This window comes from Dendropsophus ebraccatus, chromosome 6 (assembly GCF_027789765.1).
Source record: "Dendropsophus ebraccatus isolate aDenEbr1 chromosome 6, aDenEbr1.pat, whole genome shotgun sequence".
NCBI lineage: Eukaryota > Metazoa > Chordata > Amphibia > Anura > Hylidae > Dendropsophus > Dendropsophus ebraccatus.
The window spans coordinates 1,287,055-1,359,143 of record NC_091459.1 but is presented as its reverse complement, the minus strand read 5'-3'; the positions used below and the strand labels follow the sequence as shown (position 1 = coordinate 1,359,143).

Genomic DNA, 72,089 nt, shown 5'->3' with positions numbered 1-72,089 from the left:
CCACAGCGGCGTGGGTTGAGGTTGTCTCGGGCTTGTCCTCTCCTAAGAGGGGTTTAACACTGCATAGTGCGCTGTAGCGTTACTGAGAAGAAAACTGTGCGTTGTCTTGTGTCCTACCCATGCGGGGTTCTAGATAAGACTGACTTGAGGGTGCGGGGACCTGGCAGAGGGCCAGGCCCCAGATAGGACCACTGTGGGGAGCTATCTAGTCTGGGTCCTTCCTCCACAACATACAACATGAAGACCCATGCACTTCCTCCACCCATGTGACTTCCTTCTCCAGCGTAACTAATGTGCGCTGTGAGTGGGTGAAGAGTGCAGTAGAAGTAAAGAGAGAGGTGATAGGAGAGAAGAACAGATTCGCATTGGTCTGCAGATTTGTGTAACACTTAGAAAAACAATAACCCTTTACATCCTTCAGCTGTGCAGCTTCCAAATACACATAATCAATAGAGCGACATCTAGTGGCGAAACTTTAGTACTGCTGTCATCACCACACAAGTACAGACTTTTACGAAGGGTGCATAGAACTGTAACACCCGTGGTAGGACACCACACAGGCTGCATAGTGGAGGCCAAGTCCAGACTGCATAGTGGAGGCCAAGTCCAGGCTGCATAGTGGAGGCCAAGTCCAGGCTGCATAGTGGAGGCCAAGTCCAGGCTGCATAGTGGAGGCCAAGTCCAGGCTGCATAGTGGAGGCCAAGTCCAGGCTGCATAGTGGAGGCCAAGTCCAGGCTGCATAGTGGAGGCCAAGTCCAGGCTGCATAGTGGAGGCCAAGTCCAGGCTGCATAGTGGAGGCCAAGTCCAGGCTGCATAGTGGAGGCCAAGTCCAGGCTGCATAGTGGAGGCCAAGTCCAGGCTGCATAGTGGAGGCCAAGTCCAGGCTGCATAGAGGAGGCCAAGTCCAGACTGCATAGTGGAGGCCAAGTCCAGGCTGCATAGTGGAGGCCAAGTCCAGGCTGCATAGTGGAGGCCATACATTTCTAGTAGCTTTTGACTGAAACTTCATTTGTCCATTCTGATCTACTTGTGTACAGGAACACCCGGCACAGCCAAACGTTCCTGTGTTCTCTATGGGGAGGGGTAAGCTGCAGTCATCGGATCTGGCACTGACTTTTTCCTCCTAGAACAAAAAGGTCAGACAGAAAAACAAACAACAACGACTGAACTCTTTTTGGCGCTGGAGATGATGTTGGAGAGTCAGAAGTTGGCCATACACATACATATATACACATACATACATACATACATACATATATACACACACATACATATATACACATACATACATACACAGATACACACATATATACACATACAGTACATACTGTACAGACATACACACACACATATATACATACTGTGGCATGGTGGGGCTGTAAGAGGCAGTTCTGGGCCTCTGGAGTGGGAATTGGAGTTCAGGTGGAGCTCCTGGTCCAGATACTCCACTTCAGCCCTAGAGCTAATGAGGCTCTGAAACCACCTGGTGGATCTATTAGAGACTTCGGAGCTTCCCAGGAGATGGCTCCTCCCAGGTGAGGGCTCCTCCCAGGTGAGGGCTCCTCCCAGGTGAGGGCTCCCAGGTGATGACTCCCAGGTGATGGCTCCCAGGTGATGGCTCCCCCCAGGTGATGGCTCCCAGGTGATGGCTCCCCCCAGGTGATGGCTCCCCCCAGGTGATGGCTCCCAGGTGATGGCTCCCAGGTGATGGCTCCCAGGTGAGGGCTCCTCCCAGGTGATGGCTCCCAGGTGAGGGCTCCTCCCAGGTGAGGGGTCCCAGGTGAGGGCTCCCAGGTGATGGCTCCTAGGTGAGTTCTCCCAGGTGATGGCTCCTAGGTGAGGGCTCCCAGGTGATGGCTCCCCCCAGGTGATGGCTCCCAGGTGATGGCTCCCAGGTGAGGGCTCCTCCCAGGTGAGGGGTCCCAGGTGATGGCTCCCAGGTGAGGGCTCCTCCCAGGTGAGGGGTCCCAGGTGATGGCTCCCAGGTGAGGGCTCCCAGGTGATGACTCCCGGGTGAAGGCTCCCAGGTGATGGCTCCCAGGTGATGGCTCCCAGGTGAGGGCTCCCAGGTGATGACTCCCAGGTGAGGGCTCCCAGGTGATGGCTCCCCCCAGGTGATGGCTCCCAGGTGATGGCTCCCAGGTGAGGGCTCCTCCCAGGTGAGGGGTCCCAGGTGATGGCTCCCAGGTGAGGGCTCCTCCCAGGTGAGGGGTCCCAGGTGAGGGCTCCCAGGAGATGGCTCCCAGGTGAGGGCTCCCAGGTGATGACTCCCAGGTGATGGCTCCCAGGTGATGGCTCCCAGGTGAGGGCTCCCAGGTGATGGCTCCCAGGTGAGGGCTCCCAGGTGATGGCTCCCCCCAGGTGATGGCTCCCAGGTGATGGCTCCCCCCAGGTGATGGCTCCCAGGTGATGGCTCCCAGGTGAGGGCTCCCCCCAGGTGATGGCTCCCAGGTGATGGCTCCCAGGTGAGGGCTCCCAGGTGAGGGCTCCCAGGTGAAGGCTCCCAGGTGAAGGCTCCCAGGTGATGGCTCCCAGGTGATGACTCCCAGGTGAAGGCTCCCAGGTGATGGCTCCCAGGTGATGGCTCCCAGGTGATGGCTCCCCCCAGGTGATGGCTCCCCCCAGGTGATGGCTCCCAGGTGATGGCTCCCAGGTGAAGGCTCCCAGGTGATGGCTCCCAGGTGATGGCTCCCAGGTGATGGCTCCCAGGTGATGACTCCCAGGTGAAGGCTCCCAGGTGATGGCTCCCAGGTGATGGCTCCCAGGTGATGGCTCCCCCCAGGTGATGGCTCCCAGGTGATGGCTCCCCCCAGGTGATGGCTCCCAGGTGATGGCTCCCCCCAGGTGATGGCTCCCAGGTGAGGGCTCCCAGGTGAAGGCTCCCAGGTGATGGCTCCCCCCAGGTGATGGCTCCCAGGTGATGACTCCCAGGTGAAGGCTCCCAGGTGATGGCTCCCCACAGGTGATGGCTCTCAGGTGATGGCTCCCAGGTGATGGCTCCCAGGTGAAGGCTCCCAGGGCGGGAGGACACAGGCAGCGCTCGGCCTGTGGGAGCTGCAGCCAAGAAGTCTGGGTGAGACCAGTTGAACTGGAAGTATTGAGCAGTAGGCTCAGAAAGTCAGCTAGGGAAGCTGCAATGTGTAAGGGCCCTATTCCACCAACAGATCTGACTACAGATTATCTGCCAAAGATTTGAAGCCAAAGCCAGGAGTGGATTTGAAAAGAGGAGAAATCCAGTCTTTCCTTTATGACCTGTTCTCTGATTATAGTCTGTTCCTGGTTTTGGCTTTAAATCTTTGGCAGATAATCTGTGGTCAGATCTGTTGGTGGAATATGGGCCTTTAGTCAGTGACTAGACGGCCCAGGTTTTGTTTTATTTGCAGAGTTGCTTATACCTTTTGTTTTTCCTTGAACGGATAAATAAAGCGACTGAGGTCAGTATAAAGCGTACAGCACTGACTGGACTGCAATTTGTGATGTGCCGACCGTCTCAGAGCCAGGAGATGGCGATCCCAGCGAGTGAGTAACCCCCTGATTGTCACAATACATACAAAGATACACATACATACATATACACCCACATATAGCACATATATACATACAGTACATACATACAGACATACACACACATACATACATACATACATACATACATACATATACACCCACATATAGCACATATATACATACATATACACTCACATACAGTATATACATACATACACAGACATATACACACACATACAGTATATACATACATACACACATACCTACATACATACAAACATACACACACATACATACATACATATATGCCCACATATAGCACATATATACATACAGTACATACATACAGACATACACACACATACATACATACATACATATACACCCACATATAGCACATATATACATACATATACACTCACATACAGTACATACATACAGACATACACAGACATACACACACATACATACATACATATACACCCACATATAGCACATATATACATACAGTACATACATACATACATACATACATATACACCCACATATAGCACATATACACAGACATATACACACATACTGTATATACATACATACACACTTACCTACATACATACATACATACATATACACCACATATACACCCACATATAGCACATATATACATACAGTACATACATACAGACATACACACACATACATACATACATATACACCCACATATAGCACATATATACATACAGTACATACATACAGACATACACACACATACATACATACATATACACCCACATATAGCACATATATACATACAGTACATACATACAGACATACACACACATACATACATACATACATATACACCCACATATAGCACATATATACATACATATACACTCACATACATTACATACATACATAGAGAAGCAGCTGAATCTGTGATATTATAAGTTACTGTACAGTATAGCAGCATGTGGTATATAATGTATAGTAACTGTATAACCCTGATAACACAGCAGCAGCTGGATATGTGATATATAAGTTACTGTACAGTATAGCAGCATGTGGTGTATAATGTATAGTAACTGTATAACCCTGATAACACAGCAGCTGGATATGTGATATGTAAGTTACTGTACAGTATAGCAGCATGTGGTCTATAATGTATAGTAACTGTATAACCCTGATAACACAGCAGCTGGATATGTGATATATAAGTTACTGTACAGTATAGCAGCATGTATATAATGTATAGTAACTGTATAACCCTGATAACACAGCAGCTGGATATGTGATATATAAGTTACTGTACAGTATAGCAGCATGTATATAATGTATAGTAACTGTATAACCCTGATAACACAGCAGCTGGATATGTAATATATATGAGTTACTGTACAGTATAGCAGCATGTGGTATATAATGTATAGTAACTGTATAACCCTGATAACACAGCAGCTGGATATGTGATATATAAGTTACTGTACAGTATAGCAGCATGTGGTGTATAATGTATAGTAACTGTATAACCCTGATAACACAGCAGCAGCTGGATATGTGATATATAAGTTACTGTACAGTATAGCAGCATGTGGTGTATAATGTATAGTAACTGTATAACCCTGATAACACAGCAGCTGGATATGTGATATATAAGTTACTGTACAGTATAGCAGCATGTGGTATATAATGTATAGTAACTGTATAACCCTGATAACACAGCAGCTGGATATGTGATATATAAGTTACTGTACAGTATAGCAATCAGCATGTGGTGTATAATGTATAGTAACTGTATAACCCTGATAACACAGCAGCAGCTGGATATGTGATACAGTATATAAGTTACTGTACAGTATAGCAGCATGTGGTATATAATGTATAGTAACTGTATAACCTGGATAACACAGCAGCTGGATATGTGATCTATAAGTTACTGTACAGTATAGCAGCATGTGGTATATAATGTATAGTAACTGTATAACCTGGATAACACAGCAGCTGGATATGTGATATATAAGTTACTGTACGGTATAGCAGCATATGGAGTATAATGTATAGTAACTGTATAACCCTGATAACACTGCAGCAGCTGGATATGTGATATAAGATACTGTACAGTATAGCAATCAGCATGTGGTATATAATGTATAGTAACTGTATAACCCTGATAACACAGCAGCTGGATATGTGATATATAAGTTACTGTACAGTATAGCAATCAGCATGTGGTATATAATGTATAGTAACTGTATAACCCTGATAACACAGCAGCTGGATATGTGATATATAAGTTACTGTACAGTATAGCAGCATGTGGTGTATAATGTATAGTAACTGTATAACCCTGATAACACAGCAGCTGGATATGTGATATATAAGTTACTGTACAGTATAGCAGCATGTGGTATATAATGTATAGTAACTGTATAACCCTGATAACACAGCAGCTGGATATGTGATATATAAGTTACTGTACAGTATAGCAATCAGCATGTGGTATATAATGTATAGTAACTGTATAACCCTGATTACACAGCAGCTGGATATGTGATATATAAGTTACTGTACAGGATAGCAGCATGTGGTATATAATGTATAGTAACTGTATAACCCTGATAACACAGCAGCTGGATATGTGATATATAAGTTACTGTACAGTATAGCAATCAGCATGTGGTATATAATGTATAGTAACTGTATAACCCTGATAACACAGCAGCTGGATATGTGATATATAAGTTACTGTACAGTATAACAGCATGTGGTGTATAATGTATAGTAACTGTATAACCCTGATAACACAGCAGCTGGATATGTGATATATAAGTTACTGTACAGTATAGCAGCATGTGGTATATAACGTATAGTAACTGTATAACCCTGATAACACAGCAGCTGGATATGTGATATATAAGTTACTGTACAGTATAGCAGCATGTGGTATATAATGTATAGTAACTGTATAACCCTGATAACACAGCAGCTGGATATGTGATATATAAGTTACTGTACAGTATAGCAATCAGCATGTAGTATATAATGTATAGTAACTGTATAACCCTGATTACACAGCAGCTGGATATGTGATATATAAGTTACTGTACAGTATAGCAGCATGTGGTGTATAATGTATAGTAACTGTATAACCCTGATAACACAGCAGCTGGATATGTGATATATAAGTTACTGTACAGTATAACAGCATGTGGTGTATAATGTATAGTAACTGTATAACCCTGATAACACAGCAGCTGGATATGTGATATATAAGTTACTGTACAGTATAGCAATCAGCATGTGGTATATAATGTATAGTAACTGTATAACCCTGATAACACAGCAGCTGGATATGTGATATATAAGTTACTGTACAGTATAGCAGCATGTGGTGTATAATGTATAGTAACTGTATAACCCTGATAACACTGCAGCAGCTGGATATGTGATATAAGTTACTGTACAGTATAGCAATCAGCATGTGGTATATAATGTATAGTAACTGTATAACCCTGATAACACAGCAGCTGGATATGTGATATATAAGTTACTGTACAGTATAGCAATCAGCATGTGGTGTATAATGTATAGTAACTGTATAACCCTGATAACACAGCAGCTGGATATGTGATATATAAGTTACTGTACAGTATAACAGCATGTGGTGTATAATGTATAGTAACTGTATAACCCTGATAACACAGCAGCTGGATATGTGATATATAAGTTACTGTACAGTATAGCAGCATGTGGTGTATAATGTATAGTAACTGTATAACCCTGATAACACAGCAGCTGGATATGTGATATATAAGTTACTGTACAGTATAGCAATCAGCATGTGGTGGATAATGTGTATAAAGTAACTGTATAGCCCTGATAACACAGCAGCAGCAGCTTGTAGATACAGGATGGAGCTGCAGATCCCCATAATGCAGTAGTGTAGTACAACAGGCTAGAATAGAGAAGCAGGGCTGCTGGCAGAGGTCTGTGTGGTCACATGACAGCAATGGGGAAGGGGGTGTGTTTAGCATTGACCAATCGGAGTGAGAATCACAGAGCTGTGCAGGGGGACAGTGACAGAAACTTCTCTACACAGCAGTGTGTATAGCTGAGTGTTAATGCAGGCACATTATAGCAGCAGTTTATATAGCTGAGTGTAAGTGCAAGCACATTATAGTAGGAATGAAGAGGATTGGAAACACAAGAGCGGAGAGAGACTGCAGGGAGCAGGAAGGAATGAGCAGGACAGATGTGGGCACATACATGCAGCTCTCTCTGTCCGGGGAGAGAGGGGTTACAGCTATGGAGAGATTACCTCCACAGTCCTGTCCCCTGATGTAAGCCCCAGCCTGAAGTGGATCTGCTATGATTTTGAAGGTGAGAGAGACTTCCTGGGTCAGAGTACAGTGCTGTACACCCTGCTATGCAGAAGAGGAGGCAATCAGAGGAAGCGATCAGAAGAGGCTGCAGCAGCCATGTACAGGGACTACTCATTACCCAGACATTTCCTATCCTCTTGCAGTATATCCTATTGAACGGTTTGCCTCCCCAGCCTATAACTTACAGCTATAGCATGCTATGGTTAGTCGTGCCTCTCCAGCTGATCATGTTTAGCTATGGCAGCTATATACTCGCTATACTTACTGTATCCAGGTCCAGTCTCCTGAAGGCAGCTATATACTCGCTATACTTACTGTATCCAGGTCCAGTCTCCTGAAGGCTGCTATATATAAGACTAAACTTACTGTATCCAGATCCAGTCTCCTGAAGGCAGCTATATAACAGCTATACTTACTGTATCCAGGTCCAGTCTCCTGAAGGCAGCTATATAACAGCTATACTTACTGTATCCAGGTCCAGTCTCCTGAAGGCAGCTATATAACAGCTATACTTACTGTATCCAGGTCCAGTCTCCTGAAGGCAGCTATATATAAGACTAAACTTACTGTATCCAGGTCCAGTCTCCTGAAGGCTGCTATATAACAGCTATACTTACTGTATCCAGGTCCAGTCTCCTGAAGGCTGCTATATAACAGCTATACTTACTGTATCCAGGTCCAGTCTCCTGAAGGCAGCTATATACCAGCTATACTTACTGTATCCAGGTCCAGTCTCCTGAAGGCTGCTATATAACAGCTATACTTACTGTATCCAGGTCCAGTCTCCTGAAGGCAGCTATATATAAGACTAAACTAACTGTATCCAGGTCCAGTCTCCTGACTGCTATATAACAGCTATACTTACTGTATCCAGGTCCAATCTCCTGACTGCTATATAACAGCTATACTTACTGTATCCAGGTCCAGTCTCCTGAAGGCAGCTATATAACAGCTATACTTACTGTATCCAGGTCCAGTCTACTGAAGGCAGCTATATAACAGCTATACTTACTGTATCCAGGTCCAGTCTCCTGAAGGCTGCTATATAACAGCTATACTTACTGTATCCAGGTCCAGTCTCCTGAAGGCAGCTATATACCAGCTATACTTACTGTATCCAGGCCCAGTCTCCTGAAGGCAGCTATATAACATCTATACTTACTGTATCCAGGCCCAGTCTCCTGAAGGCTGCTATATAACAGCTATACTTACTGTATCCAGGTCCAGTCTCCTGAAGGCAGCTATATAACAGCTATACTTACTGTATCCAGGTCCAGTCTCCTGAAGGTAGCTATATAACAACTATACTTACTGTATCCAGGTCCAGTCTCCTGAAGGCAGCTATATAACAGCTATACTTACTGTATCCAGGTCCAGTCTCCTGCTATATAACAGCTGTACTTACTGTATCCAGGTCCAGTCTCCTAAAGCACTGATTAGCTGAAGAGGAGCCGTTTGAAATTCCCGGCTCTCCTCTTCAGCCAATCAGTGCACTGAAGAGTGGAGCCGGGGATGTCGAAGACCTGCTACGCGGAGCAGGTAACGCTTGCTCGCGGCCGGGCCGGTGGGGGCGATCAGGGCGGCGGCGGGGGGGGGGGGGGGGGGGAGGGGTGGTTGGTGATCGGAGCGGCAGGGGGGTGGCGATCGGAGTGGGGGGGGCGATCGGGGCGGCGCAGGGGGCTGCTGTTGATCGTGGGGCCGGGCTGCGGATGAGCGGGGGGCCGGGCTGCGGGCGTGCGATCGCAAAACAATTTTTCCGTACGATATATCGTACCGTCTAAACGCTGATCGTTTTGAAAAAAAAAAATTGTTACTCCGACATTGTTAATCGTATTATAGGCCAATTTTCGTTTCATGTAAACGCAGCATAAACATCCTTCTCGTAACCCCAGACGGGGTTGTGCTTTAATTTGCTTTATATTTTGGAGAAAATCCTGTAGAATTACATTATTTGCAAACATTTTTTTTATCTAGAAAAACACCTTAGTCCATTTAAGAAAACCGATTACTTCAGTTGATAACGATCAATGGGAGAACAAAAAATTAAAAAGAAAACAAGGAGGCCGGAGTGGGACTTATCTGCTATCTGGACGGGGGAGATTGCTTTTGTCTTCTCGCCGCCCGAACTTCTGTGTTTTATGTTTTTAAATCTGAAAAGAAATTGAACAAAATCGACCTTATAGCCACGTGCCACCGACGGTTACCGGGATTACCGGCTGTTTTATATATAAGATATCGTTATCTTCAACGTTAAATGGAGAACAAATCTTTGGTATTTCAGTGCTAAAGAAAAAATACCTGAAAATTAGAGATGAGCGAGTATGAAACGCTTGAATGCTCGTTACTCGAGTCCAGTATTTTACTATGGTCAATTTGAGTAACGATCCCCATTAAAATCAATGGGAGACTGGAGCATTTTTTCAGGGGCCGCCTATTTGGCAGAGGTGGTGGTGGGGGCGGTGGTGGTCGGGGGGCGGGGGGGTCTGGTGCAACTGAAAACATCAGAAAGTGATGGAAACGCCATGGAAATGGAGCAGGAGCAGCATCGGCAGCATAGATGGATGCAGTAAGGACTCCCAGCTCCCTGAATTACGCCACTTTTACAGACTAACAATATTGCACCCCTCCCCCCCCACACCACCGAAGATAAAGTCCAATTTAAAGTGGGAAAACAGTTATGAGACCCTCTTTCCTGTACATTAGAAGAGCCTAGTGTGAACCTGTTAAAAGTTGTGAGCTTGAGTTGGTCGTGACCCTCTCAAATTGTGGGCGAGAGCCTGGAGTGACCCTCTCAGAAATTGTGGGAGAGGGGGGCGGGTGCAAGGCGGGAGGCAGTGATGTGACCCACACATGTTAATTGAGGAAACGGCCTTCATCCCAGCTATTGGGTACTTCACTGACATGTACTGGCACATGCTGGTGGTGGTCAGCCTGATGGTGGTGGCACATGCTGGTGGTGGCACATGCTGGTGGTGGTCAGCCTGCTGGTGGTGGCACATGCTGGTGGTGGCACATGCTGGTGGTGGTCATCCTGATGGTGCTGGCACATGCTGGTGGTGGTCAGCCTGATGGTGGTGGCACATACTGGTGGTGGCAAATGCTGGTGGTGGTGGCACATGCTGGTGGTGGTCAGCCTGATGGTGGTGGCACATGCTGGTGATGGTCAGCCTGATGGTGGTGGCACATGTTGGTGGTGGTCAGCCTGATGGTGGTGGCACATGCTGGTGGTGGCACATGCTGGTGGTGGTCATCCTGATGGTGCTGGCACATGCTGGTGGTGGTCAGCCTGATGGTGGTGGCACATACTGGTGGTGGCAAATGCTGGTGGTGGTGGCACATGCTGGTGGTGGTCAGCCTGATGGTGGTGGCACATGCTGGTGGTGGTCAGCCTGATGGTGGTGGCACATGCTGGTGGTGGCACATGCTGATGGTGGCACATGATGGTGCTGGCACATGCTGGTGGTGGTCATCCTGATGGTGCTGGCACATGCTGGTGGTGGTCATCCTGATGGTGCTGGCACATGCTGGTGGTGGTCATCCTGATGGTGCTGGCACATGCTGGTGGTGGTCATCCTGATGGTGCTGGCACATGCTGGTGGTGGTCAGCCTGATGGTACTGGCACATGCTGGTGGTGGTCATCCTGCTGGTGGTGGCACATGCTGGTGGTGGTCAGCCTGATGGTGCTGGCACATGCTGGTGGTGGTCAGCCTGATGGTACTGACACATGCTGGTGGTGGTCATCCTGCTGGTGGTGGCACATGCTGGTGGTGGTCAGCCTGATGGTGCTGGCACATTCTGGTGGTGGTCAGCCTGATGGTACTGGCACATGCTGGTGGTGGTCAGTCTGATGGTGGTGGCACATGCTGGTGGTGGTCATTCTGCTGGTGGTGGCACATGCTGGTGGTGGTCAGCCTGATGGTGGTGGTACATGCTGGTGGCGGTCAGTCTGATGGTGGTGGCACATGCTGGTGGTGGTCAGTTTGATGGTGGTGGCACATGCTGGTGGTGGTCAGCCTGATGGTGGTGGCACATGTTGGTGGTGGTCAGCCTGATGGTGGTGGCACATGCGGGTGGTGGTCAGCCTGATGGTGGTGGCACATGCTGGTGGTGGTCAGCCTGATGGTGGTGGCACGTGCTGGTGGTGGTCAGTCTGCTGGTGGTGGCACATGCTGGTGGTGGTCAGCCTGATGGTGGTGGCACATGCTGGTGGTGGTCAGTCTGATGGTGGTGGCACATGCTGGTGGTGGTCAGTCTGATGGTGGTGGCATATGATAGTAGTGGTCAGCCTGGTGGTGGTGGTCAGCCTGATGGTGGTGGCACATGCGGGTGGTGGTCAGTCTGCTGGTGGTGGCACATGCTAGTGGTGGTCAGTCTGCTGGTGGTGGCACATGCTAGTGGTGGTCAGTCTGCTGGTGGTGGCACATGCTAGTGGTGGTCAGTCTGCTGGTGGTGGCACATGCTGGTGGTGGTCAGTCTGCTGGTGGTGGCACATGCTGGTGGTGGTCAGCCTGATGGTGGTGGTGGTTTACAATATAAAAAAGGTTGTCCTGAGACTTTTTACTCACACTGAATATACAGTTTGGGATTGGGAGAAGAGCATCAGTGGTGGAATCTGTGCATGTTAGGTGAGTTTGTTTTTTTATTTTTATCTGCTCTACACATTGGAGCTATTACAATGGTGGGAGTGCAGAGAGGGGCCTCATACTGTATGGGGGCTGCTGTAATGCTGCTGGGTCCTCATTACTCACCACCTATGGGGTCATTAGGTCCCACTCCCCACCGCCGTGCTCCTGTCCGCTGCTCTGCTGTGTTCCATGCTGGTTATTCCAGTGTCGTCTTCCTCCTTCTGGCCCCTGCTGTAATGCCGCCTCTGGCCACCAGGGTGTGCATTATGCTTTATAACTTTATCACGTTTTGGAAACAAACTATCCCGCTGTTGGGGTTGATGACCTTTTGCCTATATGATAGTTTTCTGGTGTTCTTTTGTTATTTTCATTGAAACTCTCCTGCACTCCTCGTATTTTCACTTTTGTCCTATAGCAAAATGAGAACTAGAACTCCATGATATGAAGCATAAAAACCTATAAGTATGGAATATATACTGTCTATGTCAACAAGCCTCACCTGTTCTTCAGTTAGAATAGAGGTTCCCACGCCGTCACAGCCGGGAATCTGAGGAGGAGGATGGGGAGAAGAAGAGGCAGAAAGAAGTTGTTGGTGAAGAGGAGGATTGTGTTTTGATGATAAGAGACGATAGAGATGTCTGAGGAATTGTAGAAGGAACTCTCCACCTTGGCGTTTTGTCATGTGATCAGCCAAGGACACCGCTGCAGTCAGTGATTGGCTGAGCAGACTAAATCTCACCCTTCTATGATGTCTGCCGGGTCGGGACCTACCCCACATCTACATTTTCATAGTTCGTTTTTTTCTCTTTAAGTCCAGATTTCACCTCCCTGAACGGGATAAAGGGTGAAGATCTAGAGGACACTTAGACTGCGCTCCCTGGTGTGTTCCAAAGACAATACCATTGATTGGCACAGCGGGTCCACAATCGGTGTCTGTTACAGCTGCACAGAAAGGCCCAATATTATATGGAGAGAGCGAAGAGCCGGAACTGCAGGGATGAGTTGTAGTTGGGAGAAGAACTTCTCATGGCCCAGACCAGATAGAGAAGAATGGGCAAATGAGCGACTCTGATCGGGCAAGACGCCCCCTGTGAGTCACTAGATGTAACTGCACTGTAATCACTTACATGGTCTGCAGAGCCTGTGTAGAGCAGGTATCTCCCTCTATATGGTGAATGTATCAGGTGATATTGGTCTTTGTACAGTGGGTTTTATTCAGTAGCAGTGGGGTGGCATCAGTCAGTATGTGTTTGTAATAGGAGTTATGTGGTGGTAGTATTTTTCCCTTGTAAACTTGTACTGTTGGCATCATGTTGTGGTGGTATTATAACACAGATAACACTGATCAGTGCTATGTCCACAGGCAGGCTGTATGTAATGATCACAGATAACACTGATCAGTGCTATGGCCACAGGCAGGCTGTATGTAATGATCACAGATAACACTGATCAGTGCTATGGCCACAGGCAGGCTGTATGTAATGATCACAGATAACACTGATCTATGCTATGGCCACAGGCAGGCTGTATGTAATGATCACAGATAACACTGATCTATGCTATGGCCACAGGCAGGCTGTATGTAATGATCACAGATAACACTGATCTATACTATGGCCACAGGCAGGCTGTATGTAATGATCACAGATAACACTGATCAGTGCTATGGCCACAGGCAGGCTGTATGTAATGATCACAGATAACACTGATCAGTGCTACGGCCACAGGCAGGCTGTATGTAATGATCACAGATAACACTGATCAGTGCTACGGCCACAGGCAGGCTGTATGTAATGATCACAGATAACACTGATCAGTGCTATGCTATGGCCACAGGCAGGCTGTATGTAATGATCACAGATAACACTGATCAGTGCTATGGCCACAGGCAGGCTGTATGTAATGATCACAGATAACACTGATCAGTGCTATGGCCACAGGCAGGCTGTATGTAATGATCACAGATAACACTGATCAGTGCTATGGCCACAGGCAGGCTGTATGTAATGATCACAGATAACACTGATCAGTGCTATGGCCACAGGCAGGCTGTATGTAATGATCACAGATAACACTGATCAGTGCTATGGCCACAGGCAGGCTGTATGTAATGATCACAGATAACACTGATCAGTGCTATGGCCACAGGCAGGCTGTATGTAATGATCACAGATAACACTGATCAGTGCTATGCCCACAGGCAGGCTGTATGTAATGATCACAGATAACACTGATCAGTGCTATGGCCACAGGCAGGCTGTATGTAATGATCACAGATAACACTGATCAGTGCTATGGCCACAGGCAGGCTCTATGTAATGATCACAGATAACACTGATCAGTGCTATGGCCACAGGCAAGCTCTATGTAATGATCACAGATAACACTGATCAGTGCTATGGCCACAGGCAGGCTGTATGTAATGATCACAGATAACACTGATCAGTGCTATGGCCACAGGCTGTATGTAATTATCACAGATAACACTGATCAGTGCTATGGCCACAGGCAGGCTGTATGTAATGATCGCAGATAACACTGATCAGTGCTATGCTATGGCCACAGGCAGGCTGTATCTAATGATCACAGATAACACTGATCAGTGCTATGGCCACAGGAAGGCTGTATGTAATGATCACAGATAACACTGATCAGTGCTATGTCATGGCCACAGGCAGGCTGTATGTAATGATCACAGATAACACTGATCAGTGCTATGTCATGGCCACAGGCAGGCTGTATGTAATGATCACAGATAACACTGATCAGTGCTATGCTATGGCCACAGGCAGGCTGTATGTAATGATCACAGATAACACTGATCAGTGCTATGCCCACAGGCAGGCTGTATGTAATGATCACAGATAACACTGATCAGTGCTATGGCCACAGGCCGGCTGTATGTAATGATCACAGATAACACTGATCAGTGCTATGGCCACAAGCAGGCTCTATGTAATGATCACAGATAACACTGATCAGTGCTATGGCCACAGGCAGGCTGTATGTAATGATCACAGATAACACTGATCAGTGCTATGGCCACAGGCAGGCTGTATGTAATGATCACAGATAACACTGATCAGTGCTATGCCCACAGGCAGGCTGTATGTAATGATCACAGATAACACTGATCAGTGCTATGGCCACAGGCAGGCTCTATGTAATGATCACAGATAACACTGATCAGTGCTATGGCCACAGGCAGGCTGTATGTAATGATCACAGATAACACTGATCAGTGCTATGGCCACAGGCAGGCTGTATGTAATGATCACAGATAACACTGATCAGTGCTATGCCCACAGGCAGGCTGTATGTAATGATCACAGATAACACTGATCAGTGCTATGGCCACAGGCAGGCTGTATGTAATGATCACAGATAACACTGATCAGTGCTATGGCCACAGGCAGGCTCTATGTAATGATCACAGATAACACTGATCAGTGCTATGGCCACAGGCAAGCTCTATGTAATGATCACAGATAACACTGATCAGTGCTATGGCCACAGGCAGGCTGTATGTAATGATCACAGATAACACTGATCAGTGCTATGGCCACAGGCTGTATGTAATTATCACAGATAACACTGATCAGTGCTATGGCCACAGGCAGACTGTATGTAATGATCACAGATAACACTGATTAGTGCTATGGCCACAGGCAGGCTGTATGTAATGATCACAGATAACACTGATCAGTGCTATGCTATGGCCACAGGCAGGCTGTATGTAATGATCACAGATAACACTGATCAGTGCTATGGTCACAGGCAGGCTGTATGTAATGATCACAGATAACACTGATCAGTGCTATGGCCACAGGCAGGCCGTATGTAATGATCACAGATAACACTGATCAGTGCTATGGCCACAGGCAGGCTGTATGTAATGATCGCAGATAACACTGATCAGTGCTATGCTATGGCCACAGGCAGGCTGTATCTAATGATCACAGATAACACTGATCAGTGCTATGGCCACAGGAAGGCTGTATGTAATGATCACAGATAACACTGATCAGTGCTATGTCATGGCCACAGGCAGGCTGTATGTAATGATCACAGATAACACTGATCAGTGCTATGTCATGGCCACAGGCAGGCTGTATGTAATGATCACAGATAACACTGATCAGTGCTATGCTATGGCCACAGGCAGGCTGTATGTAATGATCACAGATAACACTGATCAGTGCTATGCTATGGCCACAGACAGGCTCTATGTAATGATCACAGATAATACTGATCAGTGCTATGATATGGCCACATGCAGGCTCTATGTAATGATCACAGATAACACTGATCAGTGCTATGATATGGCCACATGCAGGCTCTATGTAATGATCACAGATAACACTGATCAGTGCTATGGCCACAGGCAGGCTGTATGTAATGATCACAGATAACACTGATCAGTGCTATGGCCACAGGCAGGCTGTATGTAATGATCACAGATAACACTGATCAGTGCTATGGCCACAGGCTGTATGTAATGATCACAGATAACACTGATCTGTGCTATGGCCACAGGCAGGCTGTATGTAATGATCACAGATAACACTGATCAGTGCTATGACCACAGGCAGGCTGTATGTAATGATCACAGATAACACTGATCAGTGCTATGCTATGGCCACAGGCTGTATGTAATGATCACAGATAACACTGATCAGTGCTATGGCCACAGGCAGGCTGTATGTAATGATCACAGATAACACTGATCAGTGCTATGGCCACAGGCAGGCTGTATGTAATGATCACAGATAACACTGATCAGTGCTATGGCCACAGGCCGGCTGTATGTAATGATCACAGATAACACTGATCAGTGCTATGGCCACAGGCTGTATGTAATGATCACAGATATCACTGATCAGTGCTATGGCCATAGGCAGGCTGTATGTAATGATCACAGATAACACTGATCAGTGCTATGGCCACAGGCTGTATGTAATGATCACAGATAACACTGATCAGTGCTATGGCCACAGGCAGGCTCTATGTAATGATCACAAATAACACTGATCACTGCTATGGCCACAGGCAGGCTGTATGTAATGATCACAGATAATACTGATCAGTGCTATGGCCACAGGCAGGCTGTATGTAATGATCACAGATAACACTGATCAGTGCTATGGCCACAGGCAGGCTGTATGTAATGATCACAGATAACACTGATCAGTGCTATGGCCACAGGCAGGCTGTATGTAATGATCACAGATAACACTGATCAGTGCTATGGCCACAGGCAGACTGTATGTAATGATCACAGATAACACTGATCAGTGCTATGGCCACAGGCAGGCTGTATGTAATGATCACAGATAACACTGATCAGTGCTATGGCCACAGGCAGGCTGTATGTAATGATCACAGATAACACTGATCAGTGCTATGGCCACAGGCAGGCTGTATGTAATGATCACAGATAACACTGATCAGTGCTATGGCCACAGGCAGGCTGTATGTAATGATCACAGATAACACTGATCAGTGCTATGGTCACAGGCAGGCTGTATGTAATGATCACAGATAACACTGATCACTGCTATGCTATGGCCACAGGCAGGCTGTATGTAATGATCACAGATAACACTGATCAGTGCTATGGCCACAGGCAGGCTGTATGTAATGATCACAGATAACACTGATCAGTGCTATGGCCACAGGCAGGCTGTATGTAATGATCACAGATAACACTGATCAGTGCTATGGCCACAGGCTGTATGTAATGATCACAGATAACACTGATCAGTGCTATGGCCACAGGCAGATTGTATGTAATGATCACAGATAACACTGATCAGTGCTATGGCCACAGGCTGTATGTAATGATCACAGATAACACTGATCAGTGCTATGGCCACAGGCAGGCTGTATGTAATGATCACAGATAACACTGATCAGTGCTATGGCCACAGGCAGGCTGTATGTAATGATCACAGATAACACTGATCAGTGCTATGGCCACAGGCAGGCTGTATGTAATGATCACAGATAACACTGATCAGTGCTATGGCCACAGGCAGGCTGTATGTAATGATCACAGATAACACTGATCAGTGCTATGGCCACAGGCTGTATGTAATGATCACAGATAACACTGATCAGTGCTATGGCCACAGGCAGGCTGTATGTAATGATCACAGATAACACTGATCAGTGCTATGGCCACAGGCTGTATGTAATGATCACAGATAACACTGATCAGTGCTATGGCCACAGGCAGATTGTATGTAATGATCACAGATAACACTGATCAGTGCTATGGCCACAGGCTGTATGTAATGATCACAGATAACACTGATCAGTGCTATGGCCACAGGCAGGCTGTATGTAATGATCACAGATAACACTGATCAGTGCTATGGCCACAGGCAGGCTGTATGTAATGATCACAGATAACACTGATCAGTGCTATGGCCACAGGCAGGCTGTATGTAATGATCACAGATAACACTTACATATCCCTGTATACACACTGACCTGTATACCCTGCATATCCCTGTATACACACTGACCTATATACCCCGCATATCCCTGTATACACACTGACCTATATACCCCGCATATCCCTGTATACACACTGACCTATATACCCCGCATATCCCTGTATACACACTGAGCTATATACCTGCATATCCCTGTATACACACTGACCTATATACCCTGCATATCCCTGTATACACACTGACCTGTATACCCTGCATATCCCTGTATACACACTGACCTATATACCCCGCATATCCCTGTATACACACTGACCTATATACCCCGCATATCCCTGTATACACACTGACCTATATACCCCGCATATCCCTGTATACACACTGAGCTATATACCTGCATATCCCTGTATACACACTGACCTATATACCCCGCATATCCCTGTATACACACTGACCTATATACCCCGCATATCCCTGTATACACACTGACCTATATACCCCGCATATCCCTGTATACACACTGACCTATATACCCTGCATATCCCTGTATACACACTGACCTGTATACCCTGCATATCCCTGTATACACACTGACCTATATACCCTGCATATCCCTGTATACACACTGACCTATATACCCTGCATATCCCTGTATACACACTGACCTATATACCCTGTATACACACTGACCTATATACCCTGCATATCCCTGTATACACACTGACCTATATACCCTGTATACACACTGACCTATATACCCTGCATATCCCTGTACTCAGACAGACCTATATACCCTGTATACACACTGACCTATATACCCTGCATATCCCTGTATACACACTGACCTATATACCCTGTATACACACTGACCTATATACCCTGTATACACACTGACCTATATACCCTGCATATCCCTGTACTCAGACAGACCTATAGAATAAAGATAAAATGTCAATGTTACCGTAAAATGGATTATGTAAACACGGAACGCCCCCAAACTTTGCGTAATTGCATTATTTGTCCCAAATTCCCCCCATAAATGATATTTTCAGGGTTCCGTCATTTATTTTATGGCAGATTGAAAGACGCCATTACAAAGTCCTCCTGCTCCAGAAAAACCCCTCACATGGCCCTGTAGGTGGGAAAATAAAAGTGACAGCTTTTAGAAGGCGAGGAGGAAACAACGAAAAGGCAAAAATGTAAATTGTTGCCGCCCTTGAGGCCATTTTGGGCTCTGTCCTTAAGGGGTTAATAAGGTTGAAAGAGGAAAAGAGTCCATCAGGTTGAACCTAAAGCCCTACTGTGTTAATCGAGAGAAATACAGAACCCTTAAAAGGCAGATGACAATTGCCCCATCAAAGGGAGAAAATAACCTCTGTGACCCCTCCCCCCACAACATGGCTGACCTTTGTGTCCCTTCACTACATGGCTGACCTCTGTGCCCCCCCCCACTACATGACTAACCTCTGTGCCCTCTACAACATGGCTAACCTCTGTGCCCCCGCACACCATGGCTAACCTCTGTGCCCCACCCTTCCCCCACACCTCTTTAAAAAGTGCAGAGCAGTATCCTGAAGCAAGAGGAACTGACCCAGTAGGACAAAGCTATCATGCAAGGTCTACGTATCCTACTGCACTGCGCAGGATGACTGGGAAACCTTGGAAGTCTGCTCAACTCGGATAACCAACACCTGGGGCTCATAATACCTACCTAGAATGGGTATCTCGCAACTATGGCGCATAAGGTGGTTCAGAGCCACTACTGGCATCCGTGAGTATGAGTGTCTTCTTACCTCTCTACCTATACAACTGTTCTGGCAGAGCACATTTACTAATTGGGCAGGGCTCCTCTGGCAACTCCTCTTCTCTTCTTCTCTCTCTACAAAGCACCTTCTTCTTCCACAAGCACCAGTTACCTCTGTGTCAGCACTAAAATACTTGCATTACTGTATCCCTCTTATATTTTAGCCTAAACGCACGGGACTCTGGTCAAATCTGTCAGCACCTGGACCCACACACTTCACCAAACACTTGGGTTATTTTTTTTCTGTGAGTGGCGGCACCAACTACCCAGGTGGGTCTGCTACCACTCCAGGTGCCCAAGTGACCCTCAACACTCCCGGAGGTTACCGACCATTTGGGCAAACAGCGGGTATAACAACAGCCTTAATACCCGAGGAAAACCCAAAGAGGCTCCCCACGTGCCCATCACAAAGGCGCCAGGCGCATCTTAGAAGACACGGCTGGGAAGGATTTACTCTCATCAGACGGATGGTGCTCGCAGTTTGGTGGCGGTGGTGGTGGGGGGGCGGGGGTTGGTGGATACATAGTCGCTTTAAGGCCTCATCCACACATGAGTTTTTCTTCTGGGACCTCAGAGATCTGGATCGGGGATGTCCTGGAAAAACCATCAGTTTTGCATCAGGTTCTTCAGATCCCCCACAGGGTATAACCGCAAGCGGATGGCACGCGGATGGTGCGTCCAGGGGTTATCTGTTAAAAGCTGACCCATTGACTTCTATTGGTGCTTCCACCCTCCCAAAAGATAACTTGTGGGCTGATACGTACAGGATTAGTACCACATGGTAACGTCCCTCCAACACCAGTGCCGCCCCTGTTAGGATGTCATGATTATACTTTGTACTGTATATATATCATGAAGCCGTTACATATAATGTATATGTTAAGCAGACTGCAAAAACGCAGTGTGAACGAGGCCTAAGAGACTTAAAATGTAAAGATTTCAAAACTGACAACTACCCCAGATGGTCCCATTACTTGGATGGACGCCTGTCGCAACGCTGACAAGTGGAAGGTGCTAAGAAAGAGACGGATCAGTAAAAACTTCCATTAAAACAGGAAAAACCGGGGATGCCCCTTCCATCACCTCTGATGACTTCTTCAGAGCAGCTGTTTTCCCGATACCCCACCGAGGAAGAAATTGCTTTCTTAGTCGGACATTTGGACCCTCCTGCACTAATAGATCTAGATCCCAGCAGGCGAACCCGAGCGCAAAGACCATTTAATATGAGCAACACTGTCATCTCAATTTAGGACAGCAGCGAGGATGCCCCGAAGGGCGGCACAACCGCTTAGAGAAGTGCGCAGCATAAGACGTCTCCTCTGGCTTCAGGCTGCGCCACGCTGGTGTTTCTAGCAAGTAGATAAACCCGGAGTGAAGGCAAATGTAAATGGAGAGCTGACAGCAGCCGTGTACTGTGCACGGGGCAATTACTGTACTGTGCGCGGGGCAATTACTGTACTGTGCGCGGGGCAATTACTGTACTGTGCGCGGGGCAATTACCGTACTGTGCGCGGGGCAATTACTGTACTGTGCGCGGGGCAATTACTGTACGGTGCGCGGGGCAATTACTGTACTGTGCGCGGGGCAATTACTGTACTGTGCGCGGGGCAATTACTGTACTGTGCGCGGGACAATTACTGTACTGTGCGCGGGGCAATTACTGTACGGTGCGCGGGGCAATTACTGTACTGTGCGCGGGGCAATTACTGTACTGTGCGCGGGGCAATTACTGTACTGTGCGCGGGGCAATTACTGTACTGTGCACGGGGCAATTACCGTACTGTGCGCGGGGCAATTACCGTACTGTGCGCGGGGCAATTACTGTACGGTGCGCGGGGCAATTACTGTACTGTGCGCGGGGCAATTACTGTACTGTGCGTGGGGCAATTACTGTACTGTGCGCGGGGCAATTACTGTACTGTGCACGGGGCAATTACCGTACTGTGCGCGGGGCAATTACCGTACTGTGCGCGGAGCAATTACCGTACTGTCCGCGGGGCAATTACTGTACTGTGCACGGGGCAATTACCGTACTGTGCACGGGGCAATTACCGTACTGTCCACTGGGCAATTACCGTACTGTCCACGGGGTAATTACTGTACTGTCCACGGGGATCAGGGCAATTCTAAGGAATTTTCCTCTTATTTAGTAAATAAAAAAAAGTGGGTCCCCTGTGATGGGAAACATCCAGCGTCATCTGTGATGGGAAACGTCCGGCGTCATCTGTGATGGGAAACGTCCGGCGTCATCTGTGATGGGAAACGTCCGGCGTCATCTGTGATGGGAAACGTCTAGTACCAGGGTCAGACTAGGCCACTGGTGGAGCAGAGGATCCTCTGGTAGGCCCCGACCCACACGCTGATGCGGCACACTGAGCTTGATGCGTTCCTCGGCTCGTGGTGTGCGGCCGGGTAGGTGCTGATTTTCTTGTATTTGGTCTGTTCCTGTGTTTTGTTTTGTATTGGTCTGAACAATGGCTTATTTTGTCTGCTCACTTGGTCTCATGGACACCCTCCCTCCCCCACCACCTTTACCTGCTGAGTTCTGTCCAGCCATGTCATGGTTAATCTATGTTTTGGTTCTTTCTGTGACGGACAGGTCTTCCTGCCAGTGGATGGGTGTGTGGTCAGGTGTCTGTGGTTGGAGATCGGGGGATGGTCCAATTATGTTCTGGACCCCCGGCCTCCTATATATACACCCCCAGTCTGTATACTGCTTACTGGTTACTGAGCTTGTCTCTTTCTGCTGCTTCTGACTCTGCTATTCTGTGTTTGTTCTGACCCTTCTTCTCTGTATCTCTGACCGTCCCCGCTCGCTGCCCCTGACCGTCCCCGCTCACTGCCCCTGACAGTCCCCGCTCGCTGCACCTAACCGTCCCTGCTCGCTGCCCCTGACCGTCCTTGCTCGCTGCATCTGACCGTCCCTGCTTGCTGCCCCTGACCGTCCCTGCTCGCTGCCCCTGACAGTCCCTGCTCGCTGCACCTGACCGTCCCTGCTCGCTGCCCCTGACCGTACCTGCTCGCTGCATCTGACCGTCCCTGCTTGCTGCCCCTGACCGTTCCTGCTCGCTGCCCCTGACCGTACCTGCTCGCTGCACCTGACCGTCCCTGCTCGCTGCCCCTGACCGTCCCTGCTCGCTGCCCCTGACCGTCCCTGCTTGCTGCCCCTGACCTTATTATATGACTACGCCTATTGGATCCTGATTTTGTATTTTTGCTGCCCGACCGTTGTGACCTAGACTGTTGACTATTCTTATTGTGTTTGTTCATCTTGTCTTTTTGTTTCACATATCCAGGCCAGGGACCACCGCCCAGTTGCCAGCTGCCACTTTAGGACAGATAGCTGCAAGTAGGCGGGGACAGTGGGCAGGGCTGAACTTTGGATACACTGTCTGTGTCTCTCCTGCATCCTTCTCTGACCTGAGGAATAACCAGCCTACATTTTTGCCAGACTATGAATTTTATGATATTTTTTGTCTGCGCCCTCACTCATCTGGAGACCTGGGCATTCTCATGTCCCTCTTACAAGGTCCGCCACAAGAGTGGGCTTTTTCTTTACCCCCTGACTCTCTAGAACTGACCTCAGAAGACCAGTTTTTGCAGCCTTAGGGCTGTTATATGACAACCCTGACCGAGCAGCGGTAGCTGAACGTCGGTTAACATCCTTAAGATGGCAAACGACCGGTGGAGGAGTATATTGCAGAGTTCCGCCAGTGGTGCGTTCCATCTGGGTGGAATGATCCTGCGCTTAGATGCCAATTTAAGCAGGGGTTGTCTGATGGCATTAAGGATGCCTGGATCCTCCAACCCTTAAGCAGGCCATGAATTTAGCTGTGCGTATTGACCGTAGACTCTGTGACAGACATACGGAAAGATTATGCTCTGACCTTTCTAAAACCTCTGTCTCCTGCTCTGACAAAAACCCTCTAGTTTCCCCTGCTATTCCTGAGGACGAGCCCATACAGCTGGGACTATTGGACGCCAGGACCAGACGAGAACACCGGAGACGCAACGGTCTATGTTACTACTGTGGTGACAGCGGCCATTACATCCGTTTCTGCTACAAGCGCCCCAAGCGGCAAGAAAACCCGGATCATCGGCGTTCAGGTGACTCCCAGGAAGATCACTTAGGTGCACAGGTACCTGAATCAATATTTCAAGTTCTGCTGGACCTGATGTTCCTGTTTCTGATGTGAATTTATGTTCTTCTGCTCGTTCTGTCAGTAAGCCTGTTCTCCATGCCATGGACTCTTCTTCTGATGAATGGGAGTCAGATGGCAATGCTCTGAGTTAAGTTGAGTTCTGTGAGGGTCCTGAGGCCCCTCATAAAAGAAGGGGTACTGTCAGGACTGTATCTCTGCGGAGCGTGATGCGCCCCTTGACTCGTGCTGTGCGGCCAGGTAGGGGCTGATTTTCTTGTATTTGTTCTGTTTCGGTGTTTTGTTTTGCATTAGTCTGAACACTGGCTTATTTTATCTGCTCACTTGGTTTCATGGACCTCCCCGACGTCACCTGCGGAGTTCGGTTTTGGTTCTTTCTATGACGGACAGGTCTTCCTGCCAGTGGATGGGTGTGTGGTCAGGTGCCTGTGGTTGGAGATCGGGGGATGATCCAATTGTATCCCGGACCCCTATATAACTCCTAAAAGTAGTAGCAGGTCCCCGGCTCCTTTCCGCTCCTGGCAGTAGTAGGAGGTTCTTGGCTCCTCTCCGCTCCTGGCAGTAGTAGCAATTTCCTGGCTCCTTTCCGCTCCTGGCAGTAGTAGCAGGGTCCCGGCTCTTTTCTGCTCCTGCAATAGTAGCAGGGTCCTGGCTCCTTTCCGCTCCTGGCAGTAGTAGCAGGGTCCTGGCTCCTCTCCGCTCCTGGCAGTAGTAGGAGGTTCTTGGCTCCTCTCCACTCCTGGCAGTAGTAGCAAGTTCCTGGCTCCTCTCCGTTCCTGGCAGTAGTAGCAGGGTCCCGGCTCTTTTCTGCTCCTGGCAGTAGTAGCAGGGTCCTGGCTCCTCTCCTCTCCTGGCAGTAGTAGCAGGTTCCTGGCTTTTCTCTGCTCCTGGCAGTAGTAGCAGGGTCCTGGCTCCTCTCCTCTCCTGGCAGTAGTAGCAGGTTCCTGGCTCCTCTCCGCTCCTGGCAGTAGTAGGAGGTTCTTGGCTCCTCTCCACTCCTGGCAATAGTAGGAGGTTCTTGGCTCCTCTCCACTCCTGGCAATAGTAGCAAGTTCCTGGCTCCTCTCCGTTCCTGGCAGTAGTAGCAGGGTCCCGGCTCTTTTCTGCTCCTGGCAGTAGTAGCAGGGTCCTGGCTCCTCTCCTCTCCTGGCAGTAGTAGCAGGTTCCTGGCTTTTCTCTGCTCCTGGCAGTAGTAGCAGGGTCCTGGCTTCTCTCCTCTCCTGGCAGTAGTAGCAGGTTCCTGGCTCCTCTCTACCCTTGACAATAGTAGCAGGGTCCTAGCTGTGTATTCTGCTGCTCTAGTGCCACACACCGAGCTCCCCAACTCTATCATTCTGTTTACATGATGTGGCCTCTATTAACTGCTAATTCTTGAAGCAAATGTACCACTAGGTACTTTGCCAGTTCCTGCGCACACCGCTGTTCTATTACTGAGCACCAGCTGGTCATGAAGCACTTGAGATGGGCCCGCCAGCCCCCCGTGTGGGGCCACATCACAGAGTGGAGGGGGCATTGTCACACTAGCGGCCCATAGGCCTACCTCAAGTGCTTCATGCCCGGCTGGGGCTTGGGAATCGTGTGGCGGTTTAAAAATAGTACTGCGGCATTGGCATCCCCGCACGGTATCCCGGCGCCGGTCTGTTCATGTACAAAACAAAAAAACAATGTACCGAGTGGCCCATTCACTTTAAACTCTTATAGCATTATTTTTGCATGATAAATGTTCCTGTTATATTTGTTCTGTTGGTTCATATAATTATGAAGATACAAATTTATATAATATTCTATATTTTTACCATCTACAACTTTTGGCAAAATTAAAGACTTTAAAGGGTTATCCCAATCTGACATTGTTTCACTCATCTACAGGATAGTCACCAGTTGGGGTCCAACTACCAGCACCCCACTGATCTAATATAGTGGGGGGATGTGGGGGTGGGTAAGTGAGGCTATTACCTGTAGCTTTGTGGGCCAGATTGTTTCTCTCATGTGCACAAAGATTTTAAGTCAACACAAAGGAACCTACATTTTTACATTGGTTTCTTTAAGAGGGTTGTGTCGCTGGGCGTGCAGTGTCCTAGAGCTGTACTGCATGTAGGTCGGTAATGTTAGCTATATGTATTCTGCTCTCCCACCACTAGGTGTCTCACTATTCTCTATGCACTGTAGGGCAGAGCTGATGGGAGGTTTATCAAGGGTGAACTGCTGATGTGACTGATTGCACACACGGTATGATGATTATGCCACTATCTGTAAATCCAATCCCCGTCGGGGTACCTTACAGTGGATGACTCTTGATGTGTTTTTCCCAATCACATCGCTCCCTGAGGCCAAGTTATGGCATGGTAGAGCAGATTTGGGGTAATTAATGGTGATTAATTCTACCAGCATTACAAAGAAGCTACAGTGTTGCAGATACAGCTTGCCAGGGACTTGTTTACATCAGCTGTCTCAGAAGGGAGGGGGAGGAGGGGGAGACAGAGAGAAAAGCTCACACACAGATTTTTGTGTCGTCAGCAGAAAGCAGCAGCTGAGAACTGGGGGAAGGAGACTGAATAGATCATAACAAGTATGGAAGGAACTGTTAGTCTCACCATGGGCAGCAATATATCAGAGGTTGTGTGTGAGTGGAATACCCCTTTAAGGGGTTAAAGAATAGGGTATCCTAAAAATGTAAAAACCTTTATCTCATAAAAAATAATTCGGGTTTTAGAAGTTTACACTAAATTGTAATTTTTTTTATAGTTTTAAAGTTTGTTATTTTTTTTTAATGATTCTGAGTCCTCGCTGTAATTTCTGTCTTCTCTCCGACAATAAGGAGACGGGGTTACTCCGAGATGCTCATTACTGTTTCCACAACATAGAAGCCGAATCTTTTATTTATCGTGTTATTTATTCAGTTTTCATTTTCCTACTAAATTCTGGGCAGTGAATTATTTGTGGCCGTCTGATAAGATTTATAGATCAGAGATAGAATGGGATTAAGTGGGATTTGCTTTAATGCTAATTAAATATTTATTCCCATTGCGGCGCGCTCCCCTTAGCGACACGTAATTCCTCAATGTGCTGGAAACAGATTATGGTTTTATGGCAGATTGTGACAGGAATAACTAATTGCACATATTAATAAAGCGCGCTCCGTGCCCGGGCAGATTACACGGTGAGATCATTCCCGGTAACAAGGACGGCCGGGCTGCACGTCCTCTCATGTCTCAGGAGAACCAGGAAGCCAATGTACCATACTTAAAGGGGGTTTCTACTGATAGGAAAGCTTCTAGAGATGGCGTCCACCCGAGGAGAGTGACGCCCTGGACTTGGATATGCACAGGCACTTACTCTTACAATGGACTGAACCGCTCTACGACTTTGTTCACACAACATCAAAAAAAGAGAAAAGGCGGCTACTTTTTCAATTTAAAAAGACGTCGGTTATTGCTGCGATGTAATAGATTTCAATCCAATGCCTTGAAGTCAATGGAATGATGGACAGCCAGTGCACAGTGTGTAAAATAACGGACGCTGTCTGCGTGGACGTCCAAATAATGTTCATGACAATTATTTTCAAAGTCTTTTGCAAACACCAGACTTTTTTATTAGTTGGTCACACACAGTTTTTCTTTTTCCCTATCCTTACTAATAAATGGACTTTTCAATTATAGACAAACGGCGACCAGTCCACCTGACCTGGAATAATGGACCGACAGACGTCACTGCAGTGTCCGTCGCCAGACAGCCAAATAACGGACATAATTTTAAAAGGAGAGGAAAAATCATTGTGTGAACATAGCCTTACATATAAGAGAGTTACTGTACGTACTGCAGCCGGAGTCTGATCTTCCTCCAACCTCCCACCGTCTCACCTGCATCTGAATAACATCCAAACCTCCCAATCCCAGGACTTTCCCCGAGCTGCACCGGCTCTCTGGAGGGCACTGCCTTATTCCTAAATACCCCTCCCCCCCCCACACACACATAGCAGCCCTATCCCAGCTCTGACCATGTCAGGACTGTTAGTTCTTCTTTTTTGTGCCATGATCTCCAATTTTCATTGGTGCCTTATTTGTGTAGATGAAACGTTTCAATTGCTTTTTTCCCCCTGATATATAATGTAACAAAAAATCTGCAATTCTTTTTTGCTTTTTCTGTTTACGCCGTTCACCATACGGGAATAATATTTTTGTATTTTATTAGATTGGACAACGCAGCACACTACTATATATGATCTGTTTCTTTATTTTTATGTGTTTTATACATAAAATTGGAAAGGGGTGATTTAAATTTGTATTGGGAGAGCGGCTACGTCATATTTTTAAAACCTTTTTTTTTTACACTTTTTTTTGTCCCCCCGATGTAACTCCTCCCGATGTAACACCTCCCGATGTAACTCCTCCCGATGTAACTCCTCCCGATGTAACTCCTCCCGATGTAACTCCTCCCGATGTAACTCCTCCCAATGTAACTCCTCCCGATGCAACTCCTCCCGATGTAACTCCTCCCGATGTAACTCCTCCCGATGTAACTCCTCCCAATGTAACACCTCTCGATGTAACGCCTCCTGATGTAACTCCTCCCGATGTAACACCTCTCGATGTAACAGCTCTCGATGTAACGCCTCCCGATGTAACTCCTCCCGATGTAACTCCTCCCGATGTAACACCTCCCGATGTAACTCCTCCCGATGTAACTCCTCCCGATGTAACTCCTCCCGATGTAACGCCTCCTGATGTAACTCCTCCCGATGTAACTCCTCCCAATGTAACTCCTCCCGATGCAACTCCTCCCGATGTAACACCTCTCGATGTAACGCCTCCTGATGTAACTCCTCCCGATGTAACACCTCTCGATGTAACAGCTCTCGATGTAACGCCTCCCGATGTAACTCCTCCCGATGTAACACCTCTCGATGTAACGCCTCCCGATGTAACTCCTCCCGATGTAACTCCTCCCGATGTAACTCCTCCCGATGTAACGCCTCCTGATGTAACTCCTCCCGATGTAACTCCTCCCAATGTAACTCCTCCCGATGTAACACCTCCCGATGCAACGCCTCCTGATGTAACTCCTCCCGATGCAACGCCTCCTGATGTAACGCCTCCTGATGTAACTGAAAACAGAAAAGCAGGATTTTTTGGATCTATAAGCTCGAATCCATTGGGCCTCGAACCCCGAGGTCTCAGTAATTGATTATCGGTGGCTGAAAAAGTTGGATGCCGCCCTAGGGAGTCCTGGAAAACATGGATGCAGCGTATGGCCGTATCCAGGTTTAACCCCTTGAAGGCACACAGGATATTGACCTTAAGGACCCAGTGACCAATTTCAATTTTGTCATTTCCGTTTTTTCCTCCTCGCCTTCTGAGAGCCATGGCGTTTTTATTGTTCTACCCTCGGGACTGTTAGTTTTTATTTTTTGTGCCATGATCTCCAGTTTCATTGGTGCCTTATTTGTGTAGATGAAACATTTCAATTGCTTTTTTCCCCCTGATATATAATGTAACAAAAATTCTGCAATTCTTTTTGGCTTTTTCTGTTTACGCTGTTCACCATACGGGAATAATATTTTTATATTTTATTAGATTGGACAACTGAGCACACTACTATATATGATCTGTTTCTTTATTTTTATGTGTTTTATACATAAAATTGGAAAGGGGTGATTTAAATTTGTATTGGGAGAGCGGCTACGTCATATTTTTAAAACCTTTTTTTTTTACACTTTTTTTTGTCCCCCCGATGTAACTCCTCCCGATGTAACACCTCCCGATGTAACTCCTCCCGATGTAACTCCTCCCGATGTAACTCCTCCCGATGTAACTCCTCCCGATGTAACTCCTCCCGATGTAACTCCTCCCGATGTAACTCCTCCCGATGTAACTCCTCCCGATGTAACTCCTCCCGATGTAACTCCTCCCGATGTAACACCTCTCGATGTAACGCCTCCTGATGTAACTCCTCCCGATGTAACACCTCTCGATGTAACAGCTCTCGATGTAACGCCTCCCGATGTAACTCCTCCCGATGTAACTCCTCCCGATGTAACTCCTCCCGATGTAACTCCTCCCGATGTAACTCCTCCCGATGTAACTCCTCCCGATGTAACTCCTCCCGATGTAACTCCTCCCGATGTAACTCCTCCCGATGTAACTCCTCCCGATGTAACTCCTCCCGATGTAACTCCTCCCGATGTAACACCTCTCGATGTAACGCCTCCTGATGTAACTCCTCCCGATGTAACACCTCTCGATGTAACAGCTCTCGATGTAACGCCTCCCGATGTAACTCCTCCCGATGTAACACCTCTCGATGTAACGCCTCCCGATGTAACTCCTCCCGATGTAACTCCTCCCGATGTAACTCCTCCCGATGTAACGCCTCCTGATGTAACTCCTCCCGATGTAACTCCTCCCAATGTAACTCCTCCCGATGTAACTCCTCCCGATGTAACGCCTCCTGATGTAACTCCTCCCGATGCAACGCCTCCTGATGTAACGCCTCCTGATGTAACTGAAAACAGAAAAGCAGGATTTTTTGGATCTATAAGCTCGAATCCATTGGGCCTCGAACCCCGAGGTCTCAGTAATTGATTATCGGTGGCTGAAAAAGTTGGATGCCGCCCTAGGGAGTCCTGGAAAACATGGATGCAGCGTATGGCCGTATCCAGGTTTAACCCCTTGAAGGCACACAGGATATTGACCTTAAGGACCCAGTGACCAATTTCAATTTTGTCATTTCCGTTTTTTCCTCCTCGCCTTCTGAGAGCCATGGCGTTTTTATTGTTCTACCCTCGGGACTGTTAGTTTTTATTTTTTGTGCCATGATCTCCAGTTTCATTGGTGCCTTATTTGTGTAGATGAAACATTTCAATTGCTTTTTTCCCCCTGATATATAATGTAACAAAAATTCTGCAATTCTTTTTGGCTTTTTCTGTTTACGCTGTTCACCATACGGGAATAATATTTTTATATTTTATTAGATTGGACAACTGAGCACACTACTATATATGATCTGTTTCTTTATTTTTATGTGTTTTATACATAAAATTGGAAAGGGGTGATTTAAATTTGTATTGGGAGAGCGGCTACGTCATATTTTTAAAACCTTTTTTTTTTACACTTTTTTTTGTCCCCCCGATGTAACTCCTCCCGATGTAACACCTCTCGATGTAACTCCTCCCGATGTAACTCCTCCCGATGTAACTCCTCCCGATGTAACTCCTCCCGATGTAACTCCTCCCAATGTAACTCCTCCCGATGCAACTCCTCCCGATGTAACTCCTCCCGATGTAACTCCTCCCGATGTAACTCCTCCCGATGTAACACCTCTCGATGTAACGCCTCCCGATGTAACTCCTCCCGATGTAACACCTCTCGATGTAACAGCTCTCGATGTAACGCCTCCCGATGTAACTCCTCCCGATGTAACTCCTCCCGATGTAACACCTCCCGATGTAACTCCTCCCGATGTAACTCCTCCCGATGTAACTCCTCCCGATGTAACTCCTCCCGATGTAACTCCTCCCGATGTAACTCCTCCCGATGTAACTCCTCCCAATGTAACTCCTCCCGATGCAACTCCTCCCGATGTAACACCTCTCGATGTAACGCCTCCTGATGTAACTCCTCCCGATGTAACACCTCTCGATGTAACAGCTCTCGATGTAACGCCTCCCGATGTAACTCCTCCCGATGTAACACCTCTCGATGTAACTCCTCCCGATGTAACTCCTCCCGATGTAACTCCTCCCGATGTAACTCCTCCCGATGTAACGCCTCCCGATGTAACTCCTCCCGATGTAACTCCTCCCAATGTAACTCCTCCCGATGTAACACCTCCCGATGCAACGCCTCCTGATGTAACTCCTCCCGATGCAACGCCTCCTGATGTAACGCCTCCTGATGTAACTGAAAACAGAAAAGCAGGATTTTTTGGATCTATAAGCTCGAATCCATTGGGCCGCGAACCCCGAGGTCTCAGTAATTGATTATCGGTGGCTGAAAAAGTTGGATGCCGCCCTAGGGAGTCCTGGAAAACATGGATGCAGCGTATGGCCGTATCCAGGTTTAACCCCTTGAAGGCACACAGGATATTGACCTTAAGGACCCAGTGACCAATTTCAATTTTGTCATTTCCGTTTTTTCCTCCTCGCCTTCTGAGAGCCATGGCGTTTTATTGTTCTACCCTCGGGACTGTTAGTTTTTATTTTTTGTGCCATGATCTCCAGTTTCATTGGTGCCTTATTTGTGTAGATGAAACATTTCAATTGCTTTTTTCCCCCTGATATATAATGTAACAAAAATTCTGCAATTCTTTTTGGCTTTTTCTGTTTACGCTGTTCACCATACGGGAATAATATTTTTATATTTTATTAGATTGGACAACTGAGCACACTACTATATATGATCTGTTTCTTTATTTTTATGTGTTTTATACATAAAATTGGAAAGGGGTGATTTAAATTTGTATTGGGAGAGCGGCTACGTCATATTTTTAAAACCTTTTTTTTTTTACACTTTTTTTTTGTCCCCCTAGAAGACTATTACACTCATTCTTTACATTGTTAACACTTTTCAATGCATTGATCAGTGTTATCTGTGATCTTCTTGTAGAGTCTGCCTGAGGCCATTACAGAGCATCGATCAGTGTAATCTACCTGAGGCCATTACATAGCACTGATCAGTATTATCTTTGATCTTCTCATAGAGTCTGCCTGTGGCCATTCCATAGCATTGATCAGTGTTATTTGTGATCTTCTCATAGTCTACCTATGGCCATTCCATATCGGGAGCAGATCTGTTCTCCCAGTCAGCAATCACAACTTACACTTGGTGAGTGTTGAGAATGTTCACCACTCACTAGATGTATATGCCCCAAACAGTTTCCACATAGCATTGTGGCCATTCCATAGCATTGATGAGTGTGATCTGCCCGAGGCCATTACATAGCACTGATCGGTGTTATGTCATCTTCTCATAGAGTCTGCCTGAGGCCATTCCATAGCATTGATGAGTGTGATCTGCCCGAGGCCATTACATAGCACTGATCGGTGTGATCTGCCTGAGGCCATTACATAGCACTGATCGGTGTGATCTGCCTGAGGCCATTACATAGCACTGATCAGTGTTATCTATCTTATGCCATTACATAGCATTGATCAGTGTGATCTGCCCGAGGCCATTACACAGCACTGAGTGGGTGACTATGGGTTAGTAAAGTATGAAGGGGAGGATACCTCAGGGCTTGCTGAAGCATTATGATTGGTTATCAATGATAAATATATATATATATATATATATATATATATATATATATATATAATGTCATTTGCCATTATGCACTAGCTTGAAAAAGACCATGTAGGTCGAAACGTCGCTGTTGTATATGTGCCATGAGGTAATAAAAGCACTTTTGCCTTTTGCACTTTAAATCGCCTGGATGCTGTTATTACTTCTTCTTTTTTTACAGCACTGATTAGTGTTACCTGCCTGTGGCCATTACATATCACTGATCAGTGTTATTTATGATCTTCTCACAGAGTCTGCCTGAGGCCATTACATAGCACTGATCAGTGTGATCTGCCTGAGGCCATTACATAGCACTGATCAGTGTGATCTGCCTGAGGCCATCACATATCACTGATCAGTGTGATCTGTGATCTTCTAATAGAGTCTGCCTGAGGCCAATACATAGCACTGATCAGTGTGATCTGCCTGAGGCCATTACATAGCATTTATCAGTGTTATCTGCCTGAGGCCATTACATATCACTGATCAGTGTGATCTGTGATCTTCTTGTACAGTCTGCCTGAGGCCATTACATAGCACGGATCAGTGTGATCTGCCTGAGGCCATTACATAGCACTGATCAGTGCGATCTGCCTGAGGCCATTACATAGCACTGATCAGTGTGATCTGCCTGAGGCCATTACATAGCACTGATCAGTGTGATCTGTGATCTTCTTGTACAGTCTGCCTGAGGCCATTACATAGCACGGATCAGTGTGATCTGCCTGAGGCCATTACATAGCACTGATCAGTGTGATCTGCCTGAGGCCATTACATAGCACTGATCAGTGTGATCTGTGATCTTCTTGTACAGTCTGCCTGAGGCCATTACATAGCATGGATCAGTGTGATCTGCCTGAGGCCATTACATAGCACGCATCAGTGTGATCTGCCTGAGGCCATTACATAGCACTGATCAGTGTTATCTGTGATCTTCTCATAGAGTCTGCCTGAGGCTATTACATAGCACTGATCAGTGTGATCTGCCTGAGGCTATTACATAGCACTGATCGGTGTGATCTTTGATCTTCTTGTAGAGTCTGTCTGTGGCCACTACATAGCATTGATCAGTGTGATCTGAATGAGGCTATTACATAGCATTGATCAATGTGATTTGCCTGTGGCAGACTCTATTAGAAGATAGCAGAGCTGACCGCACGGAGGTCCTCTCCCTCTATGAAATGAGCTCAGCTCCGGAGCCTCTGAACCTTCTGGGGTACTGGCACATCATGGGTCCTAAGGGGTTAATTGTGCACCTTGAAGCCTCTATGTGGTACTTTCAGTGAATAACTATATCGGCTTTCCCGTGACTCCTGGGCTTTAGTTGCCATCGTACAGTATATTAAACCTCACATAAAGCAGTGTAATATGAAGATAAATGTTACCAATGATCTCGGTTCTGCTACAGTGACCAATTCCTGTAAATCTGGATATTGAGTGAATTTGTCTGTAAGAATCAGGCGCCTCCAGTGAGCGGAATACTAAGCGGCGCTTTCATTGATCATGGAAATATTTACAATTATGTCGCCGCTTTAATTAGGAAAGAACCAAATGGCTGCGGCTTACACATGAGTTTATTATCAGGTAAGAAAACGGATGATTTGTCAATATTTAGTTAATTGTGCCTAAAAAATGACATTTTCCTCCATCACTGCATGAAAGAGAAATAAAAGCGTCCGTGCTCCATTTTGTGTATGATGGCGGCCGTAGCATCCTCAGGCCTCAGCGCTCACCTGCTCCATTGTGTATGATGGCGGCCGTAGCATCCTCAGGCCTCAGCGCTCACCTGCTCCATTGTGTATGATGGCGGCCGTAGCATCCTCAGGCCTCAGCGCTCACCTGCTCCATTGTGTATGATGGCGGCCGTAGCATCCTCAGGCCTCAGCGCTCACCTGCTCCATTATGTATGATGGCGGCCGTAGCATCCTCAGGCCTCAGCGCTCACCTGCTCCATTGTGTATGATGGCGGCCGTAGCATCCTCAGGCCTCAGCGCTCACCTGCTCCATTGTGTATGATGGCGGCCGTAGCATCCTCAGGCCTCAGCGCTCACCTGCTCCATTGTGTATGATGGCGGCCGTAGCATCCTCAGGCCTCAGCACTCACCTGCTCCATTGTGTATGATGGCGGCCGTAGCATCCTCAGGCCTCAGCGCTCACCTGCTCCATTGTGTATGATGGCGGCCGTAGCATCCTCGGGCCTCAGCGCTCACCTGCTCCATTGTGTATGATGGCGGCTGTAGCATCCTCGGGCCTCAGCGCTCACCTGCTCCATTGTGTATGATGGCGGCTGTAGCATCCTCGGGCCTCAGCGCTCACCTGCTCCATTGTGTATGATGGCGGCCGTAGCATCCTCAGGCCTCAGCGCTCACCTGCTCCATTGTGTATGATGGCGGCCGTAGCATCCTCAGGCCTCAGCGCTCACCTGCTCCATTTTGTGTATGATGGCGGCCGTAGCATCCTCAGGCCTCAGCACTCACCTGCTCCATTGTGTATGATGGCGGCCGTAGCATCCTCAGGCCTCAGCACTCACCTGCTCCATTGTGTATGATGGCGGCTGTAGCATCCTCGGGCCTCAGCGCTCACCTGCTCCATTGTGTATGATGGCGGCTGTAGCATCCTCGGGCCTCAGCGCTCACCTGCTCCATTGTGTATGATGGCGGCCGTAGCATCCTCAGGCCTCAGCGCTCACCTGCTCCATTATGTATGATGGCGGCCGTAGCATCCTCAGGCCTCAGCGCTCACCTGCTCCATTGTGTATGATGGCGGCCGTAGCATCCTCAGGCCTCAGCGCTCACCTGCTCCATTTTGTGTATGATGACGGCCGTAGCATCCTCAGGCCTCAGCGCTCACCTGCTCCATTGTGTATGATGGCGGCCGTAGCATCCTCAGGCCTCAGCGCTCACCTGCTCCATTGTGTATGATGGCGGCTGTAGCATCCTCGGGCCTCAGCGCTCACCTGCTCCATTGTGTATGATGGCGGCCGTATCATCCTCAGGCCTCAGCGCTCACCTGCTCCATTGTGTATGATGGCGGCCGTAGCATCCTCAGGCCTCAGCGCTCACCTGCTCCATTTTGTGTATGATGGCGGCCGTAGCATCCTCAGGCCTCAGCACTCACCTGCTCCATTGTGTATGATGGCGGCCGTAGCATCCTCAGGCCTCAGCACTCACCTGCTCCATTGTGTATGATGGCGGCTGTAGCATCCTCAGGCCTCAGCGCTCACCTGCTCCATTGTGTATGATGGCGGCCGTAGCATGCTCAGGCCTCAGCGCTCACCTGCTCCATTGTGTATGATGGCGGCTGTAGCATCCTCGGGCCTCAGCACTCACCTGCTCCATTGTGTATGATGGCGGCCGTAGCATCCTCAGGCCTCAGCGCTCACCTGCTCCATTGTGTATGATGGCGGCCGTAGCATCCTCAGGCCTCAGCGCTCACCTGCTCCATTGTGTATGATGGCGGCCGTAGCATCCTCAGGCCTCATCGCTCACCTGCCTTTGTGTATGATGGCGGCCGTAGCATCCTCAGGCCTTAGCGCTCACCTGCTCCATTGTGTATGATGGCGGCCGTAGCATCCTCAGGCCTCAGCGCTCACCTGCTCCATTGTGTATGATGGCGGCTGTAGCATCCTCAGGCCTCAGCGCCCACCTGCTCCATTGTGTATGATGGCGGTCGTAGCATCCTCAGGCCTCAGCGCTCACCTGCTCCATTGTGTATGATGGCGGCCGTATCATCCTCAGGCCTCAGCGCTCACCTGCTCCATTGTGTATGATGGCGGCCGTATCATCCTCAGGCCTCAGCTGTCACCTGCTCCATTGTGTATGATGGCGGCCGTAGCATCCTCGGGCCTCAGCGCTCACCTGCTCCATTGTGTATGATGGCGGCCGTAGCATCCTCAGGCCTTAGCGCTCACCTGCTCCATTATGTATGATGGCGGCCGTAGCATCCTCAGGCCTCATCGCCCACCTGCTCCATTGTGTATGATGGCGGCCGTAGCATCCTCGGGCCTCAGCGCCCACCTGCTCCATTGTGTATGATGGCGGCCGTATCATCCTCAGGCCTCAGCTGTCACCTGCTCCATTGTGTATGATGGCGGCCGTAGCATCCTCAGGCCTCAGCGCCCACTTGCTCCATTGTGTATGATGGCGGCTGTAGCATCCTCAGGCCTCAGCTGTCACCTGCTCCATTGTGTATGATGGCGGCCGTAGCATCCTCAGGCCTCAGCGCTCACTGCTCCATTGTGTATGATGGCGGCCGTAGCATCCTCAGGCCTTAGCGCTCACCTGCTCCATTATGTATGATGGCGGCCGTAGCATCCTCAGGCCTCAGCGCTCACCTGCTCCATTTTGTGTATGATGGCGGCCGTAGCATCCTCAGGCCTCAGCGCTCACCTGCTCCATTGTGTATGATGGCGGCCGTAGCATCCTCAGGCCTCAGCGCCCACTTGCTCCATTGTGTATGATGGCGGCTGTAGCATCCTCGGGCCTCAGCTGTCACCTGCTCCATTGTGTATGATGGCGGCCGTAGCATCCTCAGGCCTCAGCGCTCACTGCTCCATTGTGTATGATGGCGGCCGTAGCATCCTCAGGCCTTAGCGCTCACCTGCTCCATTCTGTATGATGGCGGCCGTAGCATCCTCAGGCCTCAGCGCTCACCTGCTCCATTTTGTGTATGATGGCGGCCGTAGCATCCTCAGGCCTCAGCGCTCACCTGCTCCATTGTGTATGATGGCGGCCGTAGCATCCTCAGGCCTCAGCGCTCACCTGCTCCATTGTGTATGATGGCGGCTGTAGCATCCTCAGGCCTCAGCGCTCACCTGCTCCATTGTGTATGATGGCGGCCGTAGCATCCTCAGGCCTCAGCGCTCACCTGCTCCATTGTGTATGATGGCGGCCGTAGCATCCTCAGGCCTCAGCGCTCACCTGCTCCATTGTGTATGATGGCGGCCGTATCATCCTCAGGCCTCAGCGCTCACCTGCTCCATTGTGTATGATGGCGGCCGTAGCATCCTCAGGCCTCAGCGCTCACCTGCTCCATTGTGTATGATGGCGGCCGTAGCATCCTCGGGCCTCAGCGCTCACCTGCTCCATTTACCTTTATTATATGGAGATAAATCTCAGTTCCATCTTCAAAGTCTTTTAGGCAGAGACTGGAGTGTCCGGGTCCCACTGACTGTAACTACCAGGCTGAAACACCTCTCTGCTTCTTTGTAACTTTATATTGGTAGAAAGAAGACATCTTTGTTCCCAGGAGGAATCCTTAGGTTCAGTGGAGTATACGCTGCATGTGGCAGCCATAGAATTGAGTAGAAGGGTCCGTATCAGCAGGGGGTGTTACTAGAAACGTTCCTGCAGCTGATTTTCAGCCCATGTAAAAGTTACAGCGATCGGCCGAGGATTGAGAAACACCTGATCCTCCGCTCGTCCAATCTTTTCGCTCTTCCTGTGTTAACAGTGATCTGTACTGGGATGGGATCTGCCCATTGTCTAACAGTGATCCGTACTGGGATGGGATCTCCCCATTGTCTAACAGTGATCCGTACTGGGATGGGATCTCCCCATTGTCTAACCGTGATCTGTACTGGGATCTCCCCATTGTCTAACAGTGATCTGTACTGGGATCTCCCCATTGTCTAACAGTGATCTGTACTGGGATCTCCCCATTGTCTAACCGTGATCTGTACTGGGTTCTCCCCATTGTCTAACAGTGATCTGTACTGGGATCTCCCCATTGTCTAACAGTGATCTGTACTGGGATCTCCCCATTGTCTAACAGTGATCTGTACTCGGATCTCCCCATTGTCTAACAGTGATCTGTACTGGGATCTCCCCATTGTCTAACAGTGATCTGTACTCGGATCTCCCCATTGTCTATCAGTGATCTGTACTGGGATGGGATCTCCCCATTGTCTAACCGTGATCTGTACTGGGATCTCCCCATTGTCTAACAGTGATCTGTACTGGGATCTCCCCATTGTCTAACAGTGATCTGTACTGGGATCTCCCCATTGTCTAACCGTGATCTGTACTGGGTTCTCCCCATTGTCTAACAGTGATCTGTACTGGGATCTCCCCATTGTCTAACAGTGATCTGTACTCGGATCTCCCCATTGTCTAACAGTGATCTGTACTGGGATGGGATCTGCCCATTGTCTAACAGTCATCTGTACTGGGATGGGATCTCCCCATTGTCTAACAGTGATCTGTACTGGGATCTCCCCATTGTCTAACAGTGATCTGTTCTGGGATCTCTCCATTGTCTAACAGTGATTTGTTCTGGGATCTCCCCATTGTCTAACAGTGATCTGTACTGGGATCTCCCCATTGTCTAACAGTGATCTGTACTGGGATGGGATCTCCCCATTGTCTAACAGTGATCTGTACTGGGATGGGATCTCCCCATTGTCTAACAGTGATCTGTACTGGGATGGGATCTCCCCATTGTCTAACCGTGATCTGTACTGGGATCTCCCCATTGTCTAACAGTGATCTGTTCTGGGATCTCCCCATTGTCTAACAGTGATCTGTACTGGGATCTCCCCATTGTCTAACAGTGATCTGCACTGGGATCTCCCCATTGTCTAACAGTGATCTGTACTGGGATCTCCCCATTGTCTAACAGTGATCTGTACTGGGATCCAGCCTCGGACTGGGCCACCGGGGAGCCGGGGAAACCCCCGGTGGGCCCCTCCCCCTTCCTCCCTATTGGTGGGCCCCTTAGCAGGAGGCTTCCCGTTTATTTGCTCAAGGCCCCATATGCCGTACATTTCTCCCTGCAGCTGCAGAGTCCTGTCACCTGGTCACTGCCTCTGTATATGTATATGTATGAGGTGTATGGGCCGGGCAGTGACCATGGTGACAGGCAGCAGTGTAATGTGGAGCGCGGTGCCTCTCTGTATAGTGAGGTGTATGGGCCGGGCAGTGACCATGGTGACAGGCAGCAGTGTAATGTGGAGCGCGGTGTCTCTCTGTATAGTGAGGTGTATGGGCCGGGCAGTGACCATGGTGACAGGCAGCAGTGTGATGTGGAGCGCGGTGTCTCTTTGTATAGTGAGGTGTATGGGCCGGGCAGTGACCATGGTGACAGGCAGCAGTGTAATGTGGGCGGTGTCTCTCTGTATAGTGAGGTGTATGGGCCGGGCAGTGACCAGGTGACAGGCAGCAGTGTAATGTGGAGCGCGGTGTCTCTCTGTATAGTGAGGTGTATGGGCCGGGCAGTGACCATGGTGACAGGCAGCAGTGTAATGTGGAGCGCGGTGTCTCTCTGTATAGTGAGGTGTATGGGCCGGGCAGTGACCATGGTGACAGGCAGCAGTGTAATGTGGAGCGGGTGTCTCTGTATAGTGAGGTGTATGGGCCGGGCAGTGACCATGGTGACAGGCAGCAGTGTAATGTGGAGCGCGGTGTCTCTCTGTATAGTGAGGTGTATGGGCCGGGCAGTGACCATGGTGACAGGCAGCAGTGTAATGTGGAGCGCGGTGTCTCTCTGTATAGTGAGGTGTATGGGCCGGGCAGTGACCATGGTGACAGGCAGCAGTGTAATGTGGAGCGGGTGTCTCTGTATAGTGAGGTGTATGGGCCGGGCAGTGACCATGGTGACAGGCAGCAGTGTAATGTGGAGCGGGTGTCTCTGTATAGTGAGGTGTATGGGCCGGGCAGTGACCATGGTGACAGGCAGCAGTGTAATGTGGGCGGTGTCTCTCTGTATAGTGAGGTGTATGGGCCGGGCAGTGACCATGGTGACAGGCAGCAGTGTAATGTGGAGCGCGGTGTCTCTCTGTATAGTGAGGTGTATGGGCCGGGCAGTGACCAGGTGACAGGCAGCAGTGTAATGTGGGCGGTGTCTCTCTGTATAGTGAGGTGTATGGGCCGGGCAGTGACCAGGTGACAGGCAGCAGTGTAATGTGGAGCGGGTGTCTCTCTGTATAGTGAGGTGTATGGGCCGGGCAGTGACCATGGTGACAGGCAGCAGTGTGATGTGGAGCGCTGTGTCTCTCTGTATAGTGAGGTATATGGGCCGGGCAGTGACCATGGTGACAGGCAGCAGTGTAATGTGGAGCGCGGTGTCTCTCTGTATAGTGAGGTATATGGGCCGGGCAGTGACCATGGTGACAGGCAGCAGTGTGATGTGGAGCGCGGTGTCTCTCTGTATAGTGAGGTGTATGGGCCGGGCAGTGACCATGGTGACAGGCAGCAGTGTGATGTGGAGCGCGGTGTCTCTCTGTATAGTGAGGTGTATGGGCCGGGCAGTGACCATGGTGACAGGCAGCAGTGTAATGTGGAGCGCGGTGTCTCTCTGTATAGTGAGGTGTATGGGCCGGGCAGTGACCATGGTGACAGGCAGCAGTGTAATGTGGAGCGGGTGTCTCTGTATAGTGAGGTGTATGGGCCGGGCAGTGACCATGGTGACAGGCAGCAGTGTAATGTGGAGCGCGGTGTCTCTCTGTATAGTGAGGTGAATGGGCCGGGCAGTGACCATGGTGACAAGGCAGCAGTGTAATGTGGAGCGCGGTGTCTCTCTGTATAGTGAGGTGTATGGGCCGGGCAGTGACCATGGTGACAGGCAGCAGTGTGATGTGGAGCGCGGTGTCTCTCTGTAGTGAGGTGTATGGGCCGGGCAGTGACCATGGTGACAGGCAGCAGTGTAATGTGGAGCGCGGTGTCTCTCTGTATAGTGAGGTGTATGGGCCGGGCAGTGACCATGGTGACAGGCAGCAGTGTAATGTGGAGCGCGGTGTCTCTGTATAGTGAGGTGTATGGGCCGGGCAGTGACCATGGTGACAGGCAGCAGTGTAATGTGGAGCGCGGTGTCTCTCTGTATAGTGAGGTGTATGGGCCTGGCAGTGGACCATGGTGACAGGCAGCAGTGTAATGTGGAGCGCGGTGTCTCTCTGTATAGTGAGGTGTATGGGCCGGGCAGTGACCATGGTGACAGGCAGCAGTGTAATGTGGAGCGCGGTGTCTCTCTGTATAGTGAGGTGAATGGGCCGGGCAGTTGACCATGGTGACAGGCAGCAGTGTAATGTGGAGCGGGGTGTCTCTGTATAGTGAGGTGTATGGGCCGGGCAGTGACCATGGTGACAGGCAGCAGTGTAATGTGGAGCGGGTGGTCTCTCTGTATAGTGAGGTGTATGGGCCGGGCAGTGACCATGGTGACAGGCAGCAGTGTAATGTGGAGCGGGTGTCTCTGTATAGTGAGGTGTATGGGGCCGGGCAGTGACCATGGTGACAGGCAGCAGTGTAATGTGGAGCGCGGTTGTCTCTCTGTATAGTGAGGTGTATGGGCCGGGCAGTGACCATGGTGACAGGCAGCAGTGTAATGTGGAGCGGGTGTCTCTGTATAGTGAGGTGTATGGGCCGGGCAGTGACCATGGTGACAGGCAGCAGTGTGATGTGGAGCGCGGTGTCTCTCTGTATAGTGAGGTGTATGGGTCCGGGCAGTGACCATGGTGACAGGCAGCAGTGTAATGTGGAGCGCGGTGCCTCTCTGTATAGTGAGGTGTATGGGCCGGGCAGTGACCATGTTGACAGGCAGCAGTGTAATGTGGAGCGCGGTGTCTCTCTGTATAGTGAGGTGTATGGGCCGGGGCAGTGACCATGGTGACAGGCAGCAGTGTAATGTGGAGCGGGTGTCTTCTGTATAGTGAGGTGTATGGGCCGGGCAGTGACCATGGTGACAGGCAGCAGTGTAATGTGGAGCGCGGTGTCTCTCTGTATAGTGAGGTGTATGGGCCGGGCAGTGACCAGGTGACAGGCAGCAGTGTAATGTGGGCGGTGTCTCTCTGTATAGTGAGGTGTATGGGCCGGGCAGTGACCATGGTGACAGGCAGCAGTGTAATGTGGAGCGCGGTGTCTCTCTGTATAGTGAGGTGTATGGGCCGGGCAGTGACCATGGTGACAGGCAGCAGTGTAATGTGGAGCGCGGTGTCTCTGTATAGTGAGGTGTATGGGCCGGGCAGTGACCATGGTGACAGGCAGCAGTGTAATGTGGAGCGGGTGTCTCTGTATAGTGAGGTGTATGGGCCGGGCAGTGACCATGGTGACAGGCAGCAGTGTGATGTGGAGCGGGTGTCTCTGTATAGTGAGGTGTATGGGCCGGGCAGTGACCATGGTGACAGGCAGCAGTGTAATGTGGAGCGCGGTGTCTCTCTGTATAGTGAGGTGTATGGGCCGGGCAGTGACCAGGTGACAGGCAGCAGTGTAATGTGGGCGGTGTCTCTCTGTATAGTGAGGTGTATGGGCCGGGCAGTGACCATGGTGACAGGCAGCAGTGTGATGTGGAGCGCGGTGTCTCTCTGTATAGTGAGGTGTATGGGCCGGGCAGTGACCATGGTGACAGGCAGCAGTGTAATGTGGAGCGGGTGTCTCTGTATAGTGAGGTGTATGGGCCGGGCAGTGACCATGGTGACAGGCAGCAGTGTAATGTGGAGCGGGTGTCTCTGTATAGTGAGGTGTATGGGCCGGGCAGTGACCATGGTGACAGGCAGCAGTGTAATGTGGAGCGCGGTGTCTCTCTGTATAGTGAGGTGTATGGGCCGGGCAGTGACCATGGTGACAGGCAGCAGTGTGATGTGGAGCGGGTGTCTCTGTATAGTGAGGTGTATGGGCCGGGCAGTGACCATGGTGACAGGCAGCAGTGTAATGTGGAGCGGGTGTCTCTGTATAGTGAGGTGTATGGGCCGGGCAGTGACCATGGTGACAGGCAGCAGTGTAATGTGGAGCGCGGTGTCTCTCTGTATAGTGAGGTGTATGGGCCGGGCAGTGACCATGGTGACAGGCAGCAGTGTAATGTGGAGCGCGGTGTCTCTCTGTATAGTGAGGTGTATGGGCCGGGCAGTGACCATGGTGACAGGCAGCAGTGTAATGTGGAGCGCGGTGTCTCTCTGTATAGTGAGGTGTATGGGCCGGGCAGTGACCATGGTGACAGGCAGCAGTGTAATGTGGAGCGGGTGTCTCTCTGTATAGTGAGGTGTATGGGCCGGGCAGTGACCATGGTGACAGGCAGCAGTGTAATGTGGAGCGCGGTGTCTCTCTGTATAGTGAGGTGTATGGGCCTGGCAGTGACCATGGTGACAGGCAGCAGTGTAATGTGGAGCGCGGTGTCTCTCTGTATAGTGAGGTGTATGGGCCGGGCAGTGACCATGGTGACAGGCAGCAGTGTAATGTGGAGCGCGTGTGCTCTGTATAGGTGAGGTGTATGGGCCGGGCAGTGACCATGGTGACAGGCAGCAGTGTAATGTTGGAGCGCGGTGTCTCTCTGTATAGTGAGGTGTATGGGCCTGGCAGTGACCATGGTTGACAGCAGCAGTGTAATGTGGAGCGCGTGTCTCTCTGTATAGTGAGGTGTATGGGCCGGCAGTGACCATGGTGACAGGCAGCAGTGTTAATGTGGAGCGCGGTGTCATCTCTGTATAGTAGGGTGATGGGCCGGAGGAGGGCAGTGACCATGGGGTGACAGGCGAGCAGTGTAATGTGGAGGGCGGGTGTCTCTGTAGTAGTGAGGTGTATGGGCCCGGCCTGACCATGGTGACAGGCAGCAGTGTAATGTGGAGCGGGTGTCTCTCTGTATAGTGAGGTGTATGGGGCAGGGCAGTGACGCATGGTGACAGGACAGCAGTGTAATGTTGAGCGGGTGTCATCTGTATAGTGAGGTGTTATGGGCCGGGCAGTGGACCATGGTGACAGGCAGCAGTGTAATGTGGAGCGCGGGTGTCTCTTCTGTATAGTGAGGTGTATGGGTCCGGGCAGTGACCATGGTGACAGGCAGCAGTGTAATGTGGAGGCGGTGTCTCTGTATAGTGAGGTGTATGGGCCGGGCAGTGACCATGGTGACAGGCAGCAGTGTGATGTGGAGCGCGGGTGTCTCTCTGTATAGTGAGGTGTATGGGCCGGGCAGTGACCATGGTTGACAGGCAGCAGTGTAATGTGGAGCGGGTGCTCTCTGTATAGTGAGGTGTATGGGCCGGGCAGTGACCATGGTGACAGGCAGCAGTGTAATGTGGAGCGCGGTGTCTCTCTGTATAGTGAGGTGTATGGGCCGGGCAGTGACCATGGTGACAGGCAGCAGTGTAATGTGGAGCGCGGTGTCTCCTGTATAGTGAGGTGTATGGGCCGGGCAGTGACCATGGTGACAGGCAGCAGTGTAATGTGGAGCGCGGTGTCTCTCTGTATAGTGAGGTGTATGGGCCGGGCAGTGACCAGGTGACAGGCAGCAGTGTAATGTGGAGCGGGTGTCCTCTGTATAGGGAGGTGTATGGGCCGGGCAGTGACCATGGTGACAGGCAGCAGTGTAATGTGGAGCGCGGTGTCCTCTCTGTATAGTGAGGTGTATGGGCCGGGCCATGACCAATGGTGACAGGCAGCAGTGTAATGTGGAGCGCGGTGTCTCTGTATAGTGAGGTGTATGGGCCGGCAGTTGACCATGGTGACAGGCAGCAGTGTAATGTTGGAGCGGGTGTCCTCTGTATAGTGAGGTGTATGGGCCGTGCAGTGACCATGGTGACAGGCAGCAGTGTATGTGGAGCGGGTGTCTCTGTATAGTGAGGTGTATGGGCCGTGGCAGTGACCATGGTGACAGGCAAGCAGTGTATGGGGAGAGCGGTGTCTCTCTGTATAGTGAGGTGTATGGGCGGGGCAGTGACCATGGTGACAGGCAGCGTGTAATGTGGCGCGGTGTCTCTCTGTATAGTGAGGTGTATGGGCCGGGCAGTGACCATGGTGACAGGCAGCAGTGTGATGTGGAGCGCGGTGTCTCTCTGTATAGTGAGGTGTATGGGCCGGGCAGTGACCATGGTGACAGGCAGCAGTGTAATGTGGAGCGGGTGTCTCTGTATAGTGAGGTGTATGGGCCGGGCAGTGACCATGGTGACAGGCAGCAGTGTAATGTGGAGCGGGTGTCTCTGTATAGTGAGGTGTATGGGCCGGGCAGTGACCATGGTGACAGGCAGCAGTGTGATGTGGAGCGCGGTGTCTCTCTGTATAGTGAGGTGTATGGGCCGGGCAGTGACCATGGTGACAGGCAGCAGTGTGATGTGGAGCGGGTGTCTCTGTATAGTGAGGTGTATGGGCCGGGCAGTGACCATGGTGACAGGCAGCAGTGTAATGTGGAGCGGGTGTCTCTGTATAGTGAGGTGTATGGGCCGGGCAGTGACCATGGTGACAGGCAGCAGTGTAATGTGGAAGACGCGGTGTCTCTCTGTATAGTGGGGTGTATGGGCCGGAGCAGTGACCATGGTGACAGGCAGGCAGTGTTAAATGTGAGCGCGGTGTCTCTCTGTATAGTGAGGTGTATGGGCCGGGCAGTTGACCATGGTGACAGGCAGCAGTGTAATGTGGAGCGGCGGTGTCCTCTCTGTATAGTGAGGTGTATGGGGCCGGGCAGTGACCATGGTGACAGGCAGCAGTTGTAATGTGGAGCGGGGTGTCTCTGTATAGGTGAGGTGTATGGCCGGGCAGTGACCGGGGTGACAGGCAGCAGTGTGAATGTGGAGCGCGTGTCTCTCTGTATAGTGAGGGTGTATGGGCCGGCAGATGACCATGGTGACAGGCAGCAGTGTAATGTGGAGCGGCGGTGTCTCTGTATAGTGAGGTGTATGGCCGGGCAGTGACCATGGTGACAGGCAGCAGTGTAATGTGGGAGCGCGGTGTCTCTGTATAGTGAAGGTGTATGGGCCGGGCAGTGACCATGGTGACAGGCAGCAGTGTAATGTGGAGCGGGTGTCTCTGTATAGTGAGGTGTATGGGCCGGGCAGTGACCATGGTGACAGGCAGCAGTGTGATGTGGAGCGCGGTGTCTCTCTGTATAGTGAGGTGTATGGGCCGGGCAGTGACCATGGTGACAGGCAGCAGTGTAATGTGGAGCGCGGTGTCTCTCTGTATAGTGAGGTGTATGGGCCGGGCAGTGACCATGGTGACAGGCAGCAGTGTAATGTGGAGCGCGGTGTCTCTCTGTATAGTGAGGTGTATGGGCCGGGCAGTGACCATGGTGACAGGCAGCAGTGTAATGTGGAGCGGGTGTCTCTGTATAGTGAGGTGTATGGGCCGGGCAGTGACCATGGTGACAGGCAGCAGTGTAATGTGGAGCGGGTGTCTCTCTGTATAGTGAGGTGTATGGGCCGGGCAGTGACCATGGTGACAGGCAGCAGTGTAATGTGGAGCGCGGTGTCTCTCTGTATAGTGAGGTGTATGGGCCGGGCAGTGACCATGGTGACAGGCAGCAGTGTAATGTGGAGCGGGTGTCCTCTGTATAGTGAGGTGTAATGGGCCGGGCAGTGACCATGGTGACAGGCAGCAGTGTAATGTGGAGCGCGGTGTCTCATCTGTATAGTGAGGTGTATGTGGCCGGGCAGTGACCATGGTGACAGGCAGCAGTGTATGTGGAGCGCGGTGTCTCTCTGTATAGTGAGGTGTATGGGCCCGGGCAGTGACCATGGGTGACAGGCAGCAGTGTGATGTGGAGCGCGGGTGTCTCTCTGTATAGTGAGGTGTATATGGGCCGGGCAGTGACCATGGTGACAGGCAGCAGTGTATGTGGAGCGCGGTGTCTCTCTGTATAGTGAGGTGTATGGGCCGGGCAGTGACCATGGTGACAGGCAGCAGTGTAATGTGGAGCGCGGTGTCTCTCTGTAGTAGTGAGGTGTATGGGCCGGGCAGTGACCATGGTGACAGGCAGCAGTGTAATGTGGAGCGGGTGTCCTCTGTATAGTGAGGTGTATGGGGCCGGGCAGTGACCATGGTGACAGGCAGCAGTGTAATGTGGAGCGCGGTGTCTCTCTGTATAGTGAGGTGTATGGGCCGGGCAGTGACCATGGTGACAGGCAGCAGTGTAATGTGGAGCGCGGTGTCTCTCTGTATAGTGAGGTGTATGGGCCGGGCAGTGACCATGGTGACAGGCAGCAGTGTAATGTGGAGCGCGGTGTCTCTGTATAGTGAGGTGTATGGGCCGGGCAGTGACCATGGTGACAGGCAGCAGTGTAATGTGGAGCGCGGTGTCTCTCTGTATAGTGAGGTGTATGGGCCGGGCAGTGACCATGGTGACAGGCAGCAGTGTAATGTGGAGCGCGGTGTCTCTCTGTATAGTGAGGTGTATGGGCCGGGGCAGTGACCATGGTGACAGGCAGCAGTGTAATGTGGAGCGCGGTGTCTCTCGTATAGTGAGGTGTATGGGCCGGTGCAGTGACCATGGTGACAGGCAGCAGTGTAATGTGGAGGCGGGTGTCTCTGTATAGTGAGGTGTATGGGCCGGGCAGTGCCATGGTGACAGGCAGCAGTGTAATGTGGAGCGGGAGTGTCCTCTGTATAGTGAGGTGTATGGGCCGGGCAGTGACCAATGGTGACAGGCAGCAAGTGTATGTAGGAGCGCGGTGTCATCTCTGTATAGTGAGGTGTATGGGGCCGGGCAGTGAACCATGGTGACAGGCAGCAGTGTAATGTGGAGCGGGTGTCTCTGTATAGTGAGGTGTATGGCCCGGGCAGTGACCATGGGTGACAGGCAGCAGTGTAATGTGGAGCGGGTGTCTCTGTATAGTGAGGTGTATGGGCCAAAGGGCAGTGACCATGGTGACAGGCAGCAGTGTAGATGTGGAGCGGGTGTCTCTGTATAGTGAGGTTTATGGGCGGGCAGTGACCATGGTGACAGGCAGCAGTGTGATGTGGAGCGCGGTGTCTCTCTGTAGAGTGAGGTGTATGGGCCGGGCAGTGACCATGGTGACAGGCAGGCAGTGTATGTGGGAGCGGGTGTCTCTGTATAGTGAGGTGTATGGGACCGGGCAGTGACCATGGTGACAGGCAGCAGTGTAATGTGGGCGGGTGTCTCTGTATAGTGAGGTGTATGGGCCGGGCAGTGACCATGGTGACAGGCAGCAGTGTAATGTGAGCGCGGTGTCTCTCTGTATAGTGAGGTGTATGGGCCGGGCAGTGACCATGGTGACAGGCAGCAGGTGTAATGTGGAGCGCGGTGTCTCTCTGTATAGTGAGGTGTATGGGCCGGGCAGTGACCATGGTGACAGGCAGCAGTGTAATGTGGAGCGGGTGTCTCTGTATAGTGAGGTGTAATGGGCCGGGCAGTGACCATGGTGACAGGGCAGCAGTGTAAGTGTGGAGGCGCGGTGTCTCTCTGTATAGTGAGGTTGTATGGGCCGGGCAGTGACCATGGTGACAGGCAGCAGTGTAATGTGGAGCGGTGTCTCTCTGTATGTGAGGTGTATGGGCCGGGCAGTGACCATGGTGACAGGCAGCAGTGTAATGTGGAGCGGGTGTCTCTGTATAGTGAGGTGTATGGGCCGGGCAGTGACCATGGTGACAGGCAGCAGTGTAATGTGGAGCGCGGTGTCTCTCTGTATAGTGAGGTGTATGGGCCGGGCAGTGACCATGGTGACAGGCAGCCAGTGTAATGTGGAGCGGGTGTCTCTGTATAGTGAGGTGTATGGGCCGGGCAGTGGACCATGGTGACAGGCAGCAGTGTAATGTGGAGCGGTGTGTCTCTGTATAGTGAGGTGTATGGGCCGGGCAGTGACCATGGTGACAGGCAGCAGTGTGATGTGGAGCGCGGTGTCTCTCTGTATAGTGAGGTGTATGGGCCGGGCAGTGACCATGGTGGACAGGCAGCAGTGTAATGTGGAGCGCGGTGTCTCTCTGTATAGTGAGGTGTATGGGCCGGGCAGTGACCAGGTGACAGGCAGCAGTGTAATGTGGAGCGCGGTTGTCTCTCTGTATAGTGAGGTGTATGGGCCGGGCAGTGACCATGGTGACAGGCAGCAGTGTGATGTGGAGCGCGGTGTCTCTCTGTATAGTGAGGTGTATGGGCCGGGCAGTGACCATGGTGACAGGCAGCAGTGTAATGTGGAGCGGGTGTCTCTGTATAGTGAGGTGTATGGGCCGGGCAGTGACCATGGTGACAGGCAGCAGTGTAATGTGGAGCGGGTGTCTCTGTATAGTGAGGTGTATGGGGCCGGGCAGTGACCATGGTGACAGGCAGCAGTGTAATGTGGGCGGTGTCCTCTCTGTATAGTGAGGTGTATGGGCCGGGCAGTGACCATGGTGACAGGCAGCAGTGTAATGTGGAGCGGGTGTCTCTGTATAGTGAGGTGTATGGGCCGGGCAGTGACCATGGTGACAGGCAGCAGTGTAATGTGGAGCGGGTGTCTCTCTGTATAGTGAGGTGTATGGGCCGGGCAGGTGACCATGGTGACAGGCAGCAGTGTAATGTGGAGCGCGGTGTCTCTCTGTATAGTGAGGTGTATGGGCCCCGGGCAGTGACCATGGTGACAGGCAGCAGTGTAATGTGGAGCGCGGTGTACTCTCTGTATAGTGAGGTGTATGGGCCGGGCAGTGACCATGGTGACAGGCAGCAGTGTAATGTGGAGCGCGGTGTCTCTGTATAGTGAGGTGTATGGGCCGGGCAGGTGACCATGGTGACAGGCAGCAGTGTAATGTGGAGCGGCGGTGTCTCTCTGTATAGTGAGGTGTATGGGCCGGGCAGTGACCATGGTGACAGGCAGCAGTGTAATGTGGAGCGCGGTGTCTCTGTATAGTGAGGTGTATGGGCCGGGCAGAGTGACCATGGTGACAGGCAGCAGTGTAATGTGGAGCGCGGTGTCTCTCTGTAGAGTGAGGTGTATGGGCCGGGCAGTGACCATGGTGACAGGCAGCAGTGTAATGTGGAGCGCGGTGTCTCTGTATAGTGAGGTGTATGGGCCGGGCAGTGACCATGGTGACAGGCAGCAGTGTAATGTGGAGCGCGGTGTCTCTCTGTATAGTGAGGTGTATGGGCCTGGCAGTGACCATGGTGACAGGCAGCAGTGTAATGTGGAGCCGGTGTCTCTCTGTATAGTGAGGTGTATGGGCCGGGCAGTGACCATGGTGACAGGCAGCAGTGTAATGTGGAGCGCGGTGTCTCTCTCCTCTCCCGGCCCCTCCCCCACCTCCTCCTCTCTGGCTGCTCAGTGGGGACACAGCCGGAGGGGAGAGGGCCCCCTGCAGCAGCTATGACAGGTGGCCTCCTTCTGGGTGATGTCTCTGCATGTGGAGCTCCCCCAGAGCAGACAGGCCTCCAGTATCCAGCTCTCTGGTCGGGACAGAAGGGGAGGGCAGTAGGGATTGTCTGCACACACCATGCAGCTCTCTGATCCCTCCACATACATCTCCTGCACACCTGTCCTGCTCTTCATGAAGGGTGAGTGTGCTTATGTGTGTGCAAATATGTGTGTTATGTCAACATTATGTAGGATGGTGTGTAAATGTGTAAGGGCTGAACTGGGAGGTGAAGGTTCTCTCCACTACAGCTAATACTTTTCCCAATATACTATACTAGTCCTATGTGTCAGCAATACAACTACTACCCTCAATATACTATACTAGTGCTATGTGTCAGCAATACAACTACTACCCTCAATATACTATACTAGTGCTATGTGTCAGCAATACAACTACTACCCTCAATATACTAGTGCTATGTGTCAGCAATACAACTACTACCCTCAATATACTATACTAGTCCTATGTGTCAGCCATACAACTACTACCCTCAATATACTATACTAGTCCTATGTGTCAGCCATACAACTACTACCCTCAATATACTATACTAGTCCTATGTGTCAGCCATACAACTACTACCCTCAATATACTATACTAGTGCTATGTGTCAGCAATACAACTACTACCCTCAATATACTATACTAGTCCTATGTGTCAGCAATACAACTACTACCCTCAATATACTATACTAGTCCTATGTGTCAGCAATACAACTACTACCCTCAATATACTATACTAGTGCTATGTGTCAGCAATACAACTACTACCCTCAATATACTATACTAGTGCTATGTGTCAGCAATACAACTACTACCCTCAATATACTATACTAGTGCTATGTGTCAGCAATACAACTACTACCCTCAATATACTATACTAGTGCTATGTGTCAGCATGTAGTTGTATAGCTGTGTCAGCACTAGTATAGTATATTGGGGATAGTAGTTGTATGGCTGACATTGCACTAGTATAGTATATTGGGGATAGTAGTTGTATGGCTGACATTGCACTAGTATAGTATATTGGGGATAGTAGTTGTATGGCTGACATTGCACTAGTATAGTATATTGGGGATAGTAGTTGTATGGCTGACATTGCACTAGTATAGTATATTGGGGATAGTAGTTGTATGGCTGACATTGCACTAGTATAGTATATTGGGGATAGTAGTTGTATGGCTGACATTGCACTAGTATAGTATATTGGGGATAGTAGTTGTATGGCTGACATTGCACTAGTATAGCATATTGGGGATAGTAGTTGTATAGCTATGTGTCAGCAATACAACTACTATCCTCAATATACTATACTAGTGCAATGTCAGCCATACAACTACTATCCCCAATATACTATACTAGTGCTATGTCAGCCATACAACTACTATCCCCAATATACTATACTAGTGCAATGTCAGCCATACAACTACTATCCCCAATATACTATACTAGTGCAATGTCAGCCATACAACTACTATCCCCAATATACTATACTAGTGCAATGTCAGCCATACAACTACTATCCTCAATATACAATGCTAGTGCTATGTGTCAGCCATACAACTACAAGTACTACCCCCATAATACTATACTGTGTGTGTGTCAGCTATACTACAGCTACCCCCAACATACTATACTGTGTGTGTCAGCCATACTACTGCTACCCCCAACATACTATACTGTGTGTGTGTGTCCGCCATACTACTGCTACCCCCAACATATTATATTGTGTGTGTCCGCCATACTACTGCTACCCCCAACATACTATACTGTGTGTGTGTGTGTGTGAGCTATACTACTGCTACCCCCAACATATTATATTGTGTGTGTCCGCCATACTACTGCTACCCCCAACATACTATACTGTGTGTGTCCGCCATACTACTGCTTCCCCCAACATACTATACTGTGTGTCAGCCATACTACTGCTTCCCCCAACATACTATACTGTGTGTCCGCCATACTACTGCTATCCCCAACATACTATACTGTGTGTGTCCGCCATACTACTGCTTCCCCCAACATACTATACTGTGTGTCCGCCATACTACTGCTTCCCCCAACATACTATACTGTGTGTGTCCGCCATACTACTGCTTCCCCCAACATACTATACTGTGTGTCCGCCATACTACTGCTTCCCCCAACATACTATACTGTGTGTGTCCGCCATACTACTGCTACCCCCAACATACTATACTGTGTGTCCGCCATACTACTGCTATCCCCAACATACTATACTGTGTGTCCGCCATACTACTGCTATCCCCAACATACTATACTGTGTGTCCGCCATACTACTGCTACCCCCAACATATTATATTGTGTGTGTGAGCTATACTACTGCTACCCCCAACATACTATACTGTGTGTCCGCCATACTACTGCTACCCCCAACATACTATACTGTGTGTCCGCCATACAACTACTACCCCCAACATATTATATTGTGTGTGAGCTATACTACAGCTACCCCCAACATACTATACTGTGTGTGTCAGCCATACTACTGCTACCCCCAACATACTATACTGTGTGTGTGTGTGTCCGCCATACTACTGCTACCCCCAACATATTATATTGTGTGTGTCCGCCATACTACTGCTTCCCCCAACATACTATACTGTGTGTCCGCCATACTACTGCTATCCCCAACATACTATACTGTGTGTCCACCATACTACTGCTACCCCCAACATACTATACTGTGTGTCCGCCATACTACTGCTACCCCCAACATACTATACTGTGTGTGTCCGCCATACTACTGCTTCCCCCAACATACTATACTGTGTGTCCGCCATACTACTGCTACCCCCAACATACTATACTGTGTGACCGCCATACTACTGCTACCCCCAACATACTATACTGTGTGACCGCCATACTACTGCTACCCCCAACATACTATACTGTGTGTCAGCCATACTACTGCTACCCCCAACATACTATACTGTGTGTCCGCCATACTACTGCTACCCCCAACATACTATACTGTGTGTCTGCCATACTACTGCTACCCCCAACATACTATACTGTGTGTGTCAGCTATACTACTGCTACCCCCAACATACTATACTGTGTGTCCGCCATACTACTGCTACCCCCAACATACTATACTGTGTGTCAGCCATACTACTGCTATCCCCAACATACTATACTGTGTGTCAGCCATACTACTGCTATCCCCAACATACTATACTGTGTGTCAGCCATACTACTGCTACCCCCAACATACTATACTGTGTGTGTGTGTGTGTGTGTGTCCGCCATACTACTGCTACCCCCAACATACTATACTGTGTGACCGCCATACTACTGCTACCCCCAACATACTATACTGTGTGTCAGCCATACTACTGCTACCCCCCAACATACTATACTGTGTGTCCACCATACTACTGCTACCCCCAACATACTATACTGTGTGTCCGCCATACTACTGCTACCCCCAACATACTATACTGTGTGTCCACCATACTACTGCTACCCCCAACATACTATACTGTGTGTGTGAGCCATACTACTACTAACTCTAACTACTTTAATAAAAACAAAGAAAGGGGAAAAATTGGCATCATCGCATGTGTAATTGCACTATTAAATTATCACCTTCCTAAACTCGCATGGTATACAGTGTTTGCAAAAAAAAAAAAAAAAAAAAAAAGTAATGCAGTGGTACCTTGGTTTAAGAGTAACTTGGTTTAGGAGCGTTTTGGTTTAAGAGCTCACAGTTTTTCAAAATTGTGACTTGGTGTAAGAGCTCCCTGTACTGGGTGGGAGGGGGAGTGGGGGAGGGGCATGGTCTGCATAGCGGGGTCTACAGCACTGTACTCTGACCCAGGAAGTCTCCCTCACCTTCCAATCATAGCAGATCCACTTCAGGCTGAGGCTTACATCAGGGGACAGGACTGTGGAGGTAATCTCTCCATAGCTGTAACCCCTCTCTCCCCGGACAGAGTGCTGCATGTATGTGCCCACATCTGCCCTGCTCATTCCTTCCTGCTCCCTGCAGTCTCTGTCCGCCCTGGTGTTTCCCATCCTCTCCATTACGGTACAGTAACTTATAATATCACAGATTCTGCTGCTTCTGAATGTTTGTTTCATCTGTTTTACATGTTATTCAGAATAATAAATCATTATATTTGGGGTGTGGAACCAATTGTCTGCATTTCTATGATTTCTTATGGGAAAATTTGCTTTGGTATAAAAGAGTGGATTTGGAATACAAGCGCGGTCCTGGAACGAATTATGCTCGTAATCCAAGGCACCACTGTACATGCAAACACGGTACCGAAAAGCTGCAGACCATGGTGCACAAAAATAACTCTCAGACAGCCCTACAGGTTGAAAGATTAAAAAAGTTATGGCAATCAGAATACAGCAATTTTGAACAGTCTTAAAATTGGGGAGCATTATATCTGCAGTCAGGGGGGGGGGGGGCAGCATTATATTGAATTATTATGGGGGTTATATGCTAAGTACCGAAATGGTATCAAGTATCAAAATAAAAAAGTTGGTATTGGTATTAAACTCAAAAATCTGGTTTCGTGACATCACTAATGTATATAATGTCATGCACTGTATGTTATACACATGTGTGATATGTGTGCGTATATATATATATGTGTGTGTGTGTGTGTGGGGTGGGTGTATATATGATGTCATGCTTTTTGTGCATTAGGTCCTCCTGTTCACATGAAAAAAATGTTCTGAGGGTGCCTTAACACACACTGGATCTGCAGCGGATGATTTGATTTGGAGCCTCTTCATAGAGGGCAGGGAATTCCCACCCACTGGGGGCGGGCCGGTTGACCTCCAGTGCTTTAGCACGGCCTGGTACCGCTGGATAGAATGGCGCCATACACAGGAACCGGGCCGCGGTTCCTCATGACGGCGCCGTTCTATCGGTGTATTAAATTCAAGGGGATGTACCTGGTGGTACATCCTCTTTAAAGGGGTGTTCTCACCTGCTAACATGCAGCACACAGCAGTGAACTGAATTTCTGCAGACGAGAAATTCCCTTTAAAAAAAAAAAAACATTCTAAACATTCTATGCTGCTTGCATATGGTGCCACTAAACGATTGCATATGTGACTGGCAATGTGCATGCATCGTTGGTAACATACACGGGTTTATGCAAAGTCGCTGTACTAATGTTAAAGGTTTGGCGCTGGTTGTGTCTTTGTATGTAGGGTGGGCCCCTAGAATCAGTTTCCCTGGTGGGCCCAAGGTACCCAGTCCGACACTGCTGGGATCTCCCCATTGTCTAACAGTGATATGTACTGGGATCTCCCCATTGTCTAACAGTGATATGTACTGGGATCTCCCCATTGTCTAACAGTGATCTGTACTGGGATCTCCCCATTGTCTAACCGTGATCTGTACTGGGATCTCCCCATTGTCTAACAGTGATCTGTACTGGGATCTCCCCATTGTCTAACAGTGATCTGTACTGGGATCTCCCCATTGTCTAACAGTGATCTGTACTGGGATCTCCCCATTGTCTAACAGTGATCTGCACTGGGATCTCCCCATTGTCTAACAGTGATCTGTACTGGGATCTCCCCATTGTCTAACAGTGATCTGTACTGGGATCTCCCCATTGTCTAACAGTGATCTGTACTGGGATCTCCCCATTGTCTAACAGTGATCTGTGCGGCTGATAGAAAAGAGGAACTGACTCTTTTTTTTTTGATTTGTGTGTTTTTTACCTCCTATTCCGCGTCCTCCTCTGCGCCCTCGTGTTACTTTTCTTTTTCTTGCCATGTATTTCACCACTGTGTTCCTTTGTATCGGGGGAATAATTACTGGGGTTTTGAAGTCTTTCCCTCCTCATTGGGGTAATGCAGATCTTCTTGTGAGTGACAATTCGTTCCCCCCTTTATTCTTTCACATTTAGCGTTCTATCTAATTCATAAGATGCAGGATGAACAGTAATCACTAAATAATAGGCGGGGACAGGGACAGGCATTAGGCAGGGGCAGACAGGCAGGGACAGGGACAGGCAGTATGCAGGGACAGAGACAGGCAGGGACAGGCATTGGACAGGGACAGGCAGTATGCAGGGACAGGGACAGGCAGGGACAGGCATTGGACAGGGACAGGCAGTATGCAGGGAGTGGGACAGGCAGTATGCAGGGACAAGGACAGGCAGGGACAGGGACAGGCAGTATGCAGAGACAGGGACAGGCATTGGACAGGGACAGGTAGTATGCAGGGGCAGGCAGGGACAGGGACAGGCATTGGACAGGGACAGGCAGTGACCAGGAAAGGCAGTATGCAGAGAGAAGGACAGGCAGGGACAGGGACAGGCAGTATGCAAGGGCAGGCAGGGACAGGGACAGGCATTGGACAGGGACAGGCAGTATGCAGGGACAGGCAGGCAGGGACAGGGACAGGCATTGGACAGGGACAGGCAGTATGCAGGGACAGGGACAGGCATTGGACAGGGACAGGTAGGCAGGGAAAGGGACAGGCATTGGACAGGGACAGGCAGTATGCAGGGACAGGGAGTATGCAGGGACAGGGGCAGGCAGGGACAGGGACAGGCATTGGACAGGGACAGGCAGTATGCAGGGACAGGCAGGCAGGGACAGGCATTGGACAGGGACAGGCAGTATGCAGGGACAGGCAGGCAGGGACAGGCATTGGACAGGGACAGGCAGTATGCAGGGACAGGGACAGGCAGTAGGCAGGGACAGGGTGGGGGAGACTCGCTTTAGGGCCCCCTTGCACACACCCTGCTGAAGGGAGCGCTGCAGCTGAAATGAGTAAAATATCACAGTGCCCCCCCCCCCCCCCCCCTTACTTGCATGGTAAAAATACAGTAAGCAAAATCTTTCCCTTCACATATTTTATTATTAGACATGGGACCTTTGATATATTTGGGGTGACATTTGGGGTGCCTGTGTAAAATTGCTTGTTGACCGCAGCATCTGAAGGGTTAAATGGCCAAAAACATTGCAATCTCTGCAGTAGTGATGGGAGTGTGGCTGTGTAACATCGGGCTTCCAACGTCCATTGTAAGAGAAAACTCCACACTAGACCAGTTTGATAGCGGACGTGGTCACAACGTCCATGCAATTGTACAGGCATGTGCCCCAACACAAAAAACTAACAAATTATTCCAAAGTAGGAAAAGCTGGAGCGCAAGGACTTAGGAATAATTTCCCACCATCGATTGGACAGACTCTGCTTCTGAGCCCACCCAGTCCTAAGAAAGTGCTAGAAAGTCCTGGGGGGGGGAGGACATTGCTGCCATAGATATATACTAGTATGTCCTGGGGGGGGGAGGACATTGCTGCCATAGATATATACTAGTATGTCCTGGGGGGGGAGGACATTGCTGCCATAGATATATACTAGTATGTCCTGGGGGGGGGGGAGGACATTGCTGCCATAGATATATACTAGTATGTCCTGGGGGGAGAAGTATATTGCTGCCATAGATATATACTAGTATGTCCTGGGGGGGGGGGACATTGCTGCCATAGATATATACTAGTATGTCCTGGGGGGGAGGGGAGGACATTGCTGCCATAGATATATACTAGTATGTCCTGGGGGGGGGGGGGGGAGGACATTGCTGCCATAGATATATACTAGTATGTCCTGGGGGGGGGGAGGAGTACATTGCTGCCATAGATATATACTAGTATGTCCTGGGGGGGGGAGGACATTGCTGCCATAGATATATACTAGTATGTCCTGGGGGGGGAGGACATTGCTGCCATAGATATATACTAGTATGTCCTGGGGGGGGGGGGGGAGGACATTGCTGCCAAAGATATATACTAGTATGTCCTGGGGGGGGGGGAGGACATTGCTGCCATAGATATATACTAGTATGTCCTGGGGGGGAGGGGAGTACATTGCTGCCATAGATATATACTAGTATGTCCTGGGGGGGGGGGGGGGAGGACATTGCTGCCATAGATATATACTAGTATGTCCTGGGGGGGAGGGGAGGACATTGCTGCCATAGATATATACTAGTATGTCCTGGGGGGGAGGACATTGCTGCCATAGATATATACTAGTATGTCCTGGGGGGGAGGGGAGGACATTGCTGCCATAGATATATACTAGTATGTCCTGGGGGGGGGGGGGGAGGACATTGCTGCCATAGATATATACTAGTATGTCCTGGGGGGGGAGGGGAGGACATTGCTGCCATAGATATATACTAGTATGTCCTGGGGGGGAGGACATTGCTGCCATAGATATATACTAGTATGTCCTGGGGGGGGGAGGACATTGCTGCCATAGATATATACTAGTATGTCCTGGGGGGGGAGGACATTGCTGCCATAGATATATACTAGTATGTCCTGGGGGGGGGGAGTACATTGCTGCCATAGATATATACTAGTATGTCCTGGGGGGGAGGGAGGACATTGCTGCCATAGATATATACTAGTATGTCCTGGGGGGGGGGGGGGGAGGACATTGCTGCCATAGATATATACTAGTATGTCCTGGGGGGGAGGGGAGGACATTGCTGCCATAGATATATACTAGTATGTCCTGAGGGGGGGGAGGAGGACATTGCTGCCATAGATATATACTAGTATGTCCTGAGGGGGGAGGACATTGCTGCCATAGATATATACTAGTATGTCCTGGGGGGAGGGGAGGACATTGCTGCCATAGATATATACTAGTATGTCCTGGGGGGGAGGACATTGCTGCCATAGATATATACTAGTATGTCCTGGGGGAGGGGAGGACATTGCTGCCATAGATATATACTAGTATGTCCTGGGGGGGGGAGGACATTACTGCCATAGATATATTACTAGTATGTCCTGGGGGGGAGGGGGAGGAATGCTGCCATAGATATATACTAGTATGTCCTGGGGGGGGAGGACATTGCTGCCATAGATATATACTAGTATGTCCTGGGGGGGGAGGACATTGCTGCCATAGATATATACTAGTATGTCCTGGGGGGGGGGGGAGGACATTGCTGCCATAGATATATACTAGTATGTCCTGGGGGGGAGGACATTGCTGCCATAGATATATACTAGTATGTCCTGGGGGGGGGGGGAGGACATTGCTGCCATAGATATATACTAGTATGTCCTGGGGGGGGGAGGACATTGCTGCCATAGATATATACTAGTATGTCCTGGAGGAGAAGTATATTGCTGCCATAGATATATACTAGTATGTCCTGGGGGGGGAGGGGAGGACATTGCTGCCATAGATATATACTAGTATGTCCTGGGGGGGGAGGACATTGCTGCCATAGATATATACTAGTATGTCCTGGGGGGGGGGGAGGACATTGCTGCCATAGATATATACTAGTATGTCCTGGGGGGGGAGGGGAGGACATTGCTGCCATAGATATATACTAGTATGTCCTGGGGGAGGAGGACATTGCTGCCATAGATATATACTAGTATGTCCTGGGGGGGGAGGACATTGCTGCCATAGATATATACTAGTATGTCCTGGGGGGGGGGGGGGGAGGACATTGCTGCCATAGATATATACTAGTATGTCCTGGGGGGGAGGACATTGCTGCCATAGATATATACTAGTATGTCCTGGGGGGGGGGGGGGAGGACATTGCTGCCATAGATATATACTAGTATGTCCTGGGGGGAGGGGAGGGGAGGACATTGCTGCCATAGATATATACTAGTATGTCCTGGGGGGGGGGGAGGACATTGCTGCCATAGATATATACTAGTATGTCCTGGGGGGGGGGAGGACATTGCTGCCATAGATATATACTAGTATGTCCTGGGGGGGGAGGACATTGCTGCCATAGATATATACTAGTATGTCCTGGGGGAGGGGAGGACATTGCTGCCATAGATATATACTAGTATGTCCTGGGGGGGAGGGAGGACATTGCTGCCATAGATATATACTAGTATGTCCTGGGGGGGGGAGGGGAGGACATTGCTGCCATAGATATATACTAGTATGTCCTGGGGGGAGGGGAGGACATTGCTGCCATAGATATATACTAGTATGTCCTGGGGGGGGAGGACATTGCTGCCATAGATATATACTAGTATGTCCTGGGGGGGAGGACATTGCTGCCATAGATATATACTAGTATGTCCTGGGGGGGGGGGGGAGGACATTGCTGCCATAGATATATACTAGTATGTCCTGGGGGGGGGGGAGTACATTGCTGCCATAGATATATACTAGTATGTCCTGGGGGGGGGGGGGGGAGTACATTGCTGCCATAGATATATACTAGTATGTCCTGGGGGGGGAGGACATTGCTGCCATAGATATATACTAGTATGTCCTGGGGGGGGGGGGAGTACATTGCTGCCATAGATATATACTAGTATGTCCTGGGGGGGGGGGGGGAGTACATTGCTGCCATAGATATATACTAGTATGTCCTGGGGGGGGGGGGGGAGTACATTGCTGCCATAGATATATACTAGTATGTCCTGGGGGGGGAGGACATTGCTGCCATAGATATATACTAGTATGTCCTGGGGGGGGAGGACATTGCTGCCATAGATATATACTAGTATGTCCTGGGGGAGGGGAGGACATTGCTGCCATAGATATATACTAGTATGTCCTGGGGGGGAGGACATTGATGCCATAGATATATACTAGTATGTCCTGGGGGGGGAGGACATTGCTGCCATAGATATATACTAGTATGTCCTGGGGGGAGGACATTGCTGCCATAGATATATACTAGTATGTCCGGGGGGGGAGGGGAGTAGTACATTGCGCCATAGATATATACCTAGTATGTCCTGGGGGGGGGGGGGGGAGGACATTGCTGCCTATAGATATATACTAGTATGTCTGGGGGGGGGAAGGACATTGCTGCCATAGATATAATACGCTATGTCCTGGGTGGGGGGAGGACCTGCTGCCCTAATAGATATATACTAGTATGTCCTGGGGGGGGGTAGGACATTGCTGCCATAGATATATACTAGTATGTCCTGGGGGGAGGGGAGGACATTGCTGCCATAGATATATACTAGTATGTCCTGGGGTGGGGGGGAGGACATTGCTGCCATAGATATATACTAGTATCTGTCCTGGGGGGGGGGGGGAGGACATGCTGCCATAGATATATACTAGTATGTCCTGGGGGGGGGGGGAGGACATTGCTGCCATAGATATATACTAGTATGTCCTGGGGGGGAGGGGGAGGACATTGCTGCCATAGATATATACTAGTATGTCCTGGGGGGGGGGGAGGACATTGCTGCCATAGATATATACTAGTATGTCCTGGGGGGAGGGGAGGACATTGCTGCCATAGATATATACTAGTATGTCCTGGGGGGGAGGACATTGCTGCCATAGATATATACTAGTATGTCCTGGAGGGAGAAGTATATTGCTGCCATAGATATATACTAGTATGTCCTGGGGGGGGAGGGGAGGACATTGCTGCCATAGATATATACTAGTATGTCCTGGGGGGGGGGGGAGGACATTGCTGCCATAGATATATACTAGTATGTCCTGGGGGGGGGGGAGGACATTGCTGCCATAGATATATACTAGTATGTCCTGGGGGGGGGAGGAGGACATTGCTGCCATAGATATATACTAGTATGTCCTGGGGGGGGGGGGGAGGACATTGCTGCCATAGATATATACTAGTATGTCCTGGGGGGGGAGGACATTGCTGCCATAGATATATACTAGTATGTCCTGGGGGGGGGGGGAGTACATTGCTGCCATAGATATATACTAGTATGTCCTGGGGGGGGAGGACATTGCTGCCATAGATATATACTAGTATGTCCTGGGGGGGAGGGAGGACATTGCTGCCATAGATATATACTAGTATGTCCTGGGGGGGGAGGGAGGACATTGCTGCCATAGATATATACTAGTATGTCCTGGGGGGGGGGGGGGAGGACATTGCTGCCATAGATATATACTAGTATGTCCTGGGGGGGGGGGGAGGACATTGCTGCCATAGATATATACTAGTATGTCCTGGGGGGGGGGGGGAGGACATTGCTGCCATAGATATATACTAGTATGTCCTGGGGGGGGGGGGGAGGACATTGCTGCCATAGATATATACTAGTATGTCCTGGGGGGGAGGGGAGGACATTGCTGCCATAGATATATACTAGTATGTCCTGGGGGGGGGGGGGAGTACATTGCTGCCATAGATATATACTAGTATGTCCTGGGGGGGGAGGACATTGCTGCCATAGATATATACTAGTATGTCCTGGGGGGGGGGGAGGACATTGCTGCCATAGATATATACTAGTATGTCCTGGGGGGGGGGGAGGACATTGCTGCCCATAGATATATACTAGTATGTCCTGGGGGGGGAGGACATTGCTGCCATAGATATATACTAGTATGTCCTGGGGGGGGGGGAGGACATTGCTGCCATAGATATATACTAGTATGTCCGGGGGGGGGAGGACATTGCTGCCATAGATATATACTAGTATGTCCTGGGGGAGGGGAGGACATTGCTGCCATAGATATATACTAGTATGTCCTGGGGGGGAGGGGAGGACATTGCTGCCATAGATATATACTAGTATGTCCTGGGGGGGGAGGACATTGCTGCCATAGATATATACTAGTATGTCCTGGGGGGGGAGGGGAGGACATTGCTGCCATAGATATATACTAGTATGTCCTGGGGGGGGAGGACATTGCTGCCATAGATATATACTAGTATGTCCTGGGGGGGGGGGAGGACATTGCTGCCATAGATATATACTAGTATGTCCTGGGGGGGAGGACATTGCTGCCATAGATATATACTAGTATGTCCTGGGGGGAGGGGAGGACATTGCTGCCATAGATATATACTAGTATGTCCTGGGGGGGGGGGGGGGGGGGAGGACATTGCTGCCATAGATATATACTAGTATGTCCTGGGGGGGAGGACATTGCTGCCATAGATATATACTAGTATGTCCTGGGGGGGGGAGGACATTGCTGCCATAGATATATACTAGTATGTCCTGGGGGGGAGGACATTGCTGCCATAGATATATACTAGTATGTCCTGGGGGGGGAGGGGAGTACATTGCTGCCATAGATATATACTAGTATGTCCTGGGGGGGGAGGGGAGTACATTGCTGCCATAGATATATACTAGTATGTCCTGGGGGGGGGGGAGGACATTGCTGCCATAGATATATACTAGTATGTCCTGGGGGGGAGGGGAGGACATTGCTGCCATAGATATATACTAGTATGTCCTGGGGGGGGAGGACATTGCTGCCATAGATATATACTAGTATGTCCTGGGGGGGGAGGGGAGGACATTGCTGCCATAGATATATACTAGTATGTCCTGGGGGGGAGGGGAGGACATTGCTGCCATAGATATATACTAGTATGTCCTGGGGGGGGAGGACATTGCTGCCATAGATATATACTAGTATGTCCTGGGGGGGGGGGAGGACATTGCTGCCATAGATATATACTAGTATGTCCTGGGGGGGAGGGGAGGACATTGCTGCCATAGATATATACTAGTATGTCCTGGGGGGGGAGGGGAGGACATTGCTGCCATAGATATATACTAGTATGTCCTGGGGGGGAGGGAGGACATTGCTGCCATAGATATATACTAGTATGTCCTGGGGGGGGGGGGAGGACATTGCTGCCATAGATATATACTAGTATGTCCTGGGGGGGGGGGGGGAGGACATTGCTGCCATAGATATATACTAGTATGTCCTGGGGGGGGGGGGGGAGGACATTGCGGCCATAGATATATACTAGTATGTCCTGGGGGGAGGGCGAGGACATTGCTGCCATAGATATACTAGTATGTCCTGGGGGGGAGGACATTGCTGCATAGATATATACTAGTATGTCCTGGGGGAGGGGGAGGACATTGGCTGCCATAGATATATATAGTATGTCCTGGGGGGCGAGGGCGAGGACATTGCTGCCATAGATATATACTAGTATGTCCTGGGGGGAGGGGAGGACATTGCTGCCATAGATATATACTAGTATGTCCTGGGGGGGGGGGGAGGACATTGCTGCCATAGATATATACTAGTATGTCCTGGGGGGGGGGGAGGACATTGCTGCCATAGATATATAATAGTATGTCCGGGGGGGAGGGGGAGGACATTGCTGCCATAGATATATACTAGTATGTCCTGGGGGGAGGGGAGGGACATTGCTGCATAGATATATACTAGTATGTCCTGTGGGGGAGGGAGGACATTGCTGCCATAGATATATACTAGATGTCCTGGGGGGGAGGACATTGCTGCCATAGATATATACTAGTATGTCCTGGGGGGGGGAGGACATTGCTGCCATAGATATATACTAGTAGTATGTCCTGGGGGGGAGGGGAGGACATTACTGCCATAGATATATACTAGTATGTCCTGGGGGGGGGGGAGGACATTGCTGCCATAGATATATACTAGTATGTCCTGGGGGGGAGGGAGGACATTGCTGCCATAGATATATACTAGTATGTCCTGGGGGGGGGGGAGGACATTGCTGCCATAGATATATACTAGTATGTCCTGGGGGGGGGGGGAGTACATTACTGCCATAGATATATACTAGTATGTCCTGGGGGGGGGGAGGACATTGCTGCCATAGATATATACTAGTATGTCCTGGGGGGGGAGGACATTGCTGCCATAGATATATACTAGTATGTCCTGGGGGGGAGGACATTGCTGCCATAGATATATACTAGTATGTCCTGGGGGGGGGGGAGGACATTGCTGCCATAGATATATACTAGTATGTCCTGGGGGGGGGAGGGAGGACATTGCTGCCATAGATATATACTAGTATGTCCTGGGGGGGGGAGGACATTGCTGCCATAGATATATACTAGTATGTCCTGGGGGGGAGGACATTGCTGCCATAGATATATACTAGTATGTCCTGGGGGGGAGGACATTGCTGCCATAGATATATACTAGTATGTCCTGGGGGGGAGGACATTGCTGCCATAGATATATACTAGTATGTCCTGGGGGGGGGGGGAGGACATTGCTGCCATAGATATATACTAGTATGTCCTGGGGGGGGGGGGAGGACATTGCTGCCATAGATATATACTAGTATGTCCTGGGGGTGGGGGAGGGGAGGACATTGCTGCCATAGATATATACTAGTATGTCCTGGGGGGGAGGACAATGCTGCCATAGATATATACTAGTATGTCCTGGGGGGGGGGGGAGGACATTGCTGCCATAGATATATACTAGTATGTCCTGGGGGGGGAGTACATTGCTGCCATAGATATATACTAGTATGTCCTGGAGGCAGAAGTATATTACTGCCATAGATATATACTAGTATGTCCTGGGGGGGGAGGACATTGCTGCCATAGATATATACTAGTATGTCCTGGGGGGGAGGGGTTATACGGAGCCATGTGTCTCTCATGTCCCATGTAGAGATGAGCGAACTGGGTTCTGGTTCGAGTCCATCAGAACCCGAACGTTCGGCATGTGATTAGCGGGGGCGGCTGAACTTGGATAAAGCTGTAAGGTTGTCTGGAAAACATGGATACAGCCACTGACTATATCCAGGATTTCCCCATAGCCTTAGGGCTTTATCCAACTCCAGCAGCCACCGCTAATCAGATGCCGAACGATCGAGTTGGGACCTCCAGCTGCTCCAGGGTCGCTCATCTCTAGTCCCATATATAAGTTGGATTCCTCATACATAATTTACCAACATGGACATTTTTGTTCAAGTATTAAGATTATTATGTAGTTTTTATAATTTGTTACTTTTTCTTCCCGTTTTTATGGCAACTCGCTGGACCGTATGTTTGCTAAGTAAAACATATATTTTTATGCAAAACTGAGAAGTGAGAAGAAACGACTTTTTCAGCATTTTGTTTTGTTTCTTGGTCGTGTTTGATATTAGGGACTTTGGCTGGAAATCCTTCATGTTCTGATATATATATATATATATATATATATATATATATATATATATACAGCGCCACATTTTCTACATTACCTGCAAATGATTCATCATCGTGCAGGTTGCAAAGTGAGGCCATTTTCTAATGAAATGATGTGTGTAGTCAATGGAACCAAAGCCATTAGCACAGTCAGACATCACAAATTTATCTGCCATTTAGCGGTACAGATTCTTGGCCGGGGGGGATGGGAAACCAAAGGATTTGCTAATGGAGAAAAAATAGCAGCAGCGCTTTATGGCTTTGGGAATTGATGGAAAAAAGTCCTAAGTCTGCGCACGTGTATATGTCTGATCATTTGGATGTTTGCAAATATTATGCAAAAAAACCCCAAAAATGATACAAATATGATAAAGAAGAGACTTACCTGTACTAATTCCTGCATTACCGCAATCTCCAGAAGAACAAGGTGCTAAATGGCTTCTAGGTGACTGAGGCGGCGATTCGTCAGAACCTGAGGAGATACAAACAGGACTGCTCGGTACTGGGGTCTGTATGTATATGGTACCCCACATGTCTGACCTTAGGCCGATAACGCTCAGCATCTCCCAGCCAGTAAGGGACCGGATGATGTCACAGCTTCCGCCATTTTAGAGAGATCAGGTATTAGAAGAAAACTATTGTTATGCTGCGTTTACACGGAACGATTATCGTTCAAATTTTCGCAATAACGATCGCAGAAAGGTCAGTGCTTATCTATGAACTTACTGAGAGAAGATTGCAGGGTGTTGTGCTGTGCAGGACTGCTCTGTGCTCACTCACTCCTAACAGCCCCTCCCCTCTCCATAGCCACATAATGGAGACAGAAATCCTGCTTCTTCTGCAGTGAGGGGGCAGGCTGGGAGATTGCTTTTTCACTACAGAAGGAAACTCTTTTAGTACATAAAACCTATTACAGAGTTTCTTAAAATCGCTTGTACTGTTGATATTTAATGTTTTCAGAAAAATGACCCTGAAATGACAGTTACGCTTTAAGGGTTCACTATAATCCACAGTTGCTGCGTCTTTTGCACAGCTCCAGGGGATATAAAACACCACTCCTCACAGATCTTAGACTTACAAGAGAGGGTGAGCATAGTTGAGGATGAGCTGACTACAGCGAAGACCCAACTTCAGAGAACTCAGACAAAATGCCTATCTCAGAGATAAAACCGACGATTTAGAGAACCGCTCCCGCAACTATGCAGACAAAGCCCTACTGCTCCAGTCATACAAGAAAGCTAACTCCCATCTGCTCCTGAGAGGACATAAAGTGCTCCTTCTCCATGACTACTCCGTGGAAGTGGTTAAGAGGCGGAAGGCATTCTCACAAATTTGCTCTACTCTAGTCCGTAAACAGATTCGCTTCGCCCTCCTTTTCCCAGCCATGCTGAAAATCATCCGAAACGATGGCTCCTTTCAACTTTACCACACTCCAGAGGAGGCCTGGGCTTTCCTAGATACGCTCAAGGAGCCAGCACCGTCGCCAGTGGACAAGACAAAGCGACGCAGAACAGAATCACCGCCGTCAGAACAAGAACCGAATATGGAGGTCACGGCCTGAGATCACCATTAATGAAGAAGAGAACGAACTTACTTACCTAGTAACGCACAATGCCACCGACAGGCGGTATCCCATATGCTGCCATGCTTATTAGAATACTAACCTTGCCCGATCACTCTCAAAGTCCTCTTTTGTCCTCCCCTCTTCCCTATACTACTTATCCCCCTCCCCCCCCCCCCCTTTCTCAATCCACCACTCTATGTACCTTTATCCCCCTATGGAGAGTGATTCCCCCTATATGGGGTTCTAGTGTAACTGATTTGGTAACGTGAGTTCTTTTTCCCCTGTGAGTTTAAGTTATACAGGGAGGGCAGGAGGTTGTGGTCCCCGTTTTGAGATCTACTTATATTACCAACTAGCGGTGTGGGTTTAGCGAGACCCTACTCACTATTAGTGTGAAAAAAGTGAAGTCCATTATGTTCTGGTACTCGCGTTTTTGGGATTATAACTTGCTGATATCTGTTTTAATGTTGTTCAGTTATAACCTGATTTCTGTTTTTGCCCTGTCTAGAAGAGTACCTGGTAAGGAAATTTATGGAGTTGTTGCTGAGCGAGGCCGACCGGCAAACCAGACCGATACCACCTGTGATCCGGGACATATAGTCCGAACGTAATTGGGTATGAAAATTATATCGTGGAATGTGCATGGGTTGCGATCCCCCAATAAACGATCGTTGTTACTAAGACATCTAAAGAAGCTAAAGTCAGATGTGGCTCTACTACAGGAGACACACCTCACTAGAGCTGAATATTTTAGACTTAAAAAGTGGTGGGTGGGTGAGGTCCTAGGATCCCCGGCGGTAGACGGTAAAGGTGGAGTGATTATTTTACTACACAAACAGTTATCATACACCATACTTGATAAGCTCGAGGATGACCAAGGTAGACTGATCCGCGTCTCACTAGACTCCACGGCAGGACGCTTATCACTTTACAATGCATACGCCCCAAACGCTAAACAAACACCCTTTTTTTTCTTACTTACGTAACCTCATTCTTTTAGACAAGAAACCTTATAAACTATTAGGGGGTGACTTAAATTCTGTAATCTCAGTGTCGGAAGACAGGAAAAGAACTACTCCTACAAACCAGGGGAAGGGGACAGAGAAGACCCTGGCGCATTTCCTAGAGATAACTAAACTACAAGATGCATGGCGGTATATGTCTCTCCTACTTGACAAAGGGGCAATTTATGCCTCGAAACGCGTTGTTTATGAGACCATTAAAATTCATTGTTTTACCTCATTAAACCTGAAGCCGTGAAGCGCCGTCATTCTGGCTCCAGTGGTCCCTGCCTACCCCGAGGATCCGACACTTCATCTACCAATCTATAACGCTGGAGGAACTCTCCTCGGTAATTAAAGGGCTCCCGAACCACAAAGCGCCCGGTCCGGACGGCTACACGGGCGAATTATATAAAGCTCTGGTAACAGATATAGCCCCCACATTACTAGACACCTATAATACTATAATTACGGATAAAAAAACGATGGCAACAGGCGATGTGGCTCTGATAAAGCTAATATACAAACAGGGCAAAGACCCCACTCACCCTAGCTCCTACCGTCCGATCTCATTGATCAATGTTGATCTAAAAATTCTCTCCAAATTGATGGCTAACCGCCTGGCCCTAGTACTCCCTCACCTGATTGGCCATCATCAGGTAGGTTTCGTAAAAGGCCGCTCAGCAGTCACAAACATACGGACGGTGCTGGCAATCCAAGACGAGGTCATGAAACGGAGATACTCCAGCCACTCCCAAGCTTTGTTAGCAATAAACGCGGAAAAGGCGTTCAACAACATCAGTTAGGAGTGGCTGGATTTATTCCTTAAAAATTTGGCATTGCAGGATCCTTTCGTGATTTTCTCAGAACGCTATCCACACCCCTGGTTTCTTATCGGCCACCTTCCCCCTTCAAAAAGAGACGAGACAGGGCTGCCCCCCTTTCCCCCCTCCTTTTTATTTGGCCATGGAGCCCCTGGCTCAACATCTTATAACTTCTAACACTTTCCAAGGTATATAGGTTGGGTCTAGGGAGGTGAAGGTCGCCTGCTTTGCCGACAATGTTCTCCTCTTCCTGGAGCACCCAGAACACCACACTGAAAAAATATTCAAAACTCTAGAATATTATGGGACATTCACGGGCTACAAAGTAAACACAACCAAATGCCAATTAATGTTTCTATCTCCGCACTCTGCCCATTATTGCTCGCCCCTACTACGGTCTATCACCAGCAATACCTTAGTCTATTTAGGAATAAAAATAGGTAAGACCCCCAGCTCTATCTATAACCTTAAAATTGAAGTGGAGTTAAATAGATGGATGACCCTCCCACTATCATTATTAGGCAGAATACATCTAATAAA

At 49.4% G+C, this 72,089-nt stretch overlaps 1 protein-coding gene across 1 annotated transcript; it reads right to left on the bottom strand.

The window, feature by feature from the left end:
- Positions 1-24,563: 24,563 nt before the first annotated feature.
- On the bottom strand, positions 24,564-68,563 carry LOC138794595 (trichohyalin-like). The gene is made up of 6 exons (XM_069973359.1): positions 68,546-68,563; positions 32,256-32,837; positions 31,129-31,440; positions 29,400-30,043; positions 24,923-25,064; positions 24,564-24,632 (listed from the first exon to the last, which is right to left on the bottom strand). Exons 1-6 carry the CDS (start codon positions 68,561-68,563, stop codon positions 24,564-24,566), a joined length of 1,767 nt encoding a protein of 588 aa, XP_069829460.1.
- Between the last annotated feature and the right edge of the window lie 3,526 nt (positions 68,564-72,089).

Excerpts from the sequence above, each read along its gene's own strand:
- LOC138794595 (XM_069973359.1), bottom strand. Across the intron at positions 30,044-31,128 it reads AGGAGGCGTTACATCGAGAG|TTACATCAGGAGGCGTTACA; the intron begins GTGTTACATCGG and ends TTCTGTTTTCAG. Across the intron at positions 24,633-24,922 it reads AACTTGAAATATTGATTCAG|AGTCTACGGTCAATACGCAC; the intron begins GTACCTGTGCAC and ends TGTCTGTCACAG.